This window comes from Rhyacophila brunnea, unplaced genomic scaffold (assembly GCF_057557595.1).
Source record: "Rhyacophila brunnea isolate RB1 unplaced genomic scaffold, BYU_Rbru_1.0 scaffold_20, whole genome shotgun sequence".
Classification (NCBI taxonomy): domain Eukaryota; kingdom Metazoa; phylum Arthropoda; class Insecta; order Trichoptera; family Rhyacophilidae; genus Rhyacophila; species Rhyacophila brunnea.
This window is the reverse complement of record NW_028232860.1, coordinates 12,789,461-12,846,610: the sequence shown is the minus strand read 5'-3', so window position 1 is coordinate 12,846,610 and position 57,150 is coordinate 12,789,461. Positions and strand designations below refer to the sequence as shown.

At 33.2% G+C, this 57,150-nt stretch overlaps 2 protein-coding genes and 1 pseudogene across 3 annotated transcripts; all 3 read left to right on the top strand.

Annotated features, from left to right (window-relative positions):
- The first annotated feature begins 7,146 nt into the window (after window positions 1-7,146).
- On the top strand, window positions 7,147-14,572 carry LOC147071216 (zinc carboxypeptidase-like). Its single transcript, XM_085948548.1, has 6 exons — window positions 7,147-7,439; window positions 8,120-8,504; window positions 9,638-9,722; window positions 11,357-11,559; window positions 13,021-13,105; window positions 14,370-14,572. The coding sequence occupies exons 1-6, from the start codon at window positions 7,147-7,149 to the stop codon at window positions 14,570-14,572; spliced, it is 1,254 nt and encodes a 417-aa protein (XP_085804674.1).
- Window positions 14,573-18,780: 4,208 nt separating this feature from the next.
- Window positions 18,781-27,954, top strand: LOC147071215 (zinc carboxypeptidase-like). The gene is made up of 7 exons (XM_085948547.1): window positions 18,781-18,843; window positions 19,656-19,951; window positions 21,207-21,591; window positions 22,972-23,056; window positions 25,144-25,349; window positions 25,840-25,924; window positions 27,752-27,954. The coding sequence occupies exons 1-7, from the start codon at window positions 18,781-18,783 to the stop codon at window positions 27,952-27,954; spliced, it is 1,323 nt and encodes a 440-aa protein (XP_085804673.1).
- Window positions 27,955-30,547: 2,593 nt separating this feature from the next.
- LOC147071214 (zinc carboxypeptidase A 1-like) lies at window positions 30,548-45,587 on the top strand (annotated as a pseudogene). Its single transcript, XR_015070843.1, has 6 exons — window positions 30,548-30,680; window positions 32,330-32,610; window positions 35,030-35,414; window positions 37,164-37,248; window positions 44,673-44,750; window positions 45,318-45,587. The product of XR_015070843.1 is annotated as a zinc carboxypeptidase A 1-like (transcript).
- Window positions 45,588-57,150: the final 11,563 nt, after the last annotated feature.

Below are 57,150 nucleotides of genomic sequence, written 5' to 3'. Positions count from 1 at the left end.
ATATTTTGTTTGTAATTTCATACTATCTTAAAATACGCATTTATGCATAATAATATACATGTTTAAGCTTTATTATAATATTAAGTCGATAAAACGCTGAAATAAAATGTAATCTTAATTCTAACATTATTTTTAATATTTGTTGTAAATATAAATAAGTCCCCATGAATAGACAATAAATTAATTGATTATGCACATCTTTAAGTTTTAGCGAGGCAAGAATTATTTTCTTTTAATAAACATCATAAGGCATAATAATTATTCTCAATCTATATTAAAAATGTGTCAAGCGCGAAATGTATAAGGTACAACTACTGAGAAGATAGAAGCGTATTATACTGACTTGCTTATTTACTCCAACAAATCGTAACGTACGTCTATTCCTTTGCGGATTTAATTCAACTGTGCGGCGTCCAATCTTCCCGGAGGCCAATTGGGTCGGCGTCGAATTGGGTCGGCGTCCAATTGGGCCGGCGTCCGATTGTACCGGCGGCCAATTACCGGAGGCCAGTTCGCGGTGCTAAATCGTCCTAGATCCTAATATATATTACACTGTTGAAAGCTTTGAAATATTAAAAATATATTACCGTAATATTAATACTATAACACCTTCAAAAGAAGCAAATTAACATAAATTTACTTTATAATTATTGTACAAGAAAAACCTATTAATATTATTATATTAAATAAATCATCATCATCAGGGGCGTGACAACCCGGTGTGGGTCCTGGCCTCCTCCAACAGCTCCCTCCACCTGTCCCGATCCAGTGTGGCCGCTTTCCAATTTGGTACACCCAGAATACGGTAGTCACTGGCAGCTCCATCCAACCAGCAAATCTTTGGCCTGCCTCTTCTTCTACGTCCTATTGGATTGCTGGACATCACTCTCTTTGCCGGTTCATTGTCATTCATACGGTGCACATGACCTAGCCATCGCAGTCTCTCAATCTTAATTGATTGAACTACGCTGCGATCTTTGTACAGCCCGTAGAGCTCAGCATTATATCTTCTCCTCCAATTGGTGCCATCCCTGATCGGTCCATATATACGGCGGAGAACTTTTCTTTCAAAGATGTTCAGGGCTCGTTCATTTCGCAGAGTCCAGGTTTTTCGATGCATAGGTGAGCACTGGCTTTACAAGTGTCTTGTAAAGAGTGCTTTTAGTTCGGCGAGATAGTATGCGGGACTTAAAATGTCTTAACAGGATCAAAATAAATATTAAAACATTATACTATTCCATAAATTAATAATTTTTGTGGTGCTGCATAATCTACAGCATTTATACAAGTATGCATCGGAAACATAGTATGTTTCTAAGAAATTAAAAATAATCCGTATAATGCTATTAAAAGTAAATTTCTATCATAAATATTTTGTTAAATATAAATAATCTTGTGGTTCGGAAGAATTATTGTTGTGATGGTGAATTATAGGCGAATAATATTCTGGATACCCTTTGAAATACGTCAAATGCATAAACCAATCACATTTATATTTCTTGCATACCTAGCTAAACAGAATAAATATAGGTACATCATAAAACAAGCTTATAACATACTGTCAAAATATGGCGGTTATAACTGTGTTTCCGCTATCTTTAAATGCATGGTATTAATATTTATTATTATGTATCGCAATTTTTATCAGTTAAGCCACCCTAAAGTCGATATGGAAAGTCCACATGACTCTTTGTATTCTCATATTCAAAATTATTTAATAGATATTAATAATTTTTAGAGTGTCGTATAAACATAAAATTTATGATATAATATATATACAGATTATAATAAATATTTTTCTTTGTGAAAGCTATAATATATTTATATTTAAATGATAGATTGAAGGGTTGTACAGGTGTGTGAGTTATACATAGAATATAATTCAAACTACCTAGTGAAATACATCACAGAAACATATAAAATGATAAAAAAACAGTAACAGCCGGTGTCGATACACTGCTGGATGAAGGCATCATCCACTCTTCTACCTCCTTCTTTGCTACCACGTATATCTACCAAACTTTATGAGTTCGTCTATTCAGCGGGTTTTAGGACGTCCCTGTGGACGTTTAACGCCCCTTTGGTACCACTGATTGACGGCATTTGCCCAGCGGTTGTTCACTCGCCGAGCAATATATCCAGTCTATTGCCATTGCTACTGCTCAGTAACCTCTATCACATCGTGTACATTCTCTTATCTACTTTCTTATCCATTGGTTACCTTTGTGATCTTTACGCGTTGTCTTTTATGCGTTATGCGACGTGCACCTTTCCATGCCACGTTCATTCGAATTATTTGGATTTTTCTTACATTAAGAGTACATGTTACACATTTATGCATGAGCATTGATAGCACATATAGGTTGAATACTTTACACTTAAGAAATAATGGGTGATAACTTTTGAAGATACTAGTCAAGAGCTAAATTGCATTCCATGCCGGTGTCATTTTGCGAGTAAAAATGATGTAGATGTACCTTACGCTTACATTATTAAATCTCGGGTATATTAAAATGACGAAAGGTGGAGGTAGACTTTTAAAATCCAACATAAATAATACACACTAAAGTCTATCAGTCAAGGTATTGGTTTTCATTGAACTAAGATTACAACTATGTAGATAAGGTTAGTTAGTTTTTAAAATTCAATTAAACCCTGCACCAAACCATAATAGATAATAGTAAAAAAATGTTCGTTTATCTGTAAAATATCTTAAATTGTGCCATTAAACCATACATAATTTTAGATATTTTATAGATATATGAATATTTTTATCGATTATGGTTTGACTTTGGCAGGGATTAATGAATTAAAAAAAAAACTAACATAATTCAACGAAAACAAATAAGTATGACTAAAAAGTGTGCACTATTTTTGTTGGTTTACCCATAATATATCTTAACTATTATGGTTTGGTTTGGTTTAGGTAGCGTTTAATTGCATTTTAACACCAACCAGCATAATTAGCGAATCGTATTCTTAGTTGAATGAAAACAAATAAGTATGATAATAAAGTTTAGTGTGCGTCATTTATGTCAAATTTTAACATCCTATTTACACCATTTGCGACTAAATAATTCAGTAACTATTAAATAATGACATATTTTCTATTTAATTAATACAATGTTGAGTCAGAAATTCTACAGAGACAATAGCAGCAGATAACTTATTTCATTTACTTGCTAACAATATATTTTATAAACTATTGTGACATGAATGCAGTTACGTAGATAGTATCGGTTAAAAAATCGATTCAAAAGAAACAATCATTCATTTTATATTTGAATTGCTTATCAAATACGTTGTGTTCTGATTAATTTGTGTACAATGTTATCACAAGATTGGATTTTCCGAGTCAATAATCTATGTGTCCCAGCTGATTTAAAAGATTAAACGTACTTATACTTAAATATAATAAAAACTAAAATAAGTAAGATACGTATTTTTATCATTTATGTTAATAATGTTTTATAACAATATGACAAAATAATTATAACTCAGCTGGGATGCTTTTTAAAATACAACGAAGATTATAATATAATCTAAAATAAAACTAAATAATCTGTATTAATCTGAATTAATTTATAATATTATTGTTCTGAAAACATTTATAGACTGCTTAGCAAAATAGGCGTTAGAGCTTATTTTAGGCTTTATAAGAGATATGAGGGGTATTTTCAAAGTGAACTTATTCCACTACCCACTTGACGAAAATGAATCACGATTGCCAGAATTTAAAGGATAACATTTTAAAGATAAAACAAAACACGTATTGTTTATATAGAACAACCCAATAGCATTCAATCCAATTGAAAAATCAACTTCAAAATCGGTGTTAATTACAAAAGTAACTTATTCCAATACTAAAAATATAATATGTGAGCGTCAATACCGTAAACAGTTTTTTGGCGTTTGCCAAAAATTTGTTGAAGTGGAATAAGTTCACTTTGAAAATATACCTCTCAAACTTGCATATTGGTCGTTAACCGTAAATAACTAAACTTTTAAAATGTAAGAAAGCTCTATACTTATATGAAACTAGGAAATAAATAGACGCCGAATAATACCCGAAAAATGGACTATGATAATATTTTTAAATACTCAAGGCACCTCAGAAGAATCCTCGGAAGATGCTGGTTCGGAAAATTGGGTAGGGGAAATTCATGTACTTTTGGACATTTTTTATAAAAATATAAACATGTTTTTATATTTTTGTTTATCAAATTAAATTATTATTTTTAATTATGTAAAACATCACCCTACTCTCAATTAATACCAATTCTCCTGAAATGGAGGTTTTTGTCCATAGGTACAATCTATGTATGTACCTTTGGACATTGATTGTACATGTGGACAGGCTAATTAAAAAAAGGTTAAAGATATCAATAAAACGAAGAATTCATATAAAATCAAACTTTATTACAAACTATTAAATGTTAGCACACTCTAAAAAGGTAATTAAAATATTTATTAATGTATAATATAAATATATTTTACCCCGAGTAGGTATATAAATAATATGTCGTGAGCAAAAAATGCAGTTTTTTAGTCGCGTATATATATGATTTTTTTACAGTTACATTCGCATAGTTATTAAATAATATTGCTACGTAAACTATTGTTGAGTAATAATATTATTTATCGTACTTACCTATTTAATTAGACTAACTCTGTTTTATAAGAAATAATTTTGTTTTTTGTGATGACTGAAAAAGTTACGTTTTTCAATTATGAGTATTATGACACATACCGACACTGTCAGAAGTGGATATTATTAGACACATTACCATTAAGGTATCTTTGTTATTCATATACATTTGAAATAATTCTGCAGCATCCATGGAATCTTCTGATTCAGTCTCTTCTGATAGCACAAAACAGTTCTCACATACAAAACCGTCGCCGTATTTTCTTGATGTTTTTTTGATATGCATGTTTCATGATAATATTTCTTACATACGTCACAATTCAATGCTTTTTATTTATTACAAATACGCTTGAATTTTTAACATGTGACCACAATTTCATTCAATAAATTTTTTTAGTCCTGTTACGCCATTCGATTGTTTTTTTTCTGTTTTATTTTTAAAGCACTCATAATCTCATATTTTTTCTGGAGTATCTGTAAGTTCTTAATTCGAGATTTACCTTTCTTTCTTCCTTCCTGCTTAGTTTTCTTTCTTCCAGCGGCTTTGGGAAAAGGCATAATTATTTCAGATGTTAAAGGCGTTGCAAATGAAGTTTATGGTATTGGGCTATTTACAATGGACGGTATTGCTTCGGTTCTTGTTGAAAAAAATCGGTGTGTGTACTTATGCACGCGCGTTAGAAGTTATACTTCTTTTGCGTAACAAAACAAAACAAAACTTGTGATACCCTAGATTCTTCGACTAGCTCTTAATTATCCAGTTAAATTACACACTCAAGAAAAAGCTTATTGGAACGCCGTTGGTTTATTTCTATACACTTTAACTTATATTACTAAATTATATAAATATTTATCGTTGTTTTTATTTTTAAAGTAACAACTGCCACTATGACGTTTAATAGTTTGTTTACGTAAGGAAATGAAATCGGCCGACAATAATAAATTCGCTGCCTAGGCAACGGAACAATTCTAAACTATAATATTATACTGTAAAATCGTCACGTTTGGAGTATCATACTATGGCGTAATGGCTGATAACCGAACAATCGGTGGTTCGAATTCAATCGAGTGCGTTTATTTTTGTGTGAAAAAATTAATTATGTGTTACATGTCACACGCCAAAAATACACTCTAATCTGATTTTCCAAACGCTTCTAAAGAAGTAAAACTTCAAAAAATAACATAAATAATATATAGTGACATCACAGAAATTGTGACATCATAGAACATCACAGAACCCGGTGTCTCCGGAGGAAAGACTGGCGTATAACGCACTAGACTACGAGAGACGCAAACTTACATACAATAAATGTGCTATCGGATGTAATACCGATGGGTATTACATAAAAGCCGTAAAATAGAATTAAACAATTTAGAGCAGATTTAAATGATAAAATAATACTTCTCATCATGACAAAATGTAAAGATAATAATACATTTTATCTAGCAAAGACAAAATAATTTGAACTGCTTTGTTCTCAATGGATAATTTTAGGTGGGAGAATATACATATATAGTGTATCTTAAACTGGAAAACTTTGTATTAATTAGGCATTCTTTTGATGAAGGTAAGTTAAGAATAATAAAATTGATACTATCGACTAAATTTATCAACCATATTATTATTATTATTTATTGTATTGTATTGACACATCGTCACAATTTTTATAAAGTAACCAACATTTTACCCAGTTTTGTCGCTTATGCGTACTGATAATTAAAGAGCTTATTGATTATATTAAACTCAGGTATTTATATTATTGTATGAACCAATTTACTTCTTTTCTTAATAATGACGTGTTCATAATCTTTTATTGTATTTATTATTTCTTGTATTAAAATTTATTATATTTATTGCAAGTTGTCCATTTGTAATTTCTTAAAGGTGCCAAAAGACGTAACTCGTGTCAAAAAAATACTCAAATAAAGAAGTACAAAATTTTAATCAATTAGTTTCAGGGTACTAATTTGCGTTCTGTTCTCTGGCGTTATATTGGATTTCCATACTAGTTTCTATATATAAAAGTATTTTTAAAAAAGTTTTTTAAATAATATTGATTTTACAGAAAATGTTATCGATTTTGTGAGACATATTATTTTAACTTCATAAATACATAATTATATTATTACAAAAAATCATTTTCTACATGAAAATATGTTAACTGAAATATTAAATAAGTTTTAATAACCTATGCGATGTGACTTATCATAGACTTGGAAAGGTTAAGGAAATATATAATATTATGTATTATATAAATAATGAATTTTAATTAAAATAAAACAAAATGATTATTCAAATTATGCTTTAATAACGATCACGACCGGTTAAATCCGTTACAACAATCTACGATTGTATGTGTGTTAAGGGATGAAACCGGTTCAGATCTTAGTTAAATTAAATTTATTAAACAATCATATTGTCAGTCTGTTTTTCTTAATAATATTTTCGTCTTCATATTTATTATACTATCACCATTAATTATTTAATTTAATAGGCCATGAAGTACACACTACTCCTATTGATAGTCGGGATCTCCTGCATCAGCACTAATGCTGTTGTGCAGAATTACGATGGCTTCAAAGTATTCCGTATGACTCCGAAGAATCAGGAGCAAAAGGATCTTCTTCTGAGCCTGGAAGATGGTGAAAATGATCTTGATTTTTGGTCCGGCGCCAATCATGCTGATATTCCTATTGATGTGATGGTGGCTCCGAAAGACCAAAAGAAATTCCTTACCTTGATGAAGAATAAGGACATTCTGACTAAAGTCTTCATAGATGACTTGCAAGAGTAAGTAAACAATAATTTTTTTAATACTAGCCACTTACCTTTCCATGGGGATTGGAAACAATTGATAAAATCCTTGAAATTAGATTAAAAATAAAAACTATTTTAAATGCGATTATTATTCTTTTCAAGCAAAACGTTTTACTGCTTAAAAACACACTAAATGACACATCATCAGCGTGTATCTATCAACTGCTGGATGAAAGCCTCTCCAAGCTGATTTCACTTCTCTCGGTCCTGTGCGTTGCGTTGCCACGTACTTCCGCAGAACTTTATCATGTCATCGTTCCAACGGCCTCTAGATCTACTTTGCAGACGTTTTTTACCTCTTGGATACCACTGAATGACAAAATTTGTCCAACGATCATCCCTTCTTCGAGCTATATATCCATTTGACGCCTTTAGCAAACTCTATTATATGCTCTTTTACATGTATTAGCTTCATGATTTCAAACACAAAACAATTATTTATTCAAGAAAAAGTGTTTTTTTCCTGACCGTCTCCCACTGCATTCTTGGTCAGTGCCTCTTTGAGTCATTTTTTGCCCCATGAGAGTAATTTCGTCTATATTGAAAATTACTGCCTTCGGCTCTATGCATGGTAAATGACTTACCAAACTAGAAAATAGTTATGTACTCTTTAAAACTATAATTATTATTAATTAATATTTTTTAATGTATAGCCGCATCTCTAAACAAGGAGTCGCTGAATTCAGCCCAAGAGCTGGAATGAACTGGGCTGCCTATTATCGCCTAAACGATATCTATTCCTGGGTTGACAGCCTGCCAAAACTCTATCCCGGAAAGGTCACAGGCATCAAAGTTGGAGAATCATACGAAAAACGAGAAGTTAAGGGATTGAAGATATCTTTTAAAACAGGCCGAAGAGCAGTTTTTATAGAAGGAGGCATGCATGCCCGTGAATGGATCAATCATGCAACTGTGACATACATTATCAATGAACTTTTGACCAGTACTGATCCAGCTTTCAGAAAGATTGCTGAGAGCTTTGATTGGTATATTGTGCCAGTATCTAACCCGGATGGATATGAATATACTCATACAGATGTAAGTATAGGTACACAATATTTGATATATTTTATTATATCACCGTATTCACAATTCCTTCTTTTCTCAGCGAATGGTATTCTATCCAGCGCCTTGGCAGTACTAGTTATAGTATGTTCCAAACTCGTATTAATTCATAAATATTTTTAAAGTTTAGAGAAAAGTTATATTCAGTTAGTAGCTGATGCATGATTTCCTGCCAGCAGGGTAAAACCTGTCATAATAGCGATAGAAAAAATTATTTGATTGAAAAGTATTTTTTTTACCAATATTATTAATTTTCTATTGAGATTTTAACCTTTTTACTGCACGCTAAATTTTACTAGGCAAGCTATTTTTAGAATGTAATAAATACCATGGATAATATTATGAAATACGCATAGAATGATGCAAAATTGTGAAACCTTACCAAATTCACAAGTTTATCTATTTTACAACGTTTTTCTTAGCTCGTATTCTTATTTGTCCGGTGGTTCTTTGTCCGGTACAAATCTTGCAATCGATTTTAACTAACTTCCCGACTAGCTAGACAATTGAAACTTTTAGAATATATCAGGACACGATGCTAATGCATTTTTTAATACGTTTAGCCATCTTTAAGTAGAATTGAATTCATTTTCAGTTAATTCTGTTTTGTATGAAAAGTTATTTCGACGCCATTATTGGTTGCTAGGGGTCTGGGGTCCTAGCAACTAAATTATTAATATATACGTGCGTTACTAAGGAAATCAATATGACATGTCAAAATGACATTTCAGTATTATTTCTATCAAGTACAAATTTTTTTGATCGTTTAAGTTAGTCAAGTCAAGTTTATATTATGATTCAACAGAAAATTTAAAAACGTTGTATATTAAAAGTTCTTTTTATCTTGTAATTATTTTTTTATAATAAAACATATTTGGTTTATAAACGTCTTATAATATGTAAAGCCTGCGCGTGTTTATGTGTGACCTTTCGTCATCGCATCATACCTTCATAAAAGCAAGCATCAGGGTAGCCCTTTTCAGGTGTTGCTTGGGCCTATATAGCGTTTTATATCTAACATAGATAATACATCAAACATAGGTATCTTTATTTTAATGAACTTTTTTCTTTATATTCTATTAATATTATAAATGTTTTTTAATCAGGATCGGCTTTGGCGCAAAACAAGATCCCCACAGGGTACATGTGATGGTGTTGATCCTAACAGGAATTGGGATTTCCATTGGGGAGGTAATGCATGATTTATTTCTTACTCTTTATATATATCTCTCATCTTGGTCGTGCACTCATGGCTGAGGATCGTGACCACATTTAAATTTCGCCATCCCTTGAGCGACCAAGACTTTCCACCCTTCTCGATCTTCCGCTTTTCTCAGGGCAGAATGGATGGTGCCCCCAGTCAGCTCTTTCACTTGGTCGCTCCATCGCGCAGACGCTCTTCCTTTGCTTCGCCTTCCCTGGAGGCTACCCAAAACTACCAGTCTCTCCAGGTTGTCCGGTCTGCACCTGACAATATGTCCAAAAAACTGCAGAATTCTTCTCAGACATATCGTCGAGAGCCGTTCCTTTATCTTCAGTCTCTGGATGATTGACTGGTTCGTCCTGTGCTCTGTCCAAGAAATGCGAAGCATTCGGCGCCAACACCACATCTCAAAGGCATCAATTGCCTTCCGTTCACTTTCCTTCAGGGTCCACGACTCGACTCCGTATAGAAATATCGAGAACACTAATGTTTGCACAAGCATCATTTTTGTGGCAATCGAAATTTGCCGATCATTCCATATTGTGGTAAGGCCGATATATATATATATATATGATAATATATATGGTAATTTTAATAATGGAGTAGGCAAACGACCATTATATTTATAGATTAGATAAAAATGACACAACATTGATTCCGGTATAAATACATAATATGAGTTAATGCATATAAAGTTCTATGTTTAGTTTTGGCAAAATATAATTTGAACGATTTGAATCAAAAGAAAAATTGAAATATTGTTACGTACCTATTTAAATGAAACGATATCTTCTCAGTTACTCTTTCTGAATGTACAACATTTTTATAGTATATAAAGGAAGGATGTAAATTCAGTTTCTCATTTATTTTATGTAGATGTTTTGTAAAATCATATCACGAGTTATATTAAAAGTCATATATTACATAATATAAATATATATTATTATACTGAAAATTAGTAACATGAAGGTCTGTATAAGGAAAACTATAATTCGTTTAGCACATTATGAGAGAACAATAGTATATTATTTACTCCTCAGTTAATTACCTAAGAAAAGGTCAAATATATTATATTATATACACGGCAGAAGAAGCCAGCTGTTTGTCGCATAAGAGTATGTATGATTGTAACGAGTTTAACTCCACTAATCTGTTATGGATAGCAGTCAATAAAGTGAAGATGGTCCTGACCTGATGAAAGCCGACTTTCGCTAGATGATGATACAATTAGACAAAGATTGGAAAATTAGATTGAAGATAAAATTATGATGTAGATACACAAATTTGTTGCATAATACGAGTATCATACATAATTAATATAAGGAGACAGCGAAGTCTAGTTAAATAGAGTGTGTTTCTTGACTCTGATATGGTTTACTGAATCAAGCATTAACAAAGTCTAATTAACTGAACTAGGCAAGCTAGATATTAGACTGAGCCAAACTCTATTTTAACTGAAGGTCAATCAGCATTTTTATAACTGAATGGGTGACCCGACCCTCCTTTGTTTTCTATGCCGCGTGCTATACTGACAATTTCCCGGGTGGTATTGTTTCCGACATCCTAACGAGTGAGTGTGAAAGTATTCAAATACCCACGCAATAATAAAGTTTCCTTTCAGAACAAGGAACCAGCACCTCATCTTGCTCCGAAACCTTTGGAGGACCAAAACCGTTTTCTGAACCAGAAATCAAGTCCATTTCTGAGTTTATATCTTCTGTGGGTAGCGAATTGGACGTGTACCTTTCTTTCCACTCTTATTCTCAACTTCTCTTGATGCCATACGGACATACTGCCGATCATTTGGATAATTATGATGACGTGGTGAGTTTCTTTTTTATAAGAATAACACTAAATGGACTCTATTTCAATTGATTTATTTTGACATTATGGCAATAATTAATATGTAAACGAAATGATAGGCGTTTTTAAAACCCAAATAAATAATTAAATAAACATCCCGGAATGGCATACAACAAAAATCTATAATAATTATAATACTGATACCCTCCAGTCATATGTATTTGTTTTTCTTAAATTAATGCTACAATAATTTACAGATGGAGTTGGTTAACTTAAAAAAATCAATTAAACCCTGCCTAAATTAAACCATAATAATAAGTTTTGGTATGCTCTGGGCGATCCGATATAATTTTGCAGACTTTTTCATTAATAATTATTTGTTTTCGTTAAATTAAGAGTACATAATATTACACAATATGTCGTCGGTTAGTTTTTTAAAATTCATTGAGCCCTGCTGAACCAAGCCATAATACTAATTATAATATATACATATTATTTTATCTATAGAATATAAAAAAAATATTCATGATTAAATGTCATAATTATAAAAATTTATAGATAGATAGTATTTTTTGACTATTATATATAATGGCTTGGTTTTCGCAGAGTTTAATTGAATTTTAAAAACTAACCAATATCATCATCATCATCAGGGGCGTGACAACCCGGTATGGGTCCTGGCCTCCTTTAACAGCTCCTTCCACCTGTCCCTATACAATGTGGCCACTCTCCAATTCGGTACCCCCAGAATACGGCAGTCACTGGCAGCTCCATCCGACCAGCGAATCTTTGGGCTGCCTCTTCTTCTACGCCCTATTGGATTGCTGGACATCACTCTCTTTGCCTGTTCATTGTCATTCATACGGTGCACATGACCTAGCCATCGCAATCTCCCAATCTTAATTGATTGAACAGCGCTGCAATTTTTTTACAGCCCGTAGAGCTCAGCATTATATCTTCTCCTCCAATTGGTGCCGTCCTTGATCGGTCCATATATACGGCGGAGAATTTTTCTTTCAAAGATGTTCTGGGATCGTTTATTTCACAGAGTTAATGTCCAGGTTTCCGATGCGTAGGTAAGCACTGGCCTTACAAGTGTCTTGTAAAGAGTGTTTTTAGTTCGGCGAGATAGTATGCGGGACTTAAAATGTCTTAACAGGCCAAAGTAGCATTTATTTGCAGACATGATTCTCTTCTAAAAACTAACCAACATCATCTGTACATTGTAGTCTTAGTTCAATGAAAACAAATACGTATAACTGACAAAATTTAGTATCTACTATTTATATCGGATCTTTACAGCCTAACTCTATTGTTCAACACTGCTATACATAGGTACCTACTACATTTTGGGGTCGTATGGCTATTCGCCAAACAAAGTTTTTGCGGTCAAGCAATCGCCCGTGTGTGAATATATTTTTATTTAATGTGAAATGTTACATAGGTTCCTAATATAATTATTATTTTTGCCCTTTTCTGCAGTATAAAATTGGAACAGCTGCTATGCAGTCTTTGGCAAAGAGATACGGGACTAAATACAAAGTAGGAAACACTGCGGAAATCCTATGTAAGTGTCTTTAGTTTAGATATTTGATACAACATTAGCGAAGTGGATGCCTGTTATTATATTTTTTTTATAATAAAACAGTTATTTTTTCTAAATGAGCTATAAGTTACTTCGCACATCTAAACTCGTCTCATCTGCAACATGTCGAATACGTGGATGTGACATCGTTATTTAACGAAACAGCATAACACGCGTTGCCAAATGGAGCTTCGCAGATTGATCGAATGCAACAGTTTCGTCTGAAAAAAACGCCTGGCTGTTGCATCCTTCTTGGGCTCCGAGTCGGAGGGTCGAAGTCACAATCAAACACCTACGAATTGGTCATTCCTATACCGGCTCGCCGATCACCGCATTCAAATATCAATACGTTTCGAAGGCTACGCACGACTGTCGTTAGATATATGTGCGAGGTTGTGTCATGAAACACTGGACGGCCGGTCTCGGAAGTTTTGATTTATGGATGTCAGGTACACGAGGCGAGTTCTAATATGCGAGCCAGCTAAGACGGACTTAATCGTTATTCACTAAACATACGTTATTTTATGAACTTTCACACACTGCTGGAATGAAACATTTTAGTTTGAAAAAAGAACAGCTGGTGTCGCTAGCAACAAATTGCATGCGACTCAGCCTTCAAATCGCTCGCTTTCAGTGTTGAAGTTACGCCTGCGTAAGCCGCTACATGTCAGCCATTTTAATTTAAGCGTCACCGTATCCCTTAAAAAATAACCAGTAGCTATATAATACACCTGTAGTGCCTATTTAACAAATTGCGTTTATTTTGGCAATATGATTTTTTGATTGTATTAAGCATTGGCGAAGGGTGGAGGTAAGCTGTTAATATTCGACATAAATGTGCACACTAAATTTTGTTAGTCATACGTATTTGTGTTCACTGAACTAAGACTACAATTTGCAGATAATGTCGATTAGTTTTTAAAAATCAATTAAACCCTGCTTAAACCAAACCACAATAGATTTGGTTGGTATCGATCGTTACGATCTGACAAAGATAGTGCAGACTTTTTCAGTTATAGTTATTTGTTTTATGGTTTGGTTCTCTTGGCTACACTCTACGCAGTGTTTAATTATTTTTTTTAAAACTGCATATTGTATGTATCTAGTCTTAGTTTAATGAAAACAAATGTGTATGACTGACAAAGTTTAATGTGCACTATTTATATCGAATCTTAACAGCCTACTTCGACCCTTCGTCACCGGTATTACGGTACTAATGATAGGTACAAATCTTGTTTCGTTTCAGATAAAGCAAGTGGACTGAGCACAGACTGGGCGAAAAACAAGTTCAAAATCCCAGTCGCGTACACATACGAACTTCGCGATACTGGTAAATACGGTTTTGTCCTTCCGGCCAGCGAGATCATCCCCAATTGTCTCGAGGTCATGGACTCCCTGGTCACCATGTTTGAAGAAGCTGAGAAGCTGGGCTATTTCACACTCGGTTGAAAATAATACTGTATCTATCAATTATTAACATATCATACGAAATATTTTTATATACCTACTAATCATTCTATAGAGATAGGAATTTAAGTATTATATTGAAATACAGCAAAAAACGGAACTACTAAATATTTCTGTAAAAACTCTGAAATCAGAGAGAGAACACTCCTATATTTTTTTGCATATAAGAATGGCACTTGCGTCAAATTGGAAAAACACAGAAGGCTACATCTACGGGTCTATTTTATACACAATGCTGCTTTTGGTCCGCTACGACAGCTAAATAGGGTAGGAAAGTATCGAATTATTAACAATTATTGTAACAATTACAAAACTTTAGTTATAATAAGTGTTATGTTTTAACAGTACTTCTCTTCCCTGTGATAAATTTTAGACCGAGATAGACAGTTTTGACATTTCAGACGGCTAATTTATTGTAATTGTTACAATAAGTATTAATAATTCGATACTTTCCTGTCCTATTTAGCTGCCGTAGCAGACCGAAAACAAGCTTGTGTATAGAATAGACCCGCTGGATATTTTTTATAATATATATTTCATTTCTTTATTATCAAAAAGTATTAAATATTAAAAACAAGTTGTAAAAAAACGGATTTTTTTTTGTGTTTTAATTGATTAATTTAGTGGTTTATTTTTATCAAGATCCAAGAAACCCTCAGATGGTGGTAAAGTCGACTAGTAAAAAGGTTTTTAAACAAACCTTCTTCTATCTAGATGTATACAAAGGTGTAGGCTTTATAATGTAATTAATGTGACGCTGATAATTAGGATACTAAGTTAGTATAATGATTGTCTTATCAGCTATATATCCAGGCATTCTCACAAAGGGGAGAATGGTTTAGAAATTAAAGGTAGGTATATGAATTATGAATTTAGACACATTACAATATTAGGCACAAAGGTAAGTACACGTCATAATAAATATTACACAATACGATGTGGTTGAATACCAGTAGTTATATCAACATGGTACTGAAGTAGTTCCTACCACCACCCGTCATGTATGTACAGCCGTGGATATGCACGGCCACCTTCCATGACGCTATAAACGTGTCTAAAAGATGTGATTTTAAGTGCTTAGTCCCGAGACGGAGCCGCATGGGACCGATGCTACAACCATATATCGTAGTGCTTAAAGAAGGAAGTAATAAGAGGATTTTTTTTTGACTGGCTCTGCTCTCCATTGACGTTACGCGCCCATGTATCCGCATAATGAGTGTCACGAGTTGAAATGGATGAGTCTACAGAAGAGTCGGGACTATCCCGCTCCCCATACGAAGCTGAAAATTACTCGAATGCCGCAAAGTTGGCCTCGGTTGCTATTAGATCTGCGTGGCTAATTGAACCAGTGTGAGGACGGACCCTAGCAAACAGCTCCGCTCGTTCAGGTTCCAGGAGCAATCCCAGAGGACGTGTTCAACGTCTTGGTGGTCATGCCCGCAGGTAAAACCCGGCCCATCTACTATCAAGTCAAACTCGTGGAGTTTGGCGGCAAAGTTGCCATGGCCGGTGAGGAACTGGCAAATACAGTGTGAAGGTTGGAGTCTTCTAGTTTGGTGCCTGCAGAATACGTCTAGAAAAAGGCTCCTTGGAGACGCCATCCAGCTCTCCTGCCGTGCTGCATATGCGGTCTTGTACACAATGTTATACGTTTGAGTTGCGCACGACACTCATGCCTCGCCGAACGCTGTCCACTCAGGCCGTACACAAAGATTATGTTAACGCGCGTTTTTGAACATGTACCGAATCGTAAAAACACGGTTTTCCGGTTTTTACGGTTTTAGTTACGACAAAAATAACGGTTTTTCCAGTTTTCGGTTCAGTTGCGGTTCGAAGCCCTTTGTGAACGTTGTGAATTTGTTTAGGTACTTAATTTTATATTTTCTAAATGGAATATTTTAAGATAAAAAAATTAAATTTCCATTAGTATCAACTATGAGATATTGTAAGGTAGGTACATTACACATACTTATCTAACGCAATTATGTCAAATATATTGTATGCATATGAATTGTTCACAATTTGCAATTTAATTCTCAATATCATCGTAAAATTTTTATTACAACGAAAGTTAAATAGGTGTACAATACTAAAATAAACGTTTCTTCTACGTACCCGTATAAAAAATAAAATGCTTATTTATCTGACAAAATGGAGCAAATGGGCGATAGTAAAACACGTTTACGGTAAAAATACGAATAATAATTAGTCTAGTTCAGTCAGCTAAAACCGTAATCATATGAAAAAAAATTGCAAACTTTTGCATGTTAATTTTAAATTATAGTAAATAAAAATAAAGGTGAACAATTATTCATCATGAATAATGTATTATAGGAGAATTAAACATTAGAAAAGAATACATCATGAATAATATCTTCAAATGTGTAAAAGAGATTTCCAGACGCCAGAAACTACGAATATTGTGGTATAGAAGAGAATGTGCTAAATGCTTATTTCAAGCCCTTTTATATTTTGTACAGCAAAATGGAATTCCATAAATAAAATGTACCATTCACAATTCGGGGTGGACTCTGGCTAACTTGAGTTATCTTCCTCAGTTCGGTTTATTTTCCACAATTTAGTTCTCCCAACTGGGATTCTAAAAAAACAGTAGATAAAGTTGCTTCTTCATAACTTTGCACTCCGGCTCTAGGATGAAAATTATGTAATATATACTAATTTTTTTTTTACATATATATTATTATCTATTAATTTTCTTATTCCTACATATATTAATACAAGTTAATATCATTTAATTTAATTTTATGCGAGGTAATCAGGCAAAAAGGCGAAAAGTGTGTAGTGTAGTAAAAAGTACAAAATAGTCCAGTTATAAAACGTATATCTACTCTACCTACATTGAAACTAAAATTTGAAGACACCTGTGTAGGGATTCCAATCCCGGGATCCCGAACTATTTTCTAAACATATGAATCCCGGGATTGGTAAACATAATCCCGAAACTTTCGGGTATAATTTTTTTTATTAATTTTTATGGAAAATAAAATAAAAACGAAAATATAACAGAAAAAATACTTTTAATAACATATACATAGATTATAAATAATCTTATTATAAATAATCTTATTATATTTCTTTTCATAAATAAATAAAACTGTTTTACTTTCACATTATTATTTATATAACAATATTATTTACTCCATTAAACCTACGTATTTCCAAGATTGAACTTCTTTTCTTCTTTTGACCATGTCCGATCCTAATAGGATCATATGGGCCTTCACAGAGTATAGGTTTATATTGACAGATTTTATTTTTTACAAGAAATGGATATCAGCCACTTGGACTATAACGCTGTGGGTCCCAGGTTCGAATCCTGGGTCTGGCAAGTACACATAGATTGAACTTACACAATATTAACAATAAATGTCTTAAATAGTATAAATTATACTAGATTTATTTTTGACCGATTTTATCAACGTTATTTGTGTATAATATAAGAATTTTATATTATTAACTATTGAAAAAAAAGCCAATCCCGGGATCAAGATCTTGGCTCGGGATTGGATTCCTTACACCTGTGTACTTATCATTCAAAATCATAAAAGGTGGTTAGCAATATTTACGAAAATTTAAGTAGGTATCTGAGGTGCGAAATTGTATTACACGGTTGTTAAGTGGTGAGATTCAAAACGGGTTTGTCTTAAAGGGTGAGACAGGTTACCATACAGATGAAATTGAATACGAATTGGCAACAGATGTAGTTAATTTTGACGTAATGAGGATTGTTATGGGTTTATTTTTAAAGCATATTGGCGGGAATACGACGGTTATATTCCCACCAGGTACTTACTAATAATATCTCTTGAAAAAAAGTTTCTAATCGCTGTTTTCTTAAGTTATTCTAAATTATATAGATATGTAAAATACAATTTATTTTGTACGATTTGGCAATGTTTTATCATACTAGTACCTATAATTAATATTATCTAAACGTATCCTTGTTTTCACTTTAAGTGGGGCTTCTATAAAATTTACCTATATATATGTAAACGGAAAACCGTTTTTGATCAGAGCATTTTTAAACAAAGGTAAGTGCTTTTCAAGTAAAAAAAACAAATAAATAACCTCCAACAGCAACATGTTGGAATATTAAAAATATTTATTGTGCGGACCAAATCCACAACCATAGATCTCTTCTCCACTAGAGCCATGAGCTAAACAGTCCGATGGCCTGCTGCTTTGTAGATTATGAGAAGGCTTTCGCACCACCCATCCCTCTGGAAGATACTGTGAGCATGCGGGATCCCCCCAAGATCATTGCCATAGTCAAATACACGAGAATAGCGAATGCTGTGTCATAATTGGTGACACTGTCACGGAATGGTTTGGGTTTACGACCGGAGTCAGACAAGGTTGTGTCCTTACCCCGTTTCTCTTAATCATCCTCTTTGACTTCATACTGCGGAAGTCAATACGACCCGACGATGGCATACCTGTTACCCCCACATAACTTTACCATAATGTATTTACTTACGCTTTTTAGAATGACATTATATTAATTAATAAATTTAGGAGGTAACTTTGAAAAGAGGTCAGTTCAAAAAAAATACTGAGCGTGTACTAATATAATTTATTTTTGAAACTTGCCAAATTTAGGATAATATAACCGTTTAAAAAACTTAGATTATTTGAGAAAAAGTCTTGAGCAACGGGTACTACTACTACGGGTCTACTTCACTCAAAGGAGTAGATGAGATATTATGACAACGAGTCTCCGTAAAATTATTTAAAAAAATATATCAAACAAATAATTTAACATTATCATGAATAAGAATGGTAGTTAGTCATTTTTTTTAACACATACGATCCATATTATAAAGACACATAGATTGCAATAACAAAATGTGAATTCGATAAGGCTATGGGAGTCAAATCAGCAACGTTTGCAATAAATGAACAGTGATATACCTATTATGCAGATATTGCTCCAATGTGGGCGTACATTATCGTATTATAAGAGCATTCAAGCTATGCATTTAATAAATTAACCTCAAAGATGCAGGTAGAGAATAATATTATATTTTGTTCAATTATGTTTCAGACGATGAATATCCTCGCGGTATTTTTTCTAGTCGGCGCGTGGTGCTCGGCTGGCAGCGCCGATGTCCAATCCTTCAAAGGCTACAAGGTCTACCGGATAAAACCGACCGATCAGAAGCAGACAGACTATCTCATCAAACTGGAAAGTGAAAATAACAATTTAGACTTTTGGTCTGGGCCCAATAACGGCGATATTCCCGTGGATGTCATGGTCGCTCCTAAATATCAGAACTACTTCAAGAGTTTGATGAACACGACGAATATCAACCCTGAAGTGATGATTGAGAATGTACAAGAGTGAGTTTTCTTTTTACATAATATATCTAACTAGTATATAACAATAGTTATTGTTGTATAATTGTTTTTATAATTATTATATAGGTATATTTATATTGGTACTAAATAGTTTAACACCACAAAAGCTATATCATTGTCATTGGTACGTACATATTCATATAATTTAAGTATTCGTAATTATGTAAGTACATTTTTACAGGGGCAGTTGCTTATATGGTTATGCACTGCACTCCTTCCATTTTCGTAAAAAGATTGAATTTTATCAGTTCATATATACAACTTATTTCCATCCATCAGTTTGGCTACATATTATATCACATTGTGCACCATTTTTATTTTCAAATAATTAGATAATTACCTATGTATTACAAACACATTAAAAAATCATACTATATACCTTCACAATATGGATAACAATAGATTTTTGTACGGAAAATAGATGTTAACCACTTGCTCAACCTTTTTTTCACGTAACACACATTGAAGAACAATATGTGCATTTTGCTAGACCCATGATTCAAAAACGGAACCCTCAATATTATAAACTGATACAGCAACCGCATGGCTATCATGGGCGTAATGTTTTAAAATATTTAAATAATTATTGTCAACTCTGCTTGTGCTCCGAGTCAGTTTTTCATTCGCATATTATATTAGGTATCTCTGGTATCCTTTTAAATTTTGGATGTACTTTAGTATTAAAAACATTCTTAATCATTCATTTTCACAACTCATATTATTAATAATATTCTTAAACGTATCTAACCTTACATTAATTTACTTCCACAAATGGAAAGATAAAATATTATCTAGAATCTATATAGAACTTCTTCTTCTTATTGTGCTATCCCCTAGCGGAGGTCGGCCACCATCAAGGCGATCTTATCTTTGTCTTCTGCTACCCGGAACAGTTTGTCAGCTGCACTCGTACCAATCATGGAGGTTCTTAAGCCACGAAATGCGGCGCCGTCCTCTGCTACGCTTCCCATTGATCTTTCCTTGAATGACGAGTTGGGGAATGCTGTATTTTTGTCCTCTCATAATGTGGCCGAGGTATTGTAGTTTCCTGGTTTTGATACTACGTAGAACTTCTCGGTCCTTCCCCATTCGATTGAGAACTTCAACATTTGTCACCCGGTCAGTCCAAGGAATTTTGAGGATGCGAAGGATGAGAATACAGTCAGTCATTATAATTTCTTATTATTTTTTTTTTATTTAATTCGCAACTGGAACATTTATTTTTCTCACTTTTTAGACTCATCTCCAAAGAAACAGTCTCCGGTGGCTTGGGCCGCTCTGGCATGACTTGGACAAACTATTACAATCTCAAAGAAATTTACAACTGGATGGACAATCTCCCTCTCTCATTCCCGGGAATAGCAACCGTCGTGAAAGCAGGAGTGACCCATGAAAAGCGTGAAATCAAAGGAGTGAAGATTTCATTCAAGCCTGGAAAACGCGTAGTCTTCATTGACGGAGGTATGCATGCCCGCGAATGGATTTCACCAGCCACTGTGACTTACCTCATAAACGAGCTTTTGACTAGTACTGATCCAGATTTTCGACAGATTGCTGAGAGCTTTGACTGGTATATTGTACCAGTTACAAACCCTGATGGTTTTGAGTTCAGTCATTCAAAAGTAAGTATTCAATAAGTATTTACTAATAACTCAGCGTCTTCGAAACTCTTCGACAAAGTAGTATTATCAAAACATGAGAAACTGGACCCTGTAAAAATAAAAATAAAGACAGCTTATATAATCACTCTCTAACTCACTTTATTAAGCCATTAATAAATTAAAGTATAGCTTTTACCAAGGGTAAACATGGCAATAACTGTTTTTAACTATTACAGTGACCTACCCATGGCCCCCACAAAGAGGGGGCTGACAGAGCTCTATCCTCGGTGCCCGGGCTCTGGGGGGGGGGGTGGCGTGGTGGCTTGACCTGATAATTGATATAAACACACATCACAAATTTGCCTCAATGCGGAAAAAAGTCTAAAAAAATGGCGCTATTTTATTTGTAAAGTTTTAACATTTTAAAATGTCTAGTGTGATGCAATTTTTGATTATTGTATGTCGATATTCGACAACTCCATGAATCAAATGAATTTATTCAACAATACAAAAAAATCGCTGAAAATACACGGGAATATGTACCTTTAATTTTACCTGAAACAACATTTAGAAACGATTTTGTAAAAAGTCCCACTGCCTTTAACCCTAGCGATAGGTAGGGGGGCCCGCTTTAATAGTGGGGGTCATGGACCTACCCATACACTAAAGTATCTCACCGCTATAATGGATTTGTCCAACTACTAAAATAAGTAAGCCGATTCAACTTCTCCAAACTATAACATTATAAAAAAGTGGCTTTTTGTGACATAAGGAATAATTCATATGGCAAAAAGAGAAGGTCCTTGCGTCTCCGAGTTCTTTCAGGAGAAGACAGCCTTTGACACAAATACGTTAAATTCCTGTTTAAAATTGAAATTGTCCAGAAGGGGGTAAACTGATGTTTTCATCTGGGGACAAAAGAACTTTTTAAAAAAATAGGACCTTACCAGTATACGATGATCATAATGCTGCGTGTAGTTGACTTTTTGATCTGGACCGTGAGACCTTTTACTTGACTGGTGTCATCAGTTATCTAACTCCAACACGTCATTGACCGTAAATACATTGACAATCCGAGTATAATATACTTACTAATAATTTTTATCATAAATATTTAATTCTTGAAAAAAAAATCATGCTGTTGATTGAATTAAGTTTGTAATGCTGCAGAGAGAAATCTGGCTCTCAGACTATGATTAAGTAGACAATTACACAATTTAAGGTTAGGGTAATTAATATATATGAAAGTATTAATTTATTTTCTCCTGAGGAAATTTCATATAAATAAAAATTTAGACCTTTTCAGGTTTTATGTAATAATACTGAAACCTTTATCGTAAAAAACCAATAAAGAAATAAAAAAAATGTAGTATAATTTTAATATAAGTATTTATTTTGCAGGCAAGATTTTATCGTAAAACAAAAACTTATGAGGCTCCCTGCAGAGGTACCGACCCCAACAGGAACTGGAACTATCGCTGGGGAGGTAAATTTAATATTTTTTTCAATGGTTAAAATATTTTCATTGCTTATAAAAGGTATCCTTAAACCCAATAGATAATAAAATTGTAAAAAATAACAGAGAATATTCATTATTATTTAAAAATTATTTTGGACATATGGAAACAGCGACTGTTCTTGACAAAGCGAATTCTAGACGTATAATTTTGGGCCACAAACAACATGAAAAATGTTGGCTTTCAATACATAATTTTTTTCTGGTTTATCAGCATAAGCTAGTGGCTTTACGTAACCCCACATAAAGTAGTCCAGAACTGTCAAATCGCACGACTTATCGACAAATTTTGATTTCAATAAGTCAATGGTTGTGGTTGCTTTATGGCATATAGCGCCATCTAATTGAAACCACATATCGCCCGGATGAATGTCATCTATATTTTTTTTTAAATCATTGATCATAATCCGATAACGATATCCATTGACCGCAATGCGAGCTCCGGCCTCAATTTTGAAGAACATAGATCCGATGATGCCACCAGCGTCTAAACTACACCAAACAGTGCATTTTTGGTGTCTGTAGGTCGTAGGGTCTCTTCTGGATTAGTCAATCTGTGGCAATTTTATTTATTACCAAATACGCTAAGCCAAAAAAGTTTTTGTTCAAGCGTGACTCTATTCAAGATGATTTTCCAGACTATACTGATATTAAATGATTTAAAGTAAGCGCAGTATCACAGCTCGGTTTGACAGTAAATTTATCTTAGTTTATCTTATCAAAAAAACCTCTTACGTACTGAAGTATGTATGTAGGAATTTTGCTTATTAAAAAACCTTTTAATCGAAAAATTGGCCTCATCGCTCAATTTTTTTTTACTGTAAACCTATAAAGTCTATAAGTTGTACAAATCGACGACTAATTTTCAATATAAATTTTGATAATTTGGTAGCGTTGTCCAAGTATGACTATTCGCAATGATTTGCCAAACTATCTATACTGATAATACAATGACAAAAAGTGAGCGCAGAATCATAGGTCAGTTTGACAATAATTAACTCTTTTTTAAGTTCTATCTCAGCAAAAATAAAATACCCGTTATGTAGCGATGTAAAATTAAGGTACGATTTATTATGGCTACAGTCATAATATATTTTTTCGTATTTTTTACTTTGGCGACATCTATCTATAAGCCCATTATTTTGACTTAAAATTACAGTGCTGTGAATGTCTTTTTTGGCATCAATCTCTATACGGTGTATGCCTGAAACTACATTAGTTTTGTAAAATATATTGTGCCGCTGCTGCATCTCGTGCATCACCTTGCCTAAAACTATTCAATATGATCAATGATTTTAATATATCCGACTACAACTTCACCCATGTAAACGCATTTTTAATATTTTTCAATCAACGATTTTTAAACTTTTTAGGCTTCTTAATGAAATTACGTATCAGATTTTTCAATTTTTGCGTAAATTAGTTAAAACTGTGCATTTACAATGTTTTTGTTATTTTAGTATGATGATTTATAAAACGTAAGCAAATATTGTTTTATGTGTGAGATGTAAGTTTGCCATTTGTGACTGGGCACAGTGCCTGAATATGACGATGAGCGAAACTAGGGGATGCAAAAAAAAGCAAATGCAAATACGAAAACTAAAAAAAAATATATAATTCATAATTTTTGTTCAAATTTGAAATGATCGACGCTGTCAAAGACCGTCTTGAAGTATAATAGCAGGTAGTATTTGTTATAATATAATTAAATAATGTATAATACTATATACTTTGGTATTGTTGATATTATTATATAGGATTTAGTATCTAAAAAAAATATTAAATACCTGTGACATGTCGATTTATAAAATCATAGATCCCGGGTTCGAACCACGGGTCTGCCAATTTGGCATGGTATTTTTTCAATATGTTTGGACTCAGAGTATGGACCCTATAGGTCAAGTAAGGGGCTAACGTTGATTTTTCGTAAAACATAAATCGGTAAAGAAACATAACATGAGGTGAGCAAAATCCACATAGGAAAAGAGCCAAATAATTATTTAGATAAAACGAAATCATATAAAACGAGTTAAGTAATCAAATTGTTTTCTTATCAGATTCGCCAGGATCCAGCACACACCCATGCTCCGAGTATTATAGAGGAAAAACACCTTTCTCAGAAGTCGAAACGAAGAGCTTATCTGATTTCATTACACAATTTGGAAATAAAATTGATGTCTACCTGTCCTTCCATTCCTACGGTCAACTTCTTCTCATACCTTATGGGCATACTACTGAACATTTGGACAACTTTGATGATGTGGTCAGTATCAATTATATAAAAATATATTTTTAAGTTATAATATTTACATGTTTATTTAATTGTTATACAATTTGGTTTTTATATCCCTTTCTGATATTAATTATTGAGTAAATTTAAAAAAAAAACAAAAAAATTATGATTAAGTCGTTTTCCTACATCACTTCTATTTTAATTTTAAGTAGTATTTAAATTTAGATAATAATTCGCATTTGCAGCTTATATTCTTTAGATACAACGTGTATTTAGTCGTGTACAACGTTATTTTGTAATAAAACCTATTTTGAAAAAAACTGAAGGTTACGCCGTTTTTACTTTCTAGAGTCGATATAATATCAATACTTTAAAGCTCCTTGCCTGAGTTTTTTTATAAATTTGACAACATTTAATACATTACACGTATCTGTGGGTACTGAAATACCACTCATATTTTCATTCTTTCAGAAAAATCTTATCTGATAATAATAATTGTAATAATTTGAATTTTTTTAAGTTACAAATTGGAAAAGCTGCGATAGATGCTCTTGCTAAGAGGTACGGAACTAAATACAGAGTTGGGAATATTGCTGATACATTGTGTAAGTATTTAATTCACTATAAATACCAATAGATTATGATTTTGATATCATAGCAACCATCTCCTAAAATACAATTTTATTTATCCCTCTGTTCTACATAGAATATTTAAGCAATTTCACTAACTAGAGTTTTTAGAATTTACACCCATGTTCTTAAGGCTATAACTCAGTTGAGGCACGACCTAAAAAGATCGTGGCTAGGCGATGCGCTGATTGCGGGTCGTGGGTGCAAATGACGCATGCCGAACGAAATATAATTTGTCATATAAATCCAACATGCGTCCATTTAATGTTCTGTTTATTGTTATATTAGTAACAATATTAATATATTCATTGACATGTTTTCTTTTTCAAGTAAATGGGTAACGTTTTTTAGTCATCTTTAGACGATTTAAGAATTAATACTCCCGTCGCCATCACGAAACAAATTTACGTGTTCATAGCTCGACGTTCGCTCTCCGATTGCCAGCGAGTCGAAAAGTTCGTCGCACCTATAGTTGAAAATTATTTTCCGTTTCACTGAAGTACCGTCTTAAGCAATTTCACTAACTAGAGTTTTTAGAAGTTACAACCATGTTCCTAAGGCTTGTTTAAAATATTGTATCAATTGAATGTCGCAAATCAAAACTCGTCCGTCTGCAGCGTGTCGAATACGTCGACGTGACGTCATAACTATTCACATTGGTGGAATGCGATTTTTTAGTTAGGACAAAACGTCTAGTGCTGCTTGCAACAAATCGCATGCGTCTTGGACTGCGAATCGAAGTCACCAGAACGCATACGCAGACTTACGAATTAGTCATCCCTATACCGGTTCGCCGGTCATTGCATCCCGATATATTCACGTTTCGAGAGGTTCTTCATTTTATGCAGCATCAGAGCAACGTTCCTAGAAGGTTTGTTTTATGACTGTGTGGCTGTATGGCAGACGGGCGAGTTAAGCTGTAAGAGCCGAATAAGATTATATAGTTATATTATTATAATATTACAGTTTGATAAATTGATACATAACGTATCATTAGAAAATGTGGTTAAAATAAGTCTATAAAGATGTATCAATGTCATTGGGTCTAGGAAGATTTAGCACCGGACAACTGAATAAGAGGAAGACTTATAATAAGACTAAGAACTATAAGAGGAAATATTCAATATTATTATTTATATTTCAATGATTATATTATGATTTAATAGTTGGTGAGAATGTAAATATGCAGACGTAAACAATGATTTCATCGTGGATATGTTTAAGTTCCAACGAAAAAAGAGTTTTTTATTTTATATAAAGTCTTAGGCATGGTAATTCTCAATTCGCGATAAAGAATACATTATGGTAAGAGTAAAATGAATTCAAACTTCAAGTAGTAGATAAAAACTGATTAAAAGACCTCGTCTACACGTGTCTACGACAGTGCGGCGTCCAATTGTCCGGAGGCCAGTCGTCCCATTCCCATGTCATTAAAGCTTTGATATATTTAAAGGATGCACCATTACAAGCAAAATCTAAATATAAAAATAGGTAGTTTCACAGAAATTAGTATGGACATCTTCCAAAAATCTGTGATAATATAAAACCAAATTAACTCATTTTGAGAATTCGCCCATATTGAAATGCAAGTACCTTTCGTAGAGTTTTTTTCAGCCACTTTCATCTTTTTTTATCTGTTTATTATGGGATGGCTCAGGCAGGCTAAACATCAGGTCAGAATAAAAATTTGTAGTCATTTCATTTGTACACACAGTGTTTTTAAGACATTTATGAGTAGACCCGTCAAAGACGAGCGTATGCTTGCCTACATAATTTACTTATTTTAAAAATATATTTTTCAGACCCGGTATCTGGTACCAGTACGGACTGGGTTAAAGCAACCTTCAAGGTCCCAATTGTGTACACCTATGAACTCCGCGATACAGGGAAGGACGGTTTTGTCCTGCCAACAGAGCAGATCATCCCCAACTGTGAAGAAGTCGTTGATTCAATTGTTGCCATGTTCCAAAAAGCCGCAAAGATGAATTACTTCAAGCTAGGCTGAAATTTGACGGAATATATATTTTTAATACAATAAAATAATCACCTTTCTTTCGTTTTAAAAAATGTATAATTTTCTATCAATTTTTTAAATATGATTCATTTATTATTGGTGTTTGGCGAGCATTGATTTTAGAGTTTATCTTAATAGTATTTACTATCATCTTAAAATTTAAATCATTGTAACCATAAAAAGAATTTGAAATTAAATTTATTATAATATAATAGAAGTGAACTGTTCCTCTTCTTAATAGTTATCATCGTTGGTCGCGGCGATTCACTTCTGGATGAATACCTCCTCTAGCTCCTTCCACTCTTCTCTCTCGATAGTTTTTATCTGCCGCGTACATACACCGAATTTATGAGTTCGTCTATCTATCCATTGGTTTTATGGCGTTCCTGTATGGCGGAATTTTTGTCCAGCGATTGTCCACTCGCTAAACCCACAACTAGTTATAGTTAACTAGCACAGTCAGCCGGCAATAGTCAGCTGTCTTTGCTAGACATTAGATTTGAATTGGTGTCCTAACCACATAGTGGTGAATTTTAATATAAGGAAACATGTATAATAATAATGCTAGCTTTGATTAAACTTCGGGTGCTTATGTACTCACTGTAATAGATATTTAAGATGGCAGATTGATTTTTTCTTTATGGTGGACTTTTGCTCAGTTTATAACAATCAAATGGACAAGATAATAGTTTTATTTATCGTAAGTACATATAGGTTATTGCAGTAAAATAATACATTTTGTTAATTATATGGAAGAATATCTTTTTAGGTTGAAAAAAAATAATAATACCGGTTTTTCAGTATTTCCTATTGAATATCGGTATTAATTCCGGTATTCTTGAAATATATGGAAAAGACAGAAGTATATACAAATAAATACTTATATAGTATTTAAATATAAGAATGTCTTTGAAATATTAATATTTTATAGCGCACACTATTTCTGGTCTGAAATAAACCAGACATCGTGTAAGCTGACAAAAATACAGTCATATTAAACCTTTTATGTTAATTGATACATTTTTTTCTCTTTCAATACCGAATATATCGGTTTTGCTCGATTTTAAAACCCGGTATTTCTGTATCGAAAAATACCGGGATACCGGTTTTGATATACCGGTATTGCAATCCCTAGTAGGAGTGGGTCCATATGCTTTGAGTGAAAATTGTATTAAATTTTAAATACTAAATGTACCTACTACCGAATAAATTACAACGTGCTTAATTTATTATTTAACCAACCGCCTAGGGGAGGAATAAAAATGTTATTGTCTAAAAATTATCATCAAAAGCGTAAAATTGAATTGACTTTATTAAACCATTACTATACTACCTCTTGGTTTTAAACAGTTCGGCACGTAACATGGGTAATTCCGGTATGGTGTAGCCTAGCATGTATTTTTTTATAGGTAATAAAATAGCAAATAACATGCATATCATAATATCGTTATTTACAATATAAAAGAAGAAGAAACATAGTATTATATAGTTAATATTATTAAAATAATATTATCAACAGTGTGTATATGTCACATCACATGTTTTCTCCGATTTCAGCAAATTCTATTCATATAATCATATTTTATATAAGTAGTGAAAACAAATGAAAATCATTGTTTTATTAGTTTGACAGCTGATAGTACCTATAAGTAGTGCCGTGTTGTCAAATTGTATTTTCGTAGGTAGTTATTAGTTGAAGGCAACGTAACGGAAGGCAATTGACGTCTTTGAGATGTGGTGATGGCGCCGAATGCTTCGTATTTCTTGGACTGAGCACAGGACGAACCAGTAAATCATCCAGAGACTGAAGATAAAGGAACGGCTCTCGGCAATATGTCTGAGACGAATTCTGCAGTTTTTTTAGACATGTTGTCAGGCGCGGACCGGACAACCTGGAGAGACTAGTGGTTTTGGGAGGCCTCCAGAGAAGGCGAAACAAAGGAAGAGCGTCTGCGCGCTGGAGCGACCAAGTGAAAGAGCTGACTGGGGGCACCATCCATTGTGCCCTGAGAGAAGCGGAAGATCGAGAAGGATGGAAAGTCTAGGTCGCTCAAACGATGACGAAATTCAAATGTGTTCACGATCATCAGCCATGAGTGTACGTTCAAGAAGAAGAAGTAATATGAATAATAATAAGAAGAAGATTATACCTCTGATTGTGTGAATTTTTTCAAGATTATATCCGATTCAAAACATTTGAAATTAGATGCTATATTCCGTAGTTTTAGCAATGTTCACTCTCGTAAACATTGTTTATCTGAAAATCTGAAAATAGCAGATTTTGTTTTCTATTTTTTCGTGATCTATTTTCGAAAACCAATAAAACAGTCATAACATTCAAATTTAAATTTTGACATCTTTACCAAATTGAGGGTTAATAAAAAAACCACAACATCCTCTCTTATCACAGGAAAAAAAATATTGTTCAAATTATTAATTGCCGAACATTTTTCCCAAATAAATTTTTATACAGGAAACCACAATTAAATTAAATATTTTAAATATAGATATATGTAAAAACTTCCGATACATTGTGGTTGACTAATTAATAACTATGTATAAGTGCATAGGTACATTTCATACATTATTTTTAATTCTTTGCCATCACTGTGAGTAAACTGTTATACTGTTCCTGAAGTGAAATAAACTTAATATCCTATCTAAGTATCTGTTTCAATAATCGAGTGCCATCACATGCCGATCTTCCCTAAAATAAGGTAATTTACTGACAAAATTACCTCAGAGGCCTATCTTATCGATAGCCCTCTATAATAATAAATTCACAAACATTTATGTGTATTAAATTTAGGAATTCAATAAATTAAAAAAATAATTTAATTAAAATAAGCGACATAACAGAAAGTTATTAATTTAAATAAATAATTTATACCTGAAAAGTCAAAAAAAAAACCCTAACTTATTAACAGAATAATTTAAGAACTCGCAATGATTGGCACCTGGCGCCTAGTATTATAATAATGAGATGGCGGGTGAATTGTTTTGTTCAATATGAATAATTATTCTCAATAACGTGTACTATATTTTTACCATCACTTGTATTGTATACTAGGTACTCGTACTATGCCTTACATTTACATACAAATATAAATTAATAAATCAATCGGAAAGTACGTGAATATCACATAATCTGTGATATTTACATATATTGCCCATACACGTTGCATTTCGAAGTATAAGAAAATCAACGCTTGTTGCATAATTTGAGTGCATTTACATTTATAACTTTACTGTTCCAGTCACTTTATTCAGTCAGATTATTAAGATATAAATGCGGAAGCCATATATTTTATTTATTTTTATTATATTTTTGCGCGTAAATCCTCAATTACATTGAGCTTCTTTACGAGCTGTTTATTGGCGAATTTAAAAGCGGGCGATTCAGCTACTGCGATTTGATGATTACACACAAAACTTTACATTCGCTGAGAAGCCACAAGCCAGTGACTATTTTGACAGAACGTAGTTCGTTTTTTTACCGGGAGGTTGGTACTGCGCAGACGCAGTAGGCCCATACGCCGGCGTGTAACGTGTAAAGTTGACCGGCTTTCAACTTTTCTCGGTAGAGTGTTTACAACCTGCTTATTAGCTTATTCGATGATTACACTGGGCGACTTTATAGACAGATTGTAAATTCGCCAATAAACAGCTCGTAAAGAAGCTCAATGTAATTGAGGCTTAAGGAACAGGAGGTATGTATGTCCGTATTTTTTGAGCTTTGTTTTCTATTTATACATAAATTAACTAGAATTATTTATATTATTAGTTCATCGTGCTTTTATTTTCCATTAGTACTTTTTTAATAAATTAAGGCACTGTAAACTCATCAAAGCACACTTGGGTGCGTGGCGAACTCAGTCTTGGGTATCTGCCCCTGAGATATTCCCAAGCATAAATAGTTGCTTATGCTTTACATCTAAATGTAGGATTTCGTGTTATGGTGCAAGGCGGGTTGGTTTGAAGGGGGCACAATATATGAGGTAGTCTCAAAAATTTTAAAATTATTTTAATGTCCAATATTGGTCAATATATGTCATAATGAATATATTATGTACTTATGGAAAAATAATATAAAGAGTGAGTAAATTATTAAAATAGAAAATAATATAAATTATAAGAGTTTTCACACACAGTTGACAATACATTTAACTTCTTAAAGCCTGAGAAGTAGTTGATTGAGATTTATTACCATTTTCCTATCGCACACTGTCTTGTTTTCGTAACTTACATACAAATATGCATAAGAAGTTTTTCCATGTACCTGCATAGTTTGCTGGTCGATATTATGTACTATCTTCACTTTCAACTGCATCACCATTATTTAAAAAAAATCACTTTCTTCCAACAGATGAATATCTTCCTGGTCGCGGCGTTAATCGTCGCGATCGTAGCCGCTGACAGAAAGCGGTTCGATGGGTTCAAAGTGTACCGCATGAACCCCACAACTCAGAAGCAGCATGAGCTTCTCAGGCAGATGGAGACTGTTGGACATCTGGACTTCTGGACCGGAGTTAACACAGTCGGCAATCCTGTCGATGTGATGGTTCAGCCTCAGGAGCAGGAGGCTTTCGTCGCAGCCATGGAAGCCACCAGCATGGAAGCCAAGGTTCACATCAAAAATGTTCAAGAGTAAGTTAAGATTTTGTGATTGTTTATATTTTGACTTGAATAAAAAGTCAGTTAATGGAAATTGAAGTTATTTTTTTATACAAAATCAAAAATAACAAATAAAAAACAATAATATTTTTAAGTTAGGTGTTAATGTATTTTTTTTTTTGTAAAATTTTTTATTCATCATAAATTAATTAAGTTTACAAAACAAAGATTATACTTATACGTACTTATAAGTTATTTATTTATTTAAAAAATACAAAACATTGTGGACATAACAAATCTAAATTCAAGACGTACACAAAATGAGATTATTATTTAATAGGTGCATTGTGGTCTTAGTTGTTGAGCAACAATTTCTTTTATATCAATATCAACATGTGTTGTGGCAATAATATTTATTTATTTGTAACAAAATATTTTAATTCTCATCGACAAATTTATGTTTTTTTCAAGCTGGAAAAATAAGCGCTGACTTAATACATTGGTCGCTAAAGGTAACGACCAGGTGGCCATTCGATATAATTAGCATGCTATTTAAATGCGGTAATTAAAAATACATTGGACGCTAAAGGTAACGACCAGGTGGCCATTCGATATAATTGGCATGCTATTTAGATGTGGTAATTAAAAAGTATTTATCTAGTCTGCAGTCAATGTGATTTAAAGTACTACAGTCATGTACTGCTTAGGTAATAATAAAATTTAAGGTAATTTAGTTTTAGTGGTAAAACTTTTTTATGCGCTGTTTTGTGAATTCAGGGCCTTCTATATAGTCGGACTGTGGCATAAAAAACTATAAACTTTGATTGTATTTCTAGTTATTGGTAATAATACTCACCTACTTTTAATGCACTATTATGGTAAACTGTAAAAAGTGTTGATTGTTTCGTATTGAGGAAAATGGCAATACATTAATGAATATGAACAAGAATCTTTATTTGAACATGTTATCCATTGGATTTAAATTTGAGCAATGACTAGCACTACCGTAGGAAATCGCAATTTAATGCCATGGTTTGAGTGAATTCCGTTATAGCAACACACAAAAATGATAGTTAAAACGAACAACTCCCGAGTGCTTTCGTAAAAATCTAGACGCCAAATCAATTATGGCGAAATCATACATACAACTATCGAATGAATAAACTATGCTAATACCTACGCATACTAAGAACTCCCGAAAACGATTTCTTAAAGTGGATGACAGCTTGTCTGAGAAAAGGTATCATGTTAGTTGGATATGTTCGCCAATGGTTTATATTATGTAGTGGTACTATAACTAAACGAAATCACGAAATTAAAATAGTATGGATTCAAAGGCCAGTCACATATAGACCAAGACTATGAAGCCAGTATAATTTCCATATTCAACAATGCAGATTTATAATATGATAGTTAAACACAATAATTATGGTATTGATTTTTAACTTACTTATTAAAAGAGGTTAGATATTACAACACTCTACTGTGCCATAAAAATAACCCCCGGGAATTTACATTTTGAATCATAAATGCTTGCTAATACGGTCAAAAGACAAATACTGATCCTTATAACCATTTATCATGTATAAAAAGTCCTAAAACAGTTGTGATGGCCGCTGCTATGATGAACCACAAGGTGCGCTAAAGGTAGATAATTAAAAATAAAAATCAAACTGCGTAAATTAATCGCGATTACAATCATACATCGGTTCACACGTCTTTGCTACATACTTATTACAGGTTGATTAGCATTCAGAAATTTGGTTTTATATTGCTTTGCAAAGAAGATAATAATATGAGGCGTCTAATTACAAAAAGCGACAAGCCCACAATTTGATATTTGCGGGAAACAACGTTTTTATGTTTCAAGCTTCAATTATTTGTTTTAACATGAGATAACTTTTTCTGTTGTATTATATGTCAAAATTAGAACCAAATGGCAATTTGTTTCAGCCGATAAACTTTTGAATGTAATAAATATAGGCAAAATAAAATTGGACGTAGCGCCACTTGAACCACACTTTTTAATTTATCCTGCATAAGGCACGTATATCCGTGGCACTGTCACGAGTTTACCGGATGCTACAGCATGGGAGGCGCCATTTCCAATAATGAACGTTCCATTATTAGCTGACTTAAACACGCGCTAAATCAACCAAGCTTTATAGTATGAAACACGGACTTGGCGCTTTTTGTAATAAATCTAAACATAACATATTTTTTTCGTAGGGTTTTGTTGCGTTTTGGAATTTATAGATCAATACATATTGTGTAAAATTATACAAAGAATACGTGCTTATTTTTTTCGCGATTGTGGCCAAATGTGGACTTATCGCTTTTTGGAATTAGACGCCTCACATTATTGTTTGCCCTCAGTTTTCCAAGTACTGGTTGTTTATTCCATCATTCGAAAGAATGTCTGAAAAATATATTTAATTGTATTGTTCAATAGAAACATGGACGCTGAAGTCGTTGGAAGCTATGCTCTCGATGGTATGAAGTGGGACATGTATTAAAACCTCGACGATATCAACGCATGGTTGAAAGACTTGGCCAATAAATACCCCGATAAAGTGTCCGCTGTCATCGGAGGATCGACATACGATAAGAGAAGCATCAGGGGTGTCAAAATCTCTTTCAACACCAGAAAAAAGAGGGGAGTTTTCATCGAAGGAGGAATCCACGCTCGTGAATGGATCTCACCAGCTACTGTCACTTTTCTGGCTAATCAGCTGTTGACCAGCACTCGTCCGACATTCAGGAAGATCGCTGACAGCTTTGACTGGTATATCTTCCCAGTTACCAACCCTGATGGATATGTTTACAGCCACCATAAGGTTAGTATTTGCTTATAATTTATTATATAATATTCACCACTAAAATATTTGATCTACCGCTGACAAACTCTACTGATGCTCTTATAAATAAATTCTCTCAGCTATATTTAAGTATATTATCAAAAGTTAATTCTATATTAGGGAAGTACGTTGAGGTATGTAAAAATAGTAGAAATTCCTCAGTAAGAAGCAAGACACATCCTGAAAAAACATACTCGTCTGATATTATCAATATTAATGATACAATTGAAGTTTTATCCATAATATAAAAATATTTTTCTTTAGTAATATCAGCGTTTCAAACTTTTCTTTGATACTTCGCATAAAATAAAAATATAGTACATTAAAAAAAATGTCCATTTTTTTGTTCTTTTATAATTGAAATATTAATTATTCATAACTAGGGCCCGGATTTATATGCCAGTGCATGTTTTGTTAGGGTGTATGCACAGCTATGAGAGTTGCACAGAAATATGTTTTGAAAGACACAGAATCCAAAAATAAATTTTATTGTGCATAATATAAACGCATATTTGAGACGTTAGAGCATATTTGAGACATTAGTGCATATTTCATAAATAATTGCATATTTTAGAGTTTTTGAATTTATAATTTAGTTTTTTTTAATTAATTTATCGAAATATAACTATGCTAATAAGGAAGATAGTTTAGATGCACTTGCATTTTTAATGCCATCTCCGAGTCGTGGATTTGTCAGAAAAAGTGAATTTAACTAGGGCACTTTTATTTAAAGTTTGCCCAATCACATATGTGGACGTTGAGAGGTCGTTTTCCGCATATAAACAAGATACCGATGCGGAAAAATTTGATGCCAGAGATATTGAAAAAAATATTGCATTTTTTTTCAGGCAAAAAACAGAAAATAGTATTTCGGAATAGTTAAGTGTGTCGTTTTTATTTTTGAAGTTATGTTTGGTTTACATTGCATTTATTATTTTATTATTTGTACTTATGAAAAAACTATTTTGAAAATTGTAATTAAATAACTTTATATTCATTGTTTGTTTTTTTGTTCTGCTATCATATTTTGTTGAAATTCGATTTTTTGTCAGTAATATTAGGTAAAGTGGGTATTTACAATTTTTCACACAAAAAATGTCAATTTTTAACTGCATATTTCTTCGGTTTTAGTGCATATTTTATTGATTTTAAGTGCATACGTGCATGCATATAATCATGTTTTTTGTTGCATATAAATCCGCTCCCTATTCATAACTTACAGATTATAATTATTATTATCATTAGCAAAAAGTTTTTTAACTTTTATTTCGATATTTCTGAAGTAATGATAAAACTCTCCAAAAATAACAGTTTTGCAAAAACTCACGCTAAAGCTGTCAGATAGCAACCATGGAGTGGTGACTGGTGAGGTAAAGTATGGGTAGAGGGGTGTAAGTATTTTATTTAAAAATTAAAATCAAATCTTGTCTGTATATATTTATTTCATTATGTATACGCGTATACTTTTATTTCTGCATTTCACGTTGTAATGTTTGAAGAAAAACAATGTGGTAAGTTCGTTTGTTGAAATATGTGCGTTTTTCATCTCATTTTCTATACTATGTTACGGATAGCTCGTGTAAGCGTTATGTTATGATGAAAGCATATTTTTTTCATAATTGTGGTAACAGGCCAATCAAAATTTTACTATAGATAGACGGTGAATAAAAATAAGAAAAAAATACTTTACAGATTATTATGTAAAAAAACTTTTTTACATTGTTATAGGACCGAATGTGGCGCAAAACAAGGACACAATACGGAAACTGCTTTGGAGCTGACCCCAATAGGAACTGGGATTCTCACTGGAGCGGTAAGCCAACATTCGATCATCCAATTCAAAACAATTACATCTCCATTTTTACAGTAACGAGAAAATTAATTGAAAGTTAAATACTGCATTATGTTACGATTTTTTTTTTGTTTTCAGCATAAAAATAAATCATTTAAAATTATTCTCAATACAAATTTCGTTAAATATGATGTTGGAGCCTTATTTTAGCATATTATAATATGGTCTTTTTGCATTTATAAAATTGTATCCGCTAGGTGCCGGACGAAATCCCGAAGGCTGAAATCCTGAATGCCGAAATCCCGAATGCCTAAATCCCATAAGCCGAAATCCCGAATGCTTTAATCCCGAATGGCCAAAATCCCGAATGGCCAGAATCCCGTAGGCCGAAATCCCGAAAAATAATAAAAAAACAAACAGCAATAATTGCGCAATCTCAACACTTATCTTGAATTGCGTAAATTTTACAAGAGAGACAAAAACCATTTTTTGTAGAACAAATGGATTTCGGCTTTCGGGATTTCGGCATTAATTCGGGATTTCGGCCTTCGGGATTTCGACCCAAACCCGTATCCGCTATCTAAGAATTCCTTTGGTGTATTGCATTTTGTGTAGTGTGTATGAATATGGGGAAATAAATTAATATGGTCTCTTATGTTCGACTTCACATCTGGAGTCAATCCAATGTGATTTTGGTGTTTGGCACCAGTTTGACCCATAAGCTTACTACGCGAGTTTCTAATAAATGTATCTCTAACATCAAAGTGTTCATAATGAATAATTTACATAACTTTATCACTTGACCGTCCTAAGTTTAATAAAATTATAGTAGGTATGCCAAATTGGTTTGTCATTTGGTTTCGCCTACCGTCACCCATCGGTATTTAGGAAACACCTCAGAGACATGACCCATTACAAAATGTTGCTGCTTGGCATTGTCTCCCCCTTTCCAGAAATTTTCATTAATTATAAGTTGACACTAAAAACTTAACTTAGGTCTGCACTTCAATTTACAAGTTTCTGCACATGCACCCTTAACTGATTTGACAGAAATAATTATTCTGCTCGAAAGGGTAAGATGCTTCTCGCCATAGTTTAATTTATTTTACCACGTTTTTCTTAGCTCGTATTCTTGTTTGTCCGGTGGTTGTTTATCCAGTACAAATCTTGCGATAGATTTTTAACTAACTTTCCGACTAGCTAGACATTTGAAACTTTTTGAATATATCAGAAGACGATGCCAATGCATTCTTTTAATACTTTTAGCCATCTTTAATTAGAATTGAATTAATTTTCAGTTAATTCTGTTTTGTATGAAAGGTTATTTCGGAAGAAATCCGTAATCCAATCCACTATTATTGGTTGCTAAGGGGGTGGTTCTTGCAACTAAATTATTAATATAGACGTGCGTTACTATGAAAATCAAAATGACATTTCAGTATTCTATATTTGTTTGTTTGTTGCAAAATAGCAAAAAAATGATTTGTTGACAATTGACTTATTTGTCCTAAATTATTAATACATAGAATTGTCAAGTTTATATGATTCAACAGAAAACTTAAAAACGTGGTATGTAAAAAGTTATTTTTATCTTGTAATTATTTCAATATATTTTTATTCATTGAATAAAACAAATAATTACTTGATTAACTATTTATTAGCACTTGTGCAAGTACGTTAGGATTAAAATTCTCTTGACCTAAAAAAAACCGTGTCGCTGACTAGGAATCAAGGGTAAGTCCCTATTATTGGAACCTTGCCTCAAACCATAAACGCCAGTTACCAATATCAACGAAACATAAGAAACGCTTCAGTCAGTAATTATTCTTCATCTTATTCTTCTTCATTCTATCTTCATTTATTCATAATATGGTTCTTATACCATTCATCTGATTGCGATGAAACTTTCGCCAGTTGTTGTGCGCACACCCACAAAGGTTTCTGAATTAGTACAACTATCTTCTTCTTCTTCTATTCGTATACGTTCCCATACCAAATTTGGAAAATCTATGCTTCTCACAGTGACAGCTGTATGTGGCCTGCTCACGCGTTGGAAAACCTTCTGATTTATTCGTGTACGCACCAGACGGAAAAACAAAAAATATTGTGTATCCAAAAGCACTTCAATAAACAAAATTAAAACAAAAATACTTTATTTCTTTGAGTGGCATTGCAATGCATGCCGGGTACTCGCTGGTATTATATAAATATCAGCGGCGAAGGGTAGAGGTAGACTTTTTAGATTCGATATAAATAGTGCATACTACACTCTTGTCAGTAAGTTATACTTTTCATTGAATTAAAAAAATACATTTTTCAGATGGTGCTGGTTAGTTTTCAAATTCAATTAAGCTTTGCCTAAACCAAACTAGAATAGTTTAGGTATGCTATGGGCGATCTGACAGAAATAGTGGACACCTTTTCAGTCATACTTTTCGTTCTCATTGAATTAAGAATTCATAATATTACAGCAGGCTTTTTATTCATTAAACTCTGCCTATACCATGGGTGGCCAACCTGCGGCCCGCTGGGTGTCAACTTGTGGCCTGCGGAGCAGTGAATCTTCACTCACTTTCTTACATTGTTATTGCAACCAGACGTGACACAGAGAGCGGCGGTTAAATACGCTTCGTTGATATCCGACTTGAACCTTGTATTCAAAAACCGATTTCAAGATTTTAAAAAGCACAATTTGCAACGCCATTCTCCGTAGACGTGAATTTATTACCGGGAAATTTACAAATGGAACATTGTGAAATATGTTGCGGTTGCAGGTAGGTTTGGAAGAGTTTTACAAAACATATTTGGACAAATAGAAATATCCTGCATTTTACAAACATGCTCTAATGATGATTTCGCTATTTTGAAATACTTACACGTGTGAACAGCTTTTTAATCGGATGAAGCATATCAAATCCCGAGTGAGAATACAAATCACTGATGTGCATTTGGAAAACTGTTTGCGTGTAGGAACAACCTCACTCGCTATCGATGTTCTGCCACAAAAAATCAAACTTCTCACTAAAAGTTATTATTTTTATATTATTTTGTTAATTTTTGTTTATTAAAGTTTACTCTAATAAATATGTTTGATTATCAATTTTGCTTTATTTTATTAATATATATAATATATATTTCTTTTTTGTTTTATATAATAAAATAAAATCGGTTGTGCGGCCCGGTAGGAAATCTCATTTTTAGAATCTGGCCCGGCTGCTGAAAAAGGTTGGCCACCCATGGCCTATACCAAACCATAATCAATAAAAATTATTCTTCTATCTATAAAATATCTAATATTATGTATGGTTTAATGCAGGGGGGGGGGGCAAACTTTTTGGATGGAGGGCCAAATTCAAGAATTCAAAATGAGTGGCGGGCCGCAAGTAAAATACCATTTTTAGATATACACTATTTATTATCACGAAAAATAAACATTAATTAGAAGAACGAAACTGTTTTTTTTTAACATTTTTTAAATTCAGGTGTTAATTTTGTAGTTGATATTCTCAAAACGGCTTGTAAATGGGCATCGGAGATATTTGATCGTAAAGAATTTTTATTGAGGTTCATGATCGAAAATGGTTGTTCACATATATAGGTTGATCCAAAAATAACGAACATTTTTCTTGCATAATCTTTAAATTGGTCGAATTTGTCTGAATTAAGGGCCTTGTAAAATTTGGAGATTTCTTCACGACGATGCAATTCTCTTAAATCAGTGTCACACTGCAGATCAATAATCTTAAGTTGTAGCTCTGTCGGTACACCATGCCCTTCACATCTTGACGCGGGCCCCGAAGCCAGGGTCTTGGGCGGGCCCCCTACCTATCGCTATGGTTAAAGGCAGTCTGACGCTCTCCAGTATTGTTTTTCAAATGGTGTTCGAGGTCAAATAAAATTCAGTGTAATTTAGCGATTTTTTAACACAGTATTTCTCAACACGTCCCAACAACTATATGTTTTAAAATGGTAATAAGTTCGAAGTAAGCTAGCGCCGCAGGCGACTTTTTTTTGCTATTAGAGCAAAATTAAGATGTGTGTTTATCTCATTTATCTGGTCGACCCGTCACGCTGGGCCCCCCCTGAGCCCGGGCCCCTAGGCTAGAGCCCTGTCAGCTCCCCCCTTGTGGGGGCCATGCGGTACACTATCAATATCTATTGAAAATGGATTGCTTACTATTGCTAAACTTGTCTCAATTTTTTGGAAGTCACCAAATCTTTGTGAAAAATCGTCATTCAGAGCTTTAATAATTTTACCATATTATTCAAATTTATATTCTGGTATATTCAGCAACTTCAAAGTTGGAAAGTGGTCCACGTTGTTATTCGATATTTGTCGAAGGATTAACTTGAGTTTTAATTGAAATCCAATCAAACTTTTTACCATATCATGGGCATATATTTTTTTTCCTTGCAACGCGGAGTTAAAAGTATTTAAATATGTCACGATGTTCAACGTTGAAAATATTGGTTACATAGTGTGAGACGAGACGCAAGGAAGACGTACCTACTGAGATAACACATTTACGAAGCAACAAATTCTTCAAATTTTAATTTATTGTCAATATTTCTTAAAAAATTATAAAAAAGTTATTCGTAATCAGAAGTACAATTAATGATGGCGGGCCGCAAAAAAATACCCGGCGGGCCACATGCGGCCCGCGGGCCGCAGTTTGCCCCCCCCTGGTTTAATGGCATAATTTTAGATATTTTATAGTTCTACTATTATGGTTTGGATTAGGCGCGATTTAATTGAATTTTATAATCTTACAAATACTATCTACACATTGTTGCCTTAGCTCAATGAAAACAATGACGTTTGACTGACAAATTTTTATGTTGAATCTTAAGAGCCTACCCTTTGCCACTGAAACATATGTATATTTCTATGGATGTATATTTCAAGATGCGGTTTACACGTCGGCGTATAATGTAGTGGGTCCCATGTTCGAATCCTGGGTCTGACAAATACAAATATTGGTTTTCAATTTGTGTTTGATGTCAGAGTATAGTGGCCACGCCGACTTCATATCAACAAATGCCAACTTTGAGGCATTTGAAAAATTTGCTGCGTCATTTGAAGGACGGAATAATTCCGATCCCTCCTTAGATTCATCACTTTCAACTCCTAACTCCTCTGTTTCGGCAGAGTTTTAGTACACAGGTACAGAGGACACCTTTATGTCAGATAAATGAGCGCAGAGCAAGTCAAGACTCTTTTTATTTTCTAAAACTCTTTCTTTAAGCATGGTTGCAACATCAGTCCCGTGCAGCATCGCTTCGGGACAAGGAAGTGTGGCACTAAAATCTTTTCATTCTGACACGTTTATAGCGTCATGGAAGGCGGCCGTGCACAAACCGCGGCTGCATATACGTGGCGGGTGTAGATGGGGAAACTCAAATCATAGACCTAATAGGCTGAGCAAGTGGCTAACATCAATTTCTCGAAAAAATAAATGTGTTAATACAAACCTCTACTCTGTGGAGGCCCATAATTTCTCCAAGGATTGAGTCATTTACAATTTTCAATTCAATTTCAATTTCAATTTATTTATTTTACATATTGTGGACATTACAAATTATAAGTTTAAGACGTTCACAACATGACATTTAGAAACAAAGATATATTATTAAAACAGTTTTATGTACAGTATAAATGTGTAAATACAAAAAATATTAAGTATATAGGTACAAGGAAGTACACCGGATGAGTTAAGCAGACACTATTTTAAGAATTTAAAAAACAACGTCCACCTAAATTCACCCTCACGTAAGTGGAATATATCAATATCCGAAGCGATTTCATTAAACATGGTTATTGCCCTCCCAATTGGCATTACTAATGGCAGGTTAGTTCTGCACCGTGGGAGAACAAACAACGGATGCCCTCGATTCCTAAGGTAATTATCAGAGACACACAAGCCAACACCACCAAGAATGGCAGAGTTCACATTTACGCCACGTATTTACAATGAATAAGCAGCATGGATTTAGAGCAGGCTGTTCAACGGAAACAAACCTGATGGTATTTACTGATTATGTGTCGTCAGTACTAGATAAAGGCAGCCAGGTTGACTGTTCTTACAATGATTTCTCGAAGGCATTTGACAGAGTCGATCACGATATTCTAATAGAAAAACTTCAACTAATTGGATTATCTGATCGATTTCTCAAATCATTCGCGAGTTATTTTAAGAATCATCAACAATACGTATCGTACGGCCTTTATCAGTCACAGACATTTGAAACATTTTCTGGTGTGCCTCAAGGCTCAAACTTGGGTGCATTGCTGTTCACGATTTTTGTAAATGACATAGCATTGGTAATAAAAAATGCTTTGTTTATGTTGTTTACTGATGACTTGAAACTGTTTATGGAAGTTGTCACCTTGGACGATTGTCGTCAACTCCAACTTGATATAAATAATATATTAGTTTGGGGCAGGCGTAACAAACTGGACTTCAATATTGATAAATGCAATGTTTTATCGTTTACTAAAGCCTCAAGAGTATTATTTTCTCAGTATTCGATGCATGGCAGATTTCTCTCGCGAATATCACCTGTAAGAGATCTTGGAATTACGTTTGACATTAAACTGATGTTTGGTGGTCATATAGATACCATTTGTAAAAAGGCTCTAAAGATGTTGGGCTTTGTCTTGCGTGCTTCCCGGATCTTTTCGGATGTTATGGTACTAAAAATTCTCTATAACTCATTAGTTAGAAGCAGACTTCAGAGTGGGTCTATCGTTTGGGCCCCCCGCATCAGTTGAAGTACAGCCTTATGGTGGAGATATTCCAAAAGAAATTTTTGAGACTCCTTTACTTTCGGCTGTATGGATATTACCCGTGGCTCTATCCAACTGATTTTCTCTTAGGGATGCTTACATACTGTAGCTTAAAATTTAGAAGGGATCTTTATTTAGCTACATATTTTTTCAGACTTATACGCGGCGTAAATGTGAACTCTGCCATTCTTGGTGGTGTTGGCTTGTGTGTCTCTGATAATTACCGTAGGAATCGAGGGCATCCGTTGTTTGTTCTCTCACGCTGCAGAACTAACCTGCCATTAGTAATGCCAATTGGGAGGGCAATAACCATGTTTAATGAAATCGCTTCGGATATTGATATATTCCACTTACGTGAGGGTGAATTTAGGTGGACGTTGTTTTATAAGTTTTTAAGATAGGGTCTATCAAAGTTCCCTATGTGTGCTTCCATCTACTTTTACTTTATTATTTTATTTTATTTCTTTTCTTATTTTTATTACCTATTGTATTATTAACTCACACTTCTCGGTATTTTAATTTTTTTTAAATTATTAACACTTATTTTATGTCATGTCGTGAACGCTTTGAATTTATAATTTTTTATGTTCATTATATGTAAAATAAATAAATTTTACTTGATTTTTTTTGAAAATTTGATAATATTATTCCTAATTAGCATTGGACATGGTCAAAAGGAAAAAAAAAGGATACGAAACCAAATACACGGTTGGAACCACTGCTGAACAAATAAGAAGTAAATAATATCTAATTACTAGTCTTTTTTATTTATTTTGTCATGGAATACCCACACATGGAATAACAAAAGAATATAAGATTTATTATTAATAATTGTTGGTAAAAGTGTGACACATTTTGTTAGTAGTAATGTTCCGTGGAATATTTTTTTGAATAAAGCCCGCGAATTGATATGGCGTACCTAAGTATTAAACTGTCAGAAATAAATGTAACCTTATTGCAATGTCTATATAAATGTAGACATTTATATTGCACAGTATTTACGTGTAATAATTTTTAACGATTAATTTATTTTAAGGCAATAAAATATTGATGTTGAAACAAAACACAATGCACTGTTTGCTTCATCACATATAAGTCAATCATTGATATGTTGAGTGTACCTATATCATACATACCCACATTCCAGTTAATTTCATCTTACTTTAACGCATTTAATTGTTAATAAGCAATATCTCTGTCGCACTCAAGTAGTATGTTATGTGTTATGTTCACACTTTTGCACTATCCCTATTATAATAGTTGAATTAGAATTGTAATAAAAAAAATAATATTTTTTTCATAGTTATAAAAGGACAAAAACCCACTAGCGGCGGAAGCCCCGATTGGGTGAAGGAGACGTTCAATACTCCACTCGTATACGTCTATGAAATGAGAGATACTGGTACTTATGGATTGATCCTTCCACCATACCAGATCATTCCTAACGCTTTGGAAGTGATGGACTCCATCGTTGAAATGTTCTTGGAGGCAGAAGAGGAGGGCATCATCGAACTGGGATAGATTTTGCAATTATTATTATTGATAGTTTGGTACTTAATAGCAATCAACTTTTATTACCACTATACTAATTAATGATACCATTAATTACTATCATCGTATAACAATTGGTCGTTGAGTACCTTAGTATCAATAATGTATTAATACTGTGAAAAATGTATTATATTTATTTATTTTTTTGTCTGTGATACCTTGAAAATAAAATGGAATAATAACTAAAAATTGACTGTATAACTAATTTTCGATTGATTGATAACAGGACTACAAAACGCCGCAATTGTATTGAAAATATGGTTCTTGACTATTTAGTGGAAGCTAGCGGCAAACACATTTTGAAAATAGTTATAATAATATAATTTAGGTTAAGTTATCATTCTTGAACTCATGAAATTTAAAAATTAGGGCTGTTCCCGCCTGGCCTCCAGTAAACAGAAACCGAAAAAATATTTTTGATAAAAATGTGAACTGTTATAATTTGTAATTGCATTTTTACGGTTTCTTGTACATTTTAACACATATTTTGAAATGATGTTAACAATTATCTATATATTTTTTTTTCTTTTGACCATGTCCGATCCTAATAGGATCAGTTATGGTCTACCACAGTACTACAAAAGAAATAGATTTTTGTTTTTACAAAAAATGGATATTATCCACTTGCCCAATGCATGAATTGAAGTGTCTATCGCGTAGGCCATACATCACCTATTTAATTTAGTTGAAACCTGAATCTCATATCTCGCATAGGGACTGAGTAACTATTTTTTTTTGAAGTCGCTTCCCCGTTCTTGGTGAGGTCGTGAAAACGATGTCAAAACCGTGAAACGCCGTTTATTCGGCGACCTTTGAAGGACAATTACCGGGAATGCTTTTAAATTACTAAACATTGTCAAACCAACTGAAGGTTACTCCAACCAATGTGTATATTCTTAAGTTAACTTAATATTAGGACATTTTGTGCCGACAATCTTCCGTCCCTTTCGCAATGCCACATATTCCTGTTTGTATTCCTCTCTGGTGTTCCGGTACAAACTTATATTTTACATTCTTAGTTGCTAAATCTTACATATAAAATTGATACTAAAGATAATTTAAAATCTAATTACACGTTCCGCTCTTCCCTTATACACAGCACAACCTTCCATAAATCCCAGTACATATAAATTTATAATGGTTCTTAGGCCAGGGGGGGCAAACTGCGGCCCGCCATCATTAATTGTACCTACTTCTGATTACGAATAACTTTTAAAAAAAATATTGACAATAGATTAAAATTTTAAGAATTTGTTGTTTCGTAAATGTATTATCTCAGTACGTCTTCATTGCGTCTCGTCTTATACTATGTAACCACTATTTTCTACGTTGAACATCGTTTGGGAATGAATGAAAAGAAATTTCGAATTGTAATCTCGCTCTGGATGTACATTTCGGAACACATCAGTGATGAACCATGGCGTGAACTTATTTTCTAATATCGCATTTTCTGACCTGTCAACACTCGCCATTACTTGATGCCACAATAGGCTGAAACTTATAAACAATCGGGGCCTCATGACGTCACATTGCTCTTGGTTGGAATAGTAGGTCTTTACAAGTTTAGACTTGTCAAGCTTCAAGTCGACCAAATCCCGATACAGTCATCCTGCAGTTGATTATTTCACGTTGAGTTGGGTGCTCGTGTTTGCATTAGTAGGGATACGAATAATATTTACACCCTTTTATAAAATGAATAAAAAGCGAAAAATTACCGATGAGCATCGCGTGTTCAATGAAGAGTGGAAAACGAAATTTTTTTTTGCTAACGTAAATAAAATGGCTATTTGTCTTATTTTCCAGGAGAGTGTATCAGTAATGAAAGAGTACAATGTTAAAAGGCATTTCATTACTAAACATTGCGAATATGGTGTTAATTTAACTCAGGAAGCAAAAATGACAAAAGCTGATGGATTGATTAAAAAAAAACAGTCAACAAAATGTGTTTACCCGACAAAAAAAATGAAGAAGAAGCTACTACAGAGGCAGGTTTTGTTATGTCACATATATTTGCAAAAAGCAACAAACTGTTTTGTGATGAAGACTATATTAAAGAATGTATGATTGAAGCTTGTGAAATTATATGCCCTGACATTAAACACAAATTTGAGAAGATAAGCTTATCTCGGCGAACCGTAGAAAGAAGAATTGAAGATATCGATAAAAATTTAAACGAGCAATTACAATCAATACTAGAATCGATAAATGGTACTCGATAGCTCTCGACGAAAGCAACGATCGAAAGGATACTGCACAGTTATTGATTTTCATACGTACTCGTATTTCGTACTCTAAATTTGAAATTTATGAAGAGCTTCTTTCGATGGAATGTCTTAAAGGCCAAACAACAGGAGCCGATATATTTAAAAAATTTGAAAAATGTTTAACAAAATATAATTTACCATGGAAAAAGATGGTAAGCGTAACAACTGATGGAGCGCCAAGTTTGACGGGTAAAAATATAGGAGCGTTAAAGTAAATTCGGGATAAAATTTGCGAAAACTATCCAGATTATAATTCAATTACAATTCATTGTATTATACATCAACAAATATTGTGTAAAAATGTTTTAAAAGTTGAACACGTCTCATCTTGCGTTATAAAACTCGTAAATTTAATACGATCGAGGGGCCTGAACCACAGACAATTCATTAGTTTTCTTCAAGATATTGAGTCTGAGTATACAGATATTCATTATCATAGTCAAATTCGTTGGCTTAGCTTGGGAAAAGTGCTTCGGAGAGTTTGGGATATAAAAGCGAATATTATTTAATTTTTTGAAATGAAGAATATTACAGATTTCCCCGAATTAGCTGATAATGACTGGATTTGTGATATTGCATTTTCTCTGGACATCGTGACACATTTAAATACTTTTAACTCCGCGTTGCAAGGAAAAAAAATACAAGCCCATGATATGGTAAAAAGTTTGATTGGATTTCAATTAAAACTGAAGTTATTCCTTCGACAAATATCGAATAACAACGTGGATCACTTTCCAACTTTGAAGTTGCTGAATATACCAGAATATAAATTTTAAGAATATGGTAAAATTATTAAAGCTCTGAATGACGATTTTTCACAAAGATTTGGTGACTTCCGAAAAATTGAGACAAGTTTAGCAATAGTACGCGATCCATTTTCAATAGATATTGATGATTCAATAGATATAAATGTTGATGTGTACCGACAGAGCTACAACTTGAGATTATTGATCTGCAGTGTGACACTGATTTAAGAGAATTGTATCGTCGTGAAGAAATCTCCAAATTTTATGCCCTTAATTCAGAAAAACTCGACCAACTTACAGATTATGCAAGAAAAAAGTTCGTTGTTTTTGGATCAACCTATTATGTGAACAAACATTTTCGATCATGAACCTCAATAAAAATTCTTGACGATCAAATATCTCCGATGCCCATTTACAAGCAGTTTTGAGAATATCAACTACAAAATTAACACCTCAATTTAAAAAAATGTACAACAGTTTCATTTTTCTCATTAATTTTTTTGTAATGTTTATTTTTCGTGATAATAATTAGTGCATATCTAAAAATGTTATTTTACTTGCGGCCCGCCGCTTATTTTGAATTCTTGAATTTGGCTCTCCATCCAAATAGTTTGGCCCACCTGTCTTAGGCGATACTTTACACTTGAAATCACATACATTAATTTATAACATTTTACATTTTTATCCAGTTAAACAAGAGACAAAAGCCGAATACCATTCTTCATCTATCATACTATTCCTTTACCATTCAACCACGTGTCATGTTCCTAGTCTCAAGAACACAAACGGGGGGTTTATTCTGAAGCAGAAAACAAAATATCCCGCTAGATAACCAAGTGATACGTCATAAGTTTTCCTGTACCTACTGTTAATTGACAAGGAGTCCAAGAGCCGCATTTTTAGGCCTACAAAACCTTATTTCCGCCTTTGATGGCATGTCAGTACCTACTTACTTCTATGATAAACATTTAATTCATGTTTCATTATGGTTATTCACAATTTTTTGGAATAAAATACAAAAATTTTTTTATACAAAGCAGAATATATGGTTGAATCAGATCAAATTATTTTCCATGTAGTCCAATGCATAAGGAAAAGGTTACCAGGTTTGATTTCTGGTAAGGTCATAAATTAATTAAGTATGTCATTTAGATTTTTTTTTCATTCCTTTATGTTTCTGTGATGTGTTTCACTAGGTAGTCTGAATATTCTATGTATGACTCACTTGTATTCCTGTACAACCCTTCAACCCATCTTTTAAATAATATTATATATCTTGCACAAAGCAAAATATTTCATATAAATTGTATATAATTATTATATTATATTTTTAAGCATATTACAATGACATTACACGATACTCTAAAAAATATAATTATCTATTAAAGAATTTGGGATATGAGAATACAAACAGCATCTGGACTTTTCATGACAATTTTAGGCTGGCTTAACTTTAAAAAAATGGCAATACAGTGAAACCTCTCATAACGAGCATAATTCGTTCCAGAATCTTACTCGTAATGTGAAACACTCGTTAAGCGAAACTATTTTTCCCATATAAATTAATGTAAAATACGATAATGCGTTCGCAAAATTAAGAAACACAGTTATAACCGCCATCTTTGTGCAGTCTGTTATAAGCTTGACTTTTATGTACCTACATATTATTCTGTTTACGTAGACATGCAAAAAAATAGCATGAGATCTCATAATAATAATTGGTTTGTGTATTTGATGTACCTATTACAAAGTGATATCCTGAATATTATTTGCTTGTAATTCACCAATACTACAATAATTCTTCCAAACCACAATATTATTAATATTGAATAAAATATTTCTGATAAAAATGTACTTTTAATGACATTTTGTGGATTATTTCTAATTATTTCTTACAAACACAATGTGTTTTGGATGTATAATTATATAGATGCTGTAAATTGTGGAAGATCCCAGAAATAATCCGTGAAATAGTATGTTATAATATTTATCTAATATAATAATTTACTCTGCAATAGTACGTCAATATAGTTTTAATTGTGTCAAAGCAATCAACAGTGCAATATAGCACACTAAAATTAAATTATATACAAACCCCTACGTAGATCGTGTGTATCAAATGTAAGATACCTATATAATATATAGATATTTATCAACAGCATCCCTACAAGTAAAGGTCACCGAACGTCACTGCTAAATAGTTAGATGACGAAACAAAATTAAAAGCTTCCATAAGATACTATGCATTTGTATATTCATTGAAAAAAAAATGGTTTGTATTTGTGTACTAAAAAACAATATCTATCTATACACTGTTGCCTTAGCTCAATGAAAACAAATGTTTGACTGACAAATTTTAGGGTGCACTATTTAGTCGGATCTTAACAACCTACCTCCGCCCTTTACGACTAATATATAGGTATATTTCCACCCATTTATAACACACGATGGCTTACATGTCGGCGTATAATGTCGTGGATCCCAGGTTTGCGGGCCGCAGTTTGCCCCCCCCTGGTTTAATGGCATAATTTTAGATATTTTATAGTTCTACTATTATGGTTTGGATTAGGCGCGATTTAATTGAATTTTATAATCTTACAAATACTATCTACACATTGTTGCCTTAGCTCAATGAAAACAATGACGTTTGACTGACAAATTTTTATGTTGAATCTTAAGAGCCTACCCTTTGCCACTGAAACATATGTATATTTCTATGGATGTATATTTCAAGATGCGGTTTACACGTCGGCGTATAATGTAGTGGGTCCCATGTTCGAATCCTGGGTCTGACAAATACAAATATTGGTTTTCAATTTGTGTTTGATGTCAGAGTATAGTGGCCACGCCGACTTCATATCAACAAATGCCAACTTTGAGGCATTTGAAAAATTTGCTGCGTCATTTGAAGGACGGAATAATTCCGATCCCTCCTTAGATTCATCACTTTCAACTCCTAACTCCTCTGTTTCGGCAGAGTTTTAGTACACAGGTACAGAGGACACCTTTATGTCAGATAAATGAGCGCAGAGCAAGTCAAGACTCTTTTTATTTTCTAAAACTCTTTCTTTAAGCATGGTTGCAACATCAGTCCCGTGCAGCATCGCTTCGGGACAAGGAAGTGTGGCACTAAAATCTTTTCATTCTGACACGTTTATAGCGTCATGGAAGGCGGCCGTGCACAAACCGCGGCTGCATATACGTGGCGGGTGTAGATGGGGAAACTCAAATCATAGACCTAATAGGCTGAGCAAGTGGCTAACATCAATTTCTCGAAAAAATAAATGTGTTAATACAAACCTCTACTCTGTGGAGGCCCATAATTTCTCCAAGGATTGAGTCATTTACAATTTTCAATTCAATTTCAATTTCAATTTATTTATTTTACATATTGTGGACATTACAAATTATAAGTTTAAGACGTTCACAACATGACATTTAGAAACAAAGATATATTATTAAAACAGTTTTATGTACAGTATAAATGTGTAAATACAAAAAATATTAAGTATATAGGTACAAGGAAGTACACCGGATGAGTTAAGCAGACACTATTTTAAGAATTTAAAAAACAACGTCCACCTAAATTCACCCTCACGTAAGTGGAATATATCAATATCCGAAGCGATTTCATTAAACATGGTTATTGCCCTCCCAATTGGCATTACTAATGGCAGGTTAGTTCTGCACCGTGGGAGAACAAACAACGGATGCCCTCGATTCCTAAGGTAATTATCAGAGACACACAAGCCAACACCACCAAGAATGGCAGAGTTCACATTTACGCCACGTATTTACAATGAATAAGCAGCATGGATTTAGAGCAGGCTGTTCAACGGAAACAAACCTGATGGTATTTACTGATTATGTGTCGTCAGTACTAGATAAAGGCAGCCAGGTTGACTGTTCTTACAATGATTTCTCGAAGGCATTTGACAGAGTCGATCACGATATTCTAATAGAAAAACTTCAACTAATTGGATTATCTGATCGATTTCTCAAATCATTCGCGAGTTATTTTAAGAATCATCAACAATACGTATCGTACGGCCTTTATCAGTCACAGACATTTGAAACATTTTCTGGTGTGCCTCAAGGCTCAAACTTGGGTGCATTGCTGTTCACGATTTTTGTAAATGACATAGCATTGGTAATAAAAAATGCTTTGTTTATGTTGTTTACTGATGACTTGAAACTGTTTATGGAAGTTGTCACCTTGGACGATTGTCGTCAACTCCAACTTGATATAAATAATATATTAGTTTGGGGCAGGCGTAACAAACTGGACTTCAATATTGATAAATGCAATGTTTTATCGTTTACTAAAGCCTCAAGAGTATTATTTTCTCAGTATTCGATGCATGGCAGATTTCTCTCGCGAATATCACCTGTAAGAGATCTTGGAATTACGTTTGACATTAAACTGATGTTTGGTGGTCATATAGATACCATTTGTAAAAAGGCTCTAAAGATGTTGGGCTTTGTCTTGCGTGCTTCCCGGATCTTTTCGGATGTTATGGTACTAAAAATTCTCTATAACTCATTAGTTAGAAGCAGACTTCAGAGTGGGTCTATCGTTTGGGCCCCCCGCATCAGTTGAAGTACAGCCTTATGGTGGAGATATTCCAAAAGAAATTTTTGAGACTCCTTTACTTTCGGCTGTATGGATATTACCCGTGGCTCTATCCAACTGATTTTCTCTTAGGGATGCTTACATACTGTAGCTTAAAATTTAGAAGGGATCTTTATTTAGCTACATATTTTTTCAGACTTATACGCGGCGTAAATGTGAACTCTGCCATTCTTGGTGGTGTTGGCTTGTGTGTCTCTGATAATTACCGTAGGAATCGAGGGCATCCGTTGTTTGTTCTCTCACGCTGCAGAACTAACCTGCCATTAGTAATGCCAATTGGGAGGGCAATAACCATGTTTAATGAAATCGCTTCGGATATTGATATATTCCACTTACGTGAGGGTGAATTTAGGTGGACGTTGTTTTATAAGTTTTTAAGATAGGGTCTATCAAAGTTCCCTATGTGTGCTTCCATCTACTTTTACTTTATTATTTTATTTTATTTCTTTTCTTATTTTTATTACCTATTGTATTATTAACTCACACTTCTCGGTATTTTAATTTTTTTTAAATTATTAACACTTATTTTATGTCATGTCGTGAACGCTTTGAATTTATAATTTTTTATGTTCATTATATGTAAAATAAATAAATTTTACTTGATTTTTTTTGAAAATTTGATAATATTATTCCTAATTAGCATTGGACATGGTCAAAAGGAAAAAAAAAGGATACGAAACCAAATACACGGTTGGAACCACTGCTGAACAAATAAGAAGTAAATAATATCTAATTACTAGTCTTTTTTATTTATTTTGTCATGGAATACCCACACATGGAATAACAAAAGAATATAAGATTTATTATTAATAATTGTTGGTAAAAGTGTGACACATTTTGTTAGTAGTAATGTTCCGTGGAATATTTTTTTGAATAAAGCCCGCGAATTGATATGGCGTACCTAAGTATTAAACTGTCAGAAATAAATGTAACCTTATTGCAATGTCTATATAAATGTAGACATTTATATTGCACAGTATTTACGTGTAATAATTTTTAACGATTAATTTATTTTAAGGCAATAAAATATTGATGTTGAAACAAAACACAATGCACTGTTTGCTTCATCACATATAAGTCAATCATTGATATGTTGAGTGTACCTATATCATACATACCCACATTCCAGTTAATTTCATCTTACTTTAACGCATTTAATTGTTAATAAGCAATATCTCTGTCGCACTCAAGTAGTATGTTATGTGTTATGTTCACACTTTTGCACTATCCCTATTATAATAGTTGAATTAGAATTGTAATAAAAAAAATAATATTTTTTTCATAGTTATAAAAGGACAAAAACCCACTAGCGGCGGAAGCCCCGATTGGGTGAAGGAGACGTTCAATACTCCACTCGTATACGTCTATGAAATGAGAGATACTGGTACTTATGGATTGATCCTTCCACCATACCAGATCATTCCTAACGCTTTGGAAGTGATGGACTCCATCGTTGAAATGTTCTTGGAGGCAGAAGAGGAGGGCATCATCGAACTGGGATAGATTTTGCAATTATTATTATTGATAGTTTGGTACTTAATAGCAATCAACTTTTATTACCACTATACTAATTAATGATACCATTAATTACTATCATCGTATAACAATTGGTCGTTGAGTACCTTAGTATCAATAATGTATTAATACTGTGAAAAATGTATTATATTTATTTATTTTTTTGTCTGTGATACCTTGAAAATAAAATGGAATAATAACTAAAAATTGACTGTATAACTAATTTTCGATTGATTGATAACAGGACTACAAAACGCCGCAATTGTATTGAAAATATGGTTCTTGACTATTTAGTGGAAGCTAGCGGCAAACACATTTTGAAAATAGTTATAATAATATAATTTAGGTTAAGTTATCATTCTTGAACTCATGAAATTTAAAAATTAGGGCTGTTCCCGCCTGGCCTCCAGTAAACAGAAACCGAAAAAATATTTTTGATAAAAATGTGAACTGTTATAATTTGTAATTGCATTTTTACGGTTTCTTGTACATTTTAACACATATTTTGAAATGATGTTAACAATTATCTATATATTTTTTTTTCTTTTGACCATGTCCGATCCTAATAGGATCAGTTATGGTCTACCACAGTACTACAAAAGAAATAGATTTTTGTTTTTACAAAAAATGGATATTATCCACTTGCCCAACCTAATAGGTCCATACTCTTGACTCCAAACATAAGATGAAAAACAATATTAATTGTATTTGCCAGACCCAGGATTCAAACCTGGGATCCACGACATTATACGCCGACATGTAAGCCATCGTGTGTTATAAATGGGTGGAAATATACCTATATATTAGTCGTAAAGGGCGGAGGTAGGTTGTTAAGATCCGACTAAATAGTGCACCCTAAAATTTGTCAGTCAAACATTTGTTTTCATTGAGCTAAGGCAACAGTGTATAGATAGATATTGTTTTTTAGTACACAAATACAAACCATTTTTTTTTCAATGAATATACAAATGCATAGTATCTTATGGAAGCTTTTAATTTTGTTTCGTCATCTAACTATTTAGCAGTGACGTTCGGTGACCTTTACTTGTAGGGATGCTGTTGATAAATATCTATATATTATATAGGTACAGTGACGTCCCGTGGGGGTAAGCAGATTGAGCGTCGCTTGGGGGCGGCAGTAACTCGAAGGGCGGCAAATCGAGAAGAATTATTAGCTATATATATAAATAGGTACATAAACTTAGTAATTACGGAAATATCTTTATATTAAAAAAATCAGCTCACTGGTTGGAAACAAAATGACGTATTAAATAACATAAAAGGTATAACAGGACTGTATTTTTTTGTCGGGTTTGCGATGTCTAGTTTACTTAGTAGTCTAGATATAGGTAGGTACATACTTACACAATTAATCTATCCATATATTTTTGCCAGGCACTCACGAGTTTTGAAAGTTGTCAGGTGTACCTATATTTAAATGTATCTGAAAACCTGGACTTGCAATTTTGTCTATTGAAGTAGAGATGGCATTTAAATTAGATTTAGTGGTATATATTTTGTTAGTAATGTATCCATACAGCACATTTCTCGAATAATGGAGTCATGAAAGAATGATAAAAAATGCTGTATAAAAATGGGGCGGCATTTTGGCGCTGCCTATGGGCGGCATTATGTCTAGGGACGTCACTGTATAGGTATCTTACATTTGATACACACGATCTACGTAGGGGTTTGTATATAATTTAATTTTAGTGTGCTATATTGCACTGTTGATTGCTTTGACACAATTAAAACTATATTGACGTACTATTGCAGAGTAAATTATTATATTAGATAAATATTATAACATACTATTTCACGGATTATTTCTGGGATCTTCCACAATTTACAGCATCTATATAATTATACATCCAAAACACATTGTGTTTGTAAGAAATAATTAGAAATAATCCACAAAATGTCATTAAAAGTACATTTTTATCAGAAATATTTTATTCAATATTAATAATATTGTGGTTTGGAAGAATTATTGTAGTATTGGTGAATTACAAGCAAATAATATTCAGGATATCACTTTGTAATAGGTACATCAAATACACAAACCAATTATTATTATGAGATCTCATGCTATTTTTTTGCATGTCTACGTAAACAGAATAATATGTAGGTACATAAAAGTCAAGCTTATAACAGACTGCACAAAGATGGCGGTTATAACTGTGTTTCTTAATTTTGCGAACGCATTATCGTATTTTACATTAATTTATATGGGAAAAATAGTTTCGCTTAACGAGTGTTTCACATTACGAGTAAGATTCTGGAACGAATTATGCTCGTTATGAGAGGTTTCACTGTATTGCCATTTTTTTAAAGTTAAGCCAGCCTAAAATTGTCATGAAAAGTCCAGATGCTGTTTGTATTCTCATATCCCAAATTCTTTAATAGATAATTATATTTTTTAGAGTA

Excerpts from the sequence above, each read along its gene's own strand:
- LOC147071215 (XM_085948547.1), top strand. The coding sequence starts at position 18,781 with ATGGCCTGCTGCTTTGTAGATTATGAGAAGGCTTTCGCACCACCCATC. Across the intron at positions 21,592-22,971 it reads TTGAGTTCAGTCATTCAAAA|GCAAGATTTTATCGTAAAAC; the intron begins GTAAGTATTCAA and ends TTTATTTTGCAG. Across the intron at positions 25,925-27,751 it reads GAATATTGCTGATACATTGT|ACCCGGTATCTGGTACCAGT; the intron begins GTAAGTATTTAA and ends TATATTTTTCAG.
- LOC147071216 (XM_085948548.1), top strand. The coding sequence starts at position 7,147 with ATGAAGTACACACTACTCCTATTGATAGTCGGGATCTCCTGCATCAGC. Across the intron at positions 7,440-8,119 it reads TTCATAGATGACTTGCAAGA|CCGCATCTCTAAACAAGGAG; the intron begins GTAAGTAAACAA and ends TTTAATGTATAG. Across the intron at positions 8,505-9,637 it reads ATGAATATACTCATACAGAT|GATCGGCTTTGGCGCAAAAC; the intron begins GTAAGTATAGGT and ends TTTTTTAATCAG.